The sequence below is a fragment of the Monodon monoceros genome, unplaced genomic scaffold, assembly GCF_005190385.1.
Source record: "Monodon monoceros isolate NGI ecotype Baffin Bay Population unplaced genomic scaffold, NGI_Narwhal_1 Super_Scaffold_13, whole genome shotgun sequence".
In the NCBI taxonomy this organism is placed as follows: domain Eukaryota; kingdom Metazoa; phylum Chordata; class Mammalia; order Artiodactyla; family Monodontidae; genus Monodon; species Monodon monoceros.
In genome coordinates, this window is record NW_021703769.1 from 76,850,228 (window position 1) to 76,920,051 (window position 69,824).

The following is a 69,824-nucleotide window of genomic DNA, read 5'->3' on the forward strand; positions in this document are numbered from 1 at the left end:
GCCTTGTAGTGAAAACCCTAAGGCACCAGGAAACATGCATCCGCTTTTATTTTAAGAAGGCAAGGAAGTGTGTAAAGCAGTTTTCAAAATCTCCCGATTGTTAAAATGTAACGAAATGGTTAAAGTGAAAAATTTACATACAGAAGGCACTGAACTGGAACCGCATTTTTGTAGACTAGCTTGTTCTCTGGGAGGGTTTTTAAAGGATTGTTACTGGGGATTTGCCTAAAGCAGGGTGGGCTCTCTGAAATCCCCAGTCCCACTCCCTCTAAAATGCCATTTTTCCTTGTGAGGAAAAATGAAGGTCTTTTAAAAGGTGCATCTTAGGGTCCTGTGTAGGCATCTTCCCCCTGCCCCTCAAAATGGAGGTGTCTGGGGGCCCAGGACCCAAGATTTTCCTCTGAGAGGTGTAGACGTTTCAAAATCAGGCTTCCTCTGGACACTCTTGCTCAGGAGCATCGATTTAAACTTGAGCTGTGCTTCCTTTGAAGGCTGAGCTCACAGATCATCTCCCCATGGGGCCTGGGCCACTCCAGCCGCAAGTGCTCTCCAGGTGCGAGGACGTTCCAATCATGAACTTCTCGTCGGGCTTATTTTTGCATCTCCCACTGTGGTCAGAACAGTGCTCCCAGAACAGAGCTCACACAGGGCCGGCCCTTTGTGGACTGACAATGTGAGACTCACATCCTGGCTCAATAGCTAGGACTGTCCTGGAAAGATGGGCTGCCTTCTCTGGGGCGCCTCTGGAGAGAGCCGGCTGGAGGTCACTCCGTGACCTCGTTATCCGGAATGACAGGAGCAGCTCGCAAATTCAGAGACACCAGATTCAGGGAGAGACTCCAGGAGAGACAGAGACAGGCACGGAGGGAGGGACTTTCAGGTGGCCAGTGCACCTTCTCTGCGGGTAGATTGACGTTAACCCCAGGCCATCAAGGCCCCCAGGATGCCACGATGTCCTCAGAGAGGCAGACTGAATCTCAGTGACCCTTGTGGTTGTCTCATCTGTACTAACAATAGTACTCAAGCATTGATGAGCACTTAACAAAACTTACCTCCTGGTACTGCGGTAGGAGCTATGCTGGTACACACTGCAGGATACAGTGACAACACCCAGGGGAAATGGGGGTTTTCTGGTGGGCCCTGAGACAACTTCTGTGCACTGAAATTTTATTTGCAAAGTTACTTAAGTTTTTTTTTTTTTTTTAAATTTTTGGCTGCGTTGGGTCTTCGTTGCTGCGAGTGGGCTTTCTCTAGTTGCAGAGAGCGGGGGCTACTCTTCATTGCAGTGTGTGGGCTTCTCATTGCCGTGGCTTGTCTTTGTTGCAGAGCACAGGCTCTAGGAGTGCAGGCTTCAGTAGTTGTGGCACGTGGGCTCAGTACTTGCGGCTTGCCGGCGCTAGAGCTCAGGCTCAGGAGTTGTAGTGCACGGGCTTAGTTGCTCTGTGGCATGTGGGACCTTCCCAGACCAGGGCTCGAACCTGTGTCCCCTGCAATGGCAGGCCGATTCTTAACCACTGCACTACCAGGGAAATCCCCCTTAAGATTTTCCTGACTTGTGAAAATTATGCATTTGAAAAACCTTGTCCTTCCTTAAGCTTTCAAGTTCACTTTACAAATCTTATTTTTGTTTTTATCACCCTAGCTAAATTTTTGGGTTTTTTTGGCCTCACCGTGTGGCTTGTGGGATCTTAGTTTCTTGATGTGGGATCAAACCTGGGCCCCTGGCAGTGGAAGTGCAGAGTCCTAACCACTGGACCGCCGGGGAATTCCCAATTCTAGCTCTTATTTATTATTTATGGCTGCATTGGGTCTTTGTTTCTGTGCACGGGCTTTCTCTGGTTGTGGCGAGCGAAGGCTACTCTTCGTTGTGGTGCGCGGGCTTCTAATTGCGGTGGCTTCTCCTGTGGCGGAGCACAGGATCTAGGCACACGGGCTTCAGTAGTTGCAGCACGCAGGCTCAGCAGTTGTGGCTCACAGGCTTAGTTGCTTCGTGGCATGTGGGATCTTCCCGGACCGGGCCACGAACCCGTGTCCCCTGCATCGGCAGGAGGACTCTCAACCACTGTGCCACCAGGGAAGCCCTCCCTCTAGCTCTTTTTGACAGTGACTTTTAAAGGTCTTTATAGATACAATACATTTTATCTGTCAAACATTTGGAACTACATTTATAAATTCAACATATTTGATTCCCTTCTTAAGTATCTCAGTTACCTGACAAACCTTCCAAGTATTTAAATATATCTCATAAATCTAACAATTTGAACGTCTGTACTTCCGAAACTCCCTGAGATTATTCATTCATTGGAAACAAAGTGCCAATGTCTGCCAAGCACCACTGGAGGCACTGGCAACAGCAGTGACTGAGATGAAGAGAAATCCTTGCTATCATTAAACATTCTAATGGGGGGAGGAGGGTTGCACACACAATACATACATAATACCTATTTATCAGCTAGAGTTAGGTTATAGAGAAAAAAGAAAAGCAGGGTAGGGAGGAAAGGAATTGGTGGGAGGAGGGGAGCAGGGAAGCCTTGGTGAGTAGATGACACAGAGCAGAGATCAGAAGGAACCAAGGAAGCAAGTGGACATTGGAGGCAATAGCAAGTGCAAAGGTCCTGAGGTGGATGTGCTTGGCCCTTTTCATCAAGAACTAGGAGGCCCATGTGTCTGGAATTGAGTGTATGAGGGAAGAGTGGTAGAAAGGGAAGTCAGAGAAATGGCTGCATGGAGGTAAGACATATGGGGCCCTACAGGGCTTGGGTTTTTACTCTAAATATGCTGTGAGGTTTTATCTGGAGACCTTCTCCAGAAAGTCATTCTAATGACTCTTGTTAAATTAAAGATGCCCTTACCCGGGGCACAGTAGTTCCATTTCTAGGTATCCACCCTAGAGAAACTGTCTCAGAATGGAATACTCTGCGGCAGAAAACAAATTAATTCATTCAGCAAGTTTTCCTGAGCACCTACTTTGTTCCAGGCAATGAAAAGAAAAGAGACAACAATTCCACTCTCGGGGAGTTTACATCCTAGAAGCGGAAACAGACCTATCTAAATAAAGCTCAGAAACATAACGCTAAGTGAGAAAAACAAATTGCAAAATTATACACAGCATGATTCGATTTATGGAAAATTTTAACCCCCCCCAAACAATATGTTAACAGAGAATCTATGCCTTAACCAAGTTCAAAAGCATATAAAACATCCAGGCCCTGGGCTCAGACCACCTAGTCTATAGTCTAGATCCAGACTCTACCCCCTCCTCATGGAGAGACCCTGGGAACCACAGCTTGACCTCTCCGTGCCTCAGTTTCCTCTTCTGTAAAGTGAAGGTGGAAAAGGGAAGAGGAGAGAACAGGATGGAGTGCTTTGGCTGTATCCATAAAATTTTCTTTCTTTTTTTTAAAATTTATTTTTGGCTGTGTTGGATCTTCGTTTCTGTGTGAGGGCTTTCTCTAGCTGTGGCAAGCAGGGGCCAGTCTTCATCGCGGTGCGTGGGCCTCTCACTATCACGGCCTCTCTTGTTGTGGAGCACAGGCCCCAGAGGTGCAGGCTCAGTAGTTGTGGCTCACGGGCCTAGGTGCTCTGCGGCATGTGGGATCTTCCTAGACCAGGGCTCGAACCCGTGTCCCCTGCATTAGCAGGCAGATTCTCAAACACTGCACCACCAGGGAAGCCCTCTTTCTTTTTTTTTAAAAGAAGGCAAAAAAAATTTTTTTTATACAAGATCATTTTATTTTATTTTATTTATTTATTTTTAATAAATTTATTTGTTTGTTTTTATTTTGGGCTGTGTTGGGTCTTCGTTGCTGTGCGTGGCTTTCTGTAGTTGCAGCGAGCAGGGGCTGCTCTTCATTGCGGTGCGCCGGCTTCTCATTGCAGTGTCTTCTCTTGTTGCGGAGCATGGGCTCTAGGCTTGCAGGCTTCAGTAGTTGTGGCACACGGGCTCAGTAGTTGTGGCACATGGGCTTAGTAGCTCCGCAGCATGTGGGATCTTCCCGGACCAGGGATCGAACCCACGTCCCCTGCATTGGCAGGCAGATTCTTAACCACTGCGCCACCAGGGAAGCCCAAGGCAAAATGTTAACATCTGTCTTGGCGGCGAGTACATGAATGTGGATATTATTTTCAGTCTATTTGAAATGTTTTACAGTTTAAAATTTAGAAATTGGGACTCCCCTGGCGGCCCAGTGGTTAAGACTCCATGCTTCCACTGCAGGGGGTGCGGGTTTGATCCCTGGTCAGGGAACTAAGATCCTGCAAGCCGCTCAGTGCGGCCAAAAATAAAAAAGTATCATCATTAGAAATTAAAAGATCACAAAAAACCACAAACAATTCTGCACGCATTTCCTCCACATGCACGCTTGCCTCCCTCCAGACCACCTGAGGCACAGTAACCAGAGTGATCGAAACATAAACTGGGTCGTGTGGCTTTTACCCAGCCTCCTCCAGGGGCTCCCTACTCTTGTCCAGCATGCTCTGGTCCCTGCAGGCCTCATCTCTCTCCAACCCCAACACCCGCTCATCCCAGATCCATCTGTCCGTCACTCATCCCTTCAGGACAAATGGAGCACTTACGCTGGGCTAGCACTACAGGCAACGGGGAGAAATGATGACCAGGACAGACAGAGTTCCTGTTCTTAACAAGCTGTCATTCTAGGAGGGGAAACAAACAATAAACAAGGCAATAAACCCAGATAATCGTGGGTAAGTACAATAAAGAAATAAACAGAGTGAGAGGGAAGACAGTCATGGGAGAGAAGGAGGGGGTTAGGAGGTGCTTGCCAGGCAAAGCCAACAGAGATTCCGGATTCAGATCTCAGGTTAAATGCTTCCTCCCCAGCAAAGCCCTTCCTGACCTCCCAGGTGAGGTGGTACCCTAGGGCTGATATCCTAACAACCAGTCAGTGCTTTTTCTAACACATCATAATCACAGCTAAGTAAACGTATGATTGGCTGCCTGGTGTCCCTTTCTCTCCCTTCAAGCTCCTTAGGGACTGAGGCTTGCCCTGTTCATACATCCAGTGCCCATAACAGCGGCTGTAGGCTCTCAATCAATATTGTTAGACAGAAACCAAGAGTCAGGCTAAATGGTTTCCAGCTTCCAAATCCCGCAAATCTAATCAGAGCAATTCCCGAGAACAAATCCTTATACTGTAGATATGTTTAGGATGTATGCTTTTTCACTACATAATGAGCGTTAGTTTTAATATTGAAAATGCTAATGAGAATGTTAGAAAAACTCTACCGGTGATGGAAGACTGCGGTGTCTGAGGGCAAACAATTATTTCAGTGATAGTATCACTATTAGCTAAAATTCATAAGGAAATCCACTAGAAAACAACAAATGAATTTTTAAAACTTCAGTGTAAACAAAGCAAACAGCATCAGGTAGGTTCAACATTCTGGGCCAATGGAGGCTACAAGTGGGTGGAAAGCTGGAATATCTGGCAGTCCTGGTCCTGAGATGCCACCAGATTTCCAACCCCACATCCTGCAATGTCACGTGAGAAGTGAGCTGTACTTTAATGGTCAAAGTCAAGGTGTCATCTTGACCAAGACTTGTTGCCTGTCCCATTTGATAAATTTGACTGAAAGCTTCTGGCTTTAGGTAAAGGATTTTGTTTTCAATTTTATTTCCTTTCGACATCTTTCCTCTTTTCTCTAATTTTCGTCTTGTGATAAGAGTCTGGGAGCTTAGCCTATATGTGAATTCAATTTCCTGGGATTTCACAGATTTGTCAGGAGAGAAGTGGAAGATTTGCTTGGACTCCTCTTGCCCTTTTACAAGAGCCTGTGGTTTCCCCAACACTCCTTGGTCCCCCCATGTGGCTGCTGTGTGGCCCTAGGGGAGTGGCTGGAGCTTTTAAGATCTAAGCTCTGGGGCTTCCCTGGTGGCGCAGTGGTTGGGAGTCCGCCTGCCGATGCAGGGGACGCGGGTTCGTGCCCCGGTCCAGGAGGATCCCGCATGCCGCGGAGCGGCTGGGCCCGTGGGCCATGACAGCTGAGCCTGCGTGTCCGGAGCCTGTGCTCCGCGATGGGAGAGGCCACAGCAGGGGGGGGCCCGCGTGCCACAAAAAAAAAAAAAAAAAAAAAGATCTAAGCTCTGTCTGGGCCCAAGTCCAACAAATCACAGAAGGCTCAGACTAGAAAAAAGAAAAAAATGTCCTGATGGTGCAGTTCTGCCTCAAAGGTCATCTCCTTCTGATTCTCCTGGTATTCCAATCACATCAATGAACGCGGGGTCCTGGGAACACCAACAAGCCCCCTCTAGAGTGGGGTTTTTGGAGAACCAGGAAAGAGGAAAGAATTATACACCACTTTCTGCATTTACTGAAAATGTTTAGTTTCTAAACTGTGTATGTGGTGGGACATGTGTGTGTGTGAGTGACAGCTGACTCTCAGGAAAATATGAATATTACCACATGGGAACAATCCCAAGGGAAAACCACAAAGAGACATTTCAAAAAACGTTTATATTTCAAGAAAATTTGTATTTTCTCCTCCAGAGAAATAAAGGACCTGTGAATAGTAACTCTAAAAATACACAGGGTGGCTCTGTTAGTTTAAAGGGGAATGGATGAGATATAGCCAACTTCAAGTATTTTTTCCCAAATCATATAAAAGGGGAGAAGAAAAACACTGAGTTAGTTTTGAACCTGGAGACTTAAATAATTACCATCATTAAAACAAACTGCTTCAGAATCTGAGTATTTGAGGTTCCTGCCCAACTGGCAATAGCTTGAAAAGAATGCGGAAGCACATGTTTTCTTCCAGCTCATAGAACACAATTGTAAATTGTGCCCACTGTCTTGAGCTTGCTAGCCCGGCTGCATACCTGGAAGAAGCAACTGGCAGACATCAATTCCATGCCGTTTATATACAAGGGAAGAAAATAGGAATCGAGGGGCAGGTCCCATGTCCTCAAGGAGCTAAATAAACACTCAGGTTGGAAAGATGAAGCACAGAGTTTACACATGAAAAATGAATAGAACAGCAACACTGTCTTCCCCAATAAATTTCCATAATGGGCTGGGTTTCTTGAGGGAAAGAAAATTGAAAAATAAGGATAAAAAGAGAAAACGAACATTACTTGCAGTATATATTCTGGAGCACATATTTATTTGAAAGACCGATCAACTGCCTAGAAGAGAAGTCTTCCCCCTGTAATATATACATATTTTAACTGATGATGAAAGGAAAACATTCGTGGGGCTTTCATCAGTTCTCCGACGGAAGCAACCCAGTTCCTCACAGCTGACCCAAGCTGGTCTGGAAACATGGATCCCTACTGTTCATTAAAGATACTCATATTGAACACTTACAGAGCACCAGGCCTTGTGCTAAGCAACAGGGTAGAGATGAAGAGGTCGCAATCCTTGCCTTCAATTCAGACTTTTTTTTCTTGGCAGCTTGCAAGATCTTAGTTCCCTGACGAGGGATTGAACCTGGGCCCTCGGCAGTGAAATCACAGAATCCTAACCATTACAGTCAGGTTTCATCCCGAAATTATGATGCAATACGGTATGTGCAATAAAACAGAATTTTATATGAACTGTATTGGCAATATGGTGGGTTGGCTCCACCACTTACAACCCAAATGACACTGGACAAATTAGTCATTCTCAAGCCTGTTTCTTCATCTGTAAAACGAGGGTAATGTGAGTATCCACCTCGGGTCTAGTGTATAGTAGAGGATAGTAAATATAGTCACCATTCGTTATTTTTATTAGTTGTTATTATTATGTTAGCTAGGCAATGGGAGGAAAGATTAGTTCAACAGGTAGAAAACCAGCCCAAAAGAATACTCAAAGCACTTGTGAATATGCAGTATCTATTTTTCTGGAATGAAATTGATTCATATTTTACAGAGGGGCAGTTCCTCCTCTGCAAAATGAGAGTAATTCCCATTTTGTAGCATTATGAGAATTTCCTGATAATAAACGTCAAGTTCCAGGGTGCAGGAGCCCACCCAATGGGAGCTAGTGTTCCGCATGGGGACATTCTGAGCAATCGGGAAAAGTGGGCAAGGGCTCGGCTCCGGCCTTCCGCCGTCCAGGACCGCTGGACATCAGTCCCTGTCTGTGTCCGCCGTCAGGTCCTGCGTTTGGGCGGAATGTCCACAGGCTCCGGCTTCTCCCTGCACCGGGCAGGATGCTCCTACCCTGCCAGGCCTGTCTGGCGTGCGGCCCCGCCTCCGTGCAGCGGTTCCCCACCGGCCGCACAGAGAGGGCCTCCCCGACAAATCTCACAAAGACGAAAACCAACGAACGTCCCTTATTGGAGCGACCAGCCTTCTCGGAAGGCGATGCGGTCCGCTCTCGCCTTCCACTCACTACCCAGACCGTACACCAGGTCTCCCATAGCAACTGCCGTCAATAGCAACTAGCGCCCCCGCCAGGCCAGTGCCCTCTGCGCAGGCGCAGAAAGGGGCGGGCAGAAGGCTTCCGCTCGCGCCCAGAGTCCCTCGCAAGCAAGGGGCGGTGCCTGCGTGATGGCGTCATGGGGTGAGGTCTCTGGAGGCGGGAAGAGGCGGCGGGAGAATGGAGGCGCAGGAGAGTGGTGGTGGCAGTGGCGAGTGCGGGGCCCAGGACCCTGACCCGGCCCCCAGCAAGGCCCCCGGCAGTGCCGGCCAGTACGAGCTGCCGTGGTGAGGATCCAGGCCATCAACGATGGGTTCTCTGGACATGTGGGTGGGCGAGTGGCGGGCCATGTGTCCCGGGGTAACCAGGGGCGGGAGCTCATTTGGCGGTCACCTGAGCGGAGCAGGAGGCCCCGGGGTGGTGTCCAGTAGATTATTATTTGAAGAAGGCAAGGGATGTGGGTCGCTAAGCCCACCTGGTGTGGAGAGTGACCAGTCTGAACTCTGGAAGCGGGGTCTTGGTCAGAACAATGCTAATTGTGATAATAGCCGCTCGCTGCGACCACCCACGGTGCACCAGGCGCTGTGCCAGCCGCGACTCTGATGGTCGCTCGGCGGGAAGTGTCGGACGCAGATCCGGAATCGGGATGGTGTGAAGGCACCCGCCTGTTTTCCGTGGCTTGCTCACTTTAAATAGCAACATACTGGGCAGCTGGGAGGAAAGGTGACTTGGGAAGTCACCTGCCAACAGGCGCAGGTGTAGGGCAGGCTCTCCACTCGGTTTCCACTCTCTGTGCGCACCTCTCGGAACTCTCCACCGGGCGTGGGAATGGTTTCCTCCCTGTCCGCTGCGTATTCCCATCCCTCCAGCCCACCCCTCTTCTTGGCGAGACCAGATACCTAAATGATGGGCAGTATAGCTTACTGGAATATCTACGCTGCGCTATCCAGTCCCCCCGCCACTAGCCACATGAGTCTGATGCTAGTCCGAATTGAGATGGGCTTGTAAGTGTACAATACATGCCGTATTTCAAGGACTTAGTTTAAAAAAAGCTCATTAGTAATTTTTATATCGATTACATGTTGAAAATGATAATATTTTGAATATATTAGGTTCTCTAAATTATATTAGTAACATAACTTCACCCATTTAATTTTTACCTTTTTAAATGTGACTGTGAGAAAGTTTAAGGTTACATATGTGGTTTGCATTATAATTTTCACACGACCCTATTTTAGATGCTTAAGATACTTCAGTGTGCGAAACAAATCCTGTTGTCACAGAGCTTACATCTGATAGAGAAAGACAAAGTAAAAAATGAACCAGTAGACATAGAATATATTTGATGGTGACAGCTTCTGTGGAGTAAATGGCTATGGTGGTCAGGGAAGGCCTCTGATGAGATATTTGAGTAAAGACCTGAATTCAGGAAAGAAGCCATGTGGCCATGGAGGCAGAGAGAGCTTTCAGTCAGGGAGCAGCTATGAAGGTCCTGAAGGAGTAGTATGTTTGCCTTGTTCAAAGTCTAGCTGAGAGGGACTTCCCTGGTGGCTCAGTGGTTAAGAACCTGCCTGCCAATACGGGGGACACGGGTTCGAGCCATGGCCCGGGAAGAACCCACATGCCGCGGAGCAACTAATCCCGTGCGCCACGACTACTGAGCCTGCGCTCTAGGGCTTGCGAGCCACAACTACTGAGGCCGTGTGCCACAACTACTGAAGTCCTGGCGCCTAGAGCCCGTGCTCTACAACAAGAGAAGCCACCGCAAATGAGAAGCCCATGGACCACAACGAAGAGTAGCCCCCGCTCACTGCAACTAGAGAAAGCCCGTGCAACGAAGACCCAATGCAGCCAAAAATAAATAAATAAAATAAATTTATTTAAACAGAACAAAATCTAGCTGAGATTTCAGCTCCAAACATTCCCAGGTGGCGATTCCTCCCTCCTCTGGGCTTCCACAGCCCATGGTTTCCATAAGCAGTTTAGCATTGTAGTGGGATTTGCCAAGCTCTATCTCCCCTCTAGTGGGAAAGCCCTTGAGAGCAAGAACTATGTTTTGCTCATGTCTGCACCTTCTACCTTCTTCCCGTTGAGTGTGCTAACTCCTTACACACCACTTGGCACCTGGAGGGGGCTGAGCATGAAGAATAAATGAGGAGGAACAAGCATGCTCCATCTGCAGACCTTGGAAGAGAGCTGTCTCTGTTTTCTGCAGTATGTGGCAAAAAAGCTTTGCATGCAGCTCCTTCTGGTGCAAAACCAGTACCTGGAGGGAGTACAAGCTAAGGGTAAATCAAGGACTATAATAAAGGCAGAGGAAGTCTGATGGTCAAATCATTGCAAATCTAGTTCCACTTCTATTCTCAGAGCCAGAGAAAGTCACTTTCTCTCATAGCATAGCTTGCTTAGTAGAAGTATTGGTCTGAAAAGGCCACTAGGCTGTCCAGTCCACACAGCCTAGTAGGATCACAGGATAGGCCTGCGGTTTCTGTCTAGTCAGCCATGCTGCGCACCTGGCACAAGTCTGCAGACACTGGCAGTTAAAGGATGAGAAGGGGCCCAGTTGCATCCATGTCTGTCAGAACAAATGGTGTCAGTGCTGCGTGCGCTGGACCTCTGTTGTGATGGGCAGACTGTGTGGCCACACAGTGTCACATTTCTCCAGATGGCCTGCTCTGGCCCTTCTCCAGCACCAGCAGGTGTTTCTCTGCTGTGGCGGGTTTGAAGTCTTTGGTGCACAATTCTCATGCGCTTGACTTTTCAAATGGCACTCGGGCATCTCTTTAAATTTAAAACCTGCAACCATTTGATGTATTTTTATTGAATGTATATCATCTTTTGACAAAGCTCCCAGAATTGCCCTTTAGTGCTTTCTTTTGGGTAGCGTGAAAATAGCCGTGTCAACATCTTTATGCATTTTCTTAAAAACAGGGTTGAAAAATATAGACCAGTAAAGCTGAATGAAATTGTCGGGAATGAAGACACAGTGAGCAGGCTGGAGGTGAGTTTTTAAAAGAGGATCTTACATCTCATTATTGTGACTTTGATAAGCTCAAGGCATTTGGAGGAAGACAGCCAAGGTAGCGAGGTGGGGGCTGGCCACAAATCCAGAAGAATTAAGGGAATGGGAGACATTCAGTTTGGAGAGGAATCTAGAAGACAGGGTGGGAAACTTCAGATGTTTGAAGGACTGGCTCATTGGAGAGGGCTTATCAGACTTGTTTTGTATTCTTCAAGAGCAGAGGTGGCAAACTTTGTCTGTAAAAGCCGATGAATAGATATTTTAGGCTTTGCAAACCATATAAAGTCTTTGTCAAATATTCTCTGTATTTCTTTTGGCCGTGCCGCGTGTGCAGCTCGTGGGATCTTAGTTCCCCTACCAGGGATTGAACCCGCGCCCCCTGCAGTGGAAGCGCAGTCTTAACCACTGGACCCCCAGGGGAAGTCCCTTTGTTTATTTTTTAAACAACCCTTTAAAAATGTGAAAACCATTCTTAGCTAGGGAGCTTATAAAAACAGGTCTCAGGGTGGACTACCCCCACTCCCCCCACCTTCCTCTCCATCATAATTGCTAAGCCCTGCCTAAAGCAACTAAGTGACAAGGCAACCGAACCGGGAGCAAGCAGAAACAGTCAGCAGTAGAGGAAGCTTTGAATTCCCAGCCCTAGAGGTCTTTAGGCAGAATCTAGAAGCCCAGCTATCTGAGACATGACAGAGGCGGTCTCTGTAGTAACTGGGGCTTAGACTTCAATAGCTACCAAGGTATTTATTTATTTTACAGACTTATTCATTTGGCAAATATTTGAATATCTTCTCTGGGCTAGTTACGGTGCGGTTTTAGGAACTGTTGATATAATGGTGAACAGACTAAACCTGAGCCCAGTTCTGCGTGGGATTTACAGTTGAACCGGGGCAGCATTAAAGTCGGCAGGCCATGTGATAAGCACTCTTCCAGGGGACGTACAGGGGCTGTGGGGGCATGTGGGTTAGTTCAGGGAAGAGTTAACCTGCTTACAGAGTCCTAATTCCCAAATGGAAGAAGTGACACCAAAGCTAAGTGAGTGGGAGTCAGCCAGACTTGGGGGGTCGGGGGTGGAGAGAGGGGAGGCAGCAGGAACAGCATGTGCAAAGGCCCGGAGGTGAGAGAGAGCATAGCTTATTCTATGGCGGTGGGGGGTGGGGAATGCCATCTGAGTGGAATACAGAGTAGTGCTTTACCGACATGGATGGCATACGAATCGCCTGGGGATGCTGTCAAAATTCAGGTTCTGATCTGGTAGTTCTGGAGTGGGGTCAGAGAGTCTGCATTTCTGACAAGCTCCCAGGAGATGCTGATGCTGCTGGTCTGTGGAGCCTACCAAGTAACGAGGCTGTAGAGCACATGTACTGGGGGGTGGGAGGGGTGAGCTGGTGAGGTGGGCAGGGCCTCGCGAGCGAGGTTTAAGGGTTTGAGTCATCCAAGAGTTCCAGTCAGGTAAGAGTGTTTTCAGAGATGTGTATTTTAGAAAATTTGTTATGTTACCGTATGGGAAATGGATTGGAGTGGGGCAAGATTAGATGCAAGGAGACCAGCCAATGGCCTGTTGAAAGCAATGCAGGCAAGAGGTAATGGGCTAAGAAGAATCTAAAAAAGAGTGGATATATGTACATGTATAACTGATTCACTTTGCTGCACACCTGAAACTAACACAACATTGTAAATCAACTACACTCCAATAAAAATTAAAAAAAAAAAATTTTTTACAAAAGAGGTCACGGGCTAAGAAAGTGGCAGTGGGCTGAAGAGAAGGAAGTGGTCTCCAGATAAAGGAGAAAGAGGGGCCCAGCCTTTGTCATTGAGGGGCTGCATGGGGTGAGGGAGAAGGCCAATCAGGGATGACGGTGACCTCCAGGTTCCTGGTGTGGGCGGGAGGGTTGATGCCGTTGACAGTCCATGGAAGGGGAAACATGGGGGGACCTCAGGTTTATAGGGGAAAGTGTTGAATTCAGTTTTGAGTGTGTTGACCTGAGTGTTCCACGGGGCATCCACATGGAACAGGTTGTAGCCATGTTTGCTACACGGGCCTGTGTGGTTGGGGAGACCTGGCTCCTCAAGTTTGCAGATGAACCAGTTTTAACGAGCATTTCTTCCTTCAGGTCTTTTCAAGAGAAGGGAATGTGCCCAATATCATCATTGCTGTGAGTACTGGGTCCTGGCCCTGTCGGACATCTTGGAGGCTCATTTTCGCCCCCTCTTAAGCGCTTTCTCATGTACAGAGCTTCCTCCTCAGAGAAGCCCATGACCACCAGAGCCCATACCATTCCCACCTCCCACTGGTCAGGCCTGCGGGTTGGTTGCTGTATTGATTTGGTGTGTGCTATGGGTTGGGAGGGCTCTAGACGGGGGCTGAGCGCAAAGAGTGGTGAGCAGTAAATCGGGAGTTCTCGTTACGTTCATTCTGTTGGCTTGAAGCACTTACTGGAGATCTCATTCCTAGGGCCCCCCAGGAACCGGCAAAACTACCAGCATCCTGTGTTTGGCACGAGCCCTGCTGGGCCCGGCCTTCAAGGATGCCGTTTTGGAGCTCAATGCCTCAAATGACAGGTACACCTGGGAGTTAGGCCTGAAGGGTGGCGAGTGTTTTACATTTTGAGCTGTTATAGAAACAACATTTTTCAGGTCTCTGTAGCACTTATAGAGCTTGTTTTGCTGGCTTTGTGTTTTCCTTTAATCTTTCCAATGAAAGAGAATGGGGATTGCTGGCTTGTTGATGTGGCATCGTAAGCACTTGACGTATTGGTTTAGTTTTTTTTTTTTTAATGGAGATTTTAAAAATTACTTTTAATTGTGCTGAAATACACATCGCATAAAATTTACCATCTTGGGACTTCCCTGGCGGCGCAGTGGCTAAGAATCCGCCTGCCAATGCAGGGGACACGGGTTCAAGCCCTGGTCCGGGAAGATCCCACATGCCGCGGAGCAACTAAGCCCGTGCGCCACAACTACTGAGCCCGCGTGCCTAGAGCCCGTGCTCTGCAACAAGAGAAGCCACCGCAATGAGAAGCCTGCCTGCCGCAACGAAGAGTAGCCCCCGTTCGTTGCAACTAGAGAAAGCCCGTGCGCGGTGATGAAGACCCAACACAGCCCAAAATAAATAAATAAAATAAATAAATTTATTAAAAAAAAAAATTTACCATCTTCACCATCTTTAAGTGTACAGTTCAGTGGCGTTGGGTACATTCACGTTGTTGTGCAACAGATCTCCAGAACTGTTTTCTTCTTCCCAAACGGAAACTCTGCACCCATTAAACAACAACTCCCCATTCCCCTCCCCCAGCCCTTGGCACCCACCATGTGACTTTCTGTCTCTATGAATTGACTATTCTAGGAACCGCACACAAGTAGAATCATACAGCATTTGTGCTTTTGTGACTGGCTTATTTCACGCATATTTCAGGTTCCTCCATGTTGTAGCACGTGTCAGAATGTCCCTCCTTTTTCAGGCTGAGTGGTATATACCACTATGTTTTGTTTATCCATTCAGCTGACAATGGACACTGGCGTTGCTTTTATCTTTTGAATATTATGAACTGTGAATAATACTGCTATGAGCAGGAGTGCACAAATATCTCTTTGAGACCCCGCTTTCAATTCTTTCAGATATAGACTCAGAAATGGAATCACTGGATTATTTGGTAATTCTATGTTTCAGTTTTTGAGGGACTGCCGTACTGTTTTCCATAGTGGCTGCACCATCTTACATTCCCATCGACAGCACACAAGGGCTCCCTTTTCTTCACATCCTCACCAACACTTGTTATTTTCTGTTGTTGTTAGTAACCATCCTAATGGAGGTGGGCTGCTGGTTTACTTTTTTTTTTTAATTTATTTTTGGCTGCGTTGGATCTTCATTGCTACACGCTAGCTTTCTCTAGTCACATCGAGCGGAGGTTACTCTTCATTGAGGTGCACGGGCTTCTCACTGCGGTGGTTTTTCTTGTTGCAGAGCATGGGCTCTAGAGCGCAGGCTCAGTAGTTGTGGCACACGGGCTTAGTTGCTCCATGGCACGTGGGATCTTCCCGGACCAGGGATCGAACCTGTGTCCCCTGCATTGGCAGGCGGATTCTTAACCACTGCGCCACGAGGGAAGTCCCTACTACTTTTATTTTTTTTAACATTAAATTTACCATCTTAACCTTTTTGCTTTTATTAATTAATTAATTTATTTATTTATTTTCGGCTGCACAGCGTGGCTTGTGGGATCTTAGTTCCCCGACCAGGGACTGAACCCCCGCCCATGGCAGTGAGAGAGCCGAGTCCTAACCACTGGACTGCCAGGGAACTCCCCCAGTTTACTTTTTAGACATGGGATAGTAGAGGATTATAAAATGAGGACCTGTTGAATAAAATGTCTGCAAAGTCTGCCTTTGGTTATTCCCTGAGGACGTGGTTCTCTACTCTGCAACGTTTTCCTGGTTTTGATGATGTATACAGACCTGAAATGGGCTCTGTCGTGTGAATGCAACTAACAGCTCATCGGATGCCATGAACACGCCTGCAGTTGAGCCGTTTTGTAAATGCCGATTCCAGATAGCAGATACCAGCAGAAAATTTTGGTGGCTCTTAACTTTGTTGAAGAGAGAATGGCCCATAATTGCAAATATTTTCAATTTTAGATTTATTAGAGGGATCCATACAATGGCTTTTTTTGGTTCCTTTATCATCTATTTCCTTCCAAGAACCTTATTATACACACCTGCCTTCAGCTTTTGATCACTTATAAACTGTACCCTGTAAATGTGGATGTTCGAATATCAAAGATGAACGAATACTGTCACATGTTCTTTTTTTTTTTTAATACAGTTATTTATTTATTGGCTGTGTTGGGTCTTCGTTGCTGCTCTCAGGCTTTCTCTAGTTGCGGCGAGCGGGGGCTACTCTTCATTGTGGCACTCGGGCTTCTCATTGCAGTGGCTTCTCTTATGGAGCACGGGCTCTAGGGTCATGGGCTTCAGTAGTTGTGGCACGCAGGCTCAGTAGTTGTGGTTTGAGGGCTTAGTTGCTCCACGACATGTGGGATCTTCCCAGACCAGAGCTCGAACCCGTGTCCCCTGCATTGGCAGGCAGATTCTTAACCATTGCGCCACCAGGGAAGTCCTGTCACATGTTCTTTTAGCAAAACAGGATGGTCCAAGTTCTTGTCACAAGACATTGGAGAGCTAAGTCCTTCCTGTTGAGTGACTAACTGGGTGAAAATATGTTTCGTTTTTGTCCTTAGAAATATGTTCACGCCTTGATTCTTAAGTTTGAGAAAATTCATGGAGGATTTTGGCATCTGAAGACTCGTAGTCTAAAATTTTGTTTATGTGATCTGTTTCACCATCAGCATCATCAAAGTCTAGAATCCTGCTGTCTCTCTACTTCATTTTCTGACTTGTCTTATAATGATGAGACATCTTCCGCTGTCATTTCTTTTCTCTGTGACATTATGGGTAGAAAATGAAAAATTTTTGAATTTTTGGCTGTGGTCAATGAAAGCTTTCAGATGGTGTATCTGAACTACTTTTGTATCTTCCAGAAAGATAATGTAGTACCTCACAAAACAATAAAAAACCGAAGGATGAGGCAGTAGTAACAGTTTTTCCGAATATTGCATCGATCTTCTAAGCATTTCCATCATTCTTTCATTTTATTATTTTAGTCTTTTTTAGCATAGTTGGGAATAATTGATGAGTAATGATGAAATAAGTACTAGGATGATGAAGTAGCAAACATTTTAAGATACAGGAAGCATAAGATTACTGAGACCCCCAAAATGTATCTTAGATTATAAAGAATCCAGTGGACCCGTATGATAATTGCAAGATAAAATGAGTTTCATTCTGTTTTTAAAAAGTAAGTAAATTTTTTCCTTTGTTCTTCTGAAGACCTCCAAGAAGGAATAAAAGTAATGAATGACAATCCTTATAAATAGTTAGATTGCCCAAAAAGAAACTTAAAAACTAAAGTTGGGTCCATGATGGTGTCCTGAGGGTTAAAAGTCCCCGTGAAGGTGAGTGAATTGGTCTCAGAAGGTGACAATAATATTGTGGCTCATTGTTTCAGGGGCATTGACGTTGTGAGGAACAAAATCAAAATGTTTGCCCAACAGAAAGTCACCCTTCCCAAAGGGCGACACAAGATCATCATCCTGGATGAAGCGGACAGGTAGAGTGCTTCGCCAAGAATTTTTTACCTTGATCTCTAAGTCTTTTATCTGGCTGTATTAAATCAGGAGGAAACGCTCTCACCTTTGCACTTCTGTGACAGATTTGCTTATCACATCTTCAAAAGAGGTTTAATAGAGGCCTGAGCCCTAAACCTGATCTTAATTAAGTAATTTACAAACATTTGTCTAAGACAGTCAATGTGTTTGTTCCAGCATCACTTACATGCATAATTTAAATGATTTTTTTAAATTGTGGTGAAATATATCTAACAGAAAAGTTACCATTTCAGCCATTTTAAAGCGTACCATTCAGCGGCATTTAGTACATTCACAACATTGCACAATCATTATCAGTATAAATGAAAAAATGTTAAGCGCCGTTTAGAACAATAACAGTAACTCATGTTCTTTGAAGAAACTTTTAAAGATATGGGTAATTTCTTGCTTTATTTTATCTCCTGTTTTTCTACACTGTGCATTTTTACATAGTTGAGATCATAATAATTATAATTTTTGTATCCTGGTTTTGCGTTTTAACGCAAAAAGCAGAGTTCCATGTTATTGTAATCTTGTTGTGAACATAGGTTTTTTTTTTGTTTTTTTTTGTTTTGCGGTACTCGGGCCTCTCACTGTTGTGCCCTCTCCTGTTGCCGAGCACAGGCTCCGGACACGCAGGCTCAGCGGCCATGGCTCACGGGCCCAGCCGCTCCGCGGCATGTGGGATCTTCCCGGACCGGGGCACGAACCCGCGTCCCCTGCATCGGCAGGCAGACTCTTAACCACTGCGCCACCAGGGAAGCCCTGAACATAGGTTTTAATTGCTGTATTCTGTTCCATTTTGTTCCATAGTGGGGATACACCTTAACCATTTTACTGTAACATTATTTACAGCAGTAATAGCCGCTAACATTGATCCGGCACGTATCTGTAAGCATTTGCATTATGCTAGGTGCTCTGCTACACACTTTACATGTTACTGTTTTATTTAATTGTCATAACAACCCTCTGAGGTGGGCAGTAGCATTATCTCCTTATAGGCGATGACACTGAGGCTCAGATAATTTGCCTAAAGGTCCCACAGGACTGGATGAAGGAGCTTTGAGGTGAGCCCAGGTAGCCTGCCTGCAGGGCCTCTGCTCTGTCCGTGTGCAGCCCGTCTGCGTGAGACCCACACGGGGTCCCAGAGAGAGACTGAGCATGCCCAATCAGGAGTGTAGGCTTCCCAGGGTCCGTAGGAGGGGATTTGTGTCCCATGGACCTTGGGTCCCAGCTGCAAACCGCCCCTTGTGTTTTTCTTCTCAGCATGACTGATGGAGCCCAGCAAGCCTTGAGGAGAACCATGGAAATCTACTCCAAAACGACCCGCTTCGCTCTTGCTTGTAATGCTTCGGATAAAATCATAGGTGAGGGTCAGCTCTGCATGGCTCGGGGTCCACGTGCTGTTCACGTTGGCTCTTTAGCAGCAGAAGAGAAGGGGCTTTTTGATCACCTGCCGTGGGCTGAGCACTGTATAGTCCGCTTTCTCATTTAATCTTATATAATTCTATGAGGAGGTATTATTAGCTCCACCTTAGAGATGAAAAAAACATGGAGCTCAGAGAGGTTGAATAGTTTGCCCAAAGTCTCACAGCAAGCCGAAGAGCTGGGATTGGAACCCCAGGTCTGTCTGACTCTTGCATCACAGGCAGGTGTGATGTTTTGGTATCCCGTGCGCAGTGTCACGGTCACGGCCCCCGCGCAGATGTGCTCTTGCGCTTTCTGTTTGTCCGGAGCACTTGGCACACAGTGTGTCTGCATGCTGGGTTTTGTCGTTACCAGGAGTTGCCTCCCCTGTGAAACCTCACACGCTCATCTTCCTGACCTGGCGTTGGTGCTTCCAGCCCCCTCCCTCCCCCCCTCCTTCCCTCCCAGCAGTCTGTCTTCTTCCTCACTGCTTTGAGCCCTCCCGCCTCAGTGTCTCAACTTCCTGCTGGTTTCACATCCTTCCCTTTCTGATACAGACTGTGAGCACAGCCCAGCTTTTTTTCACCCTCTCTCTGACTATTTCTCACAGCTCTCTTGTCCCTCTGTCCTTGCCTCACATCCGCCCCGCTAACCCCCAGCCTGTGTAAGCTCAGCCGTCCGGCTCCTCCACCCAGACAAGCGTGGTACCGACCATGATGCCCCCCAAAGTCATTGACTCCAGCCCCAGTGGGCTCGTGGCCCTTGACCTTCCCCAGGTCATGAATCTATTCCACAAACATCTACTCTGTTCCTAGTAGGTGTCGGGCACCGGGCTAGTGCAGAGCAGACAGAGTTTAACAGGAAACGTTCTCTACCTTCAAGACACCCATGGTGCAGTGGAGGAAACTGTGCTAGAAGGTCTTGATTTATGGCCGCGTATGTTGCTTGTCTCCTTACCAGTGGTAGGACAGGTCTGGGAGGGCGGGAGCCGTGTTATACTTAAAGAACTGCCCCCACCCCCCAGTGCATTTTTTTTTAATTTAAATTTTTATTATAAATTTTACTGTAAAAGTGAAATGAACAATATCCTAGAAGTCAAAATTCTATCTACAGGTAATGGCAAGAGTAGGGAAACTACAGAGTCCAGATTTTACCAAATAATGTTCAACTTTCCAGATCAGCAGCTTAACTGGAAACAACATGAACTTTGTAAGCAAACAGATTTCAAATCAAATCCCTGCTCCCCTAACTAACAACTGAGTGGTATCAAACAAGGTAGCTGTGCTATCTTTTTTTTTTTTAAACATCTTTATTGGAGTATATAATTGCTTTACAATGTTGTGTTAGTTTCTGCTGTATAACAAAGTGAATCAGCTATATGTATACATATATCCCCATATCCCCTCCCTCTTGCATCTCCCTCCCACCCTCCCTATCTCACCCCTCTAGGTGGTCACAAAGCACGGAGTTGATCTCCCTGTGCTATGCAGCTGCTTCCCACGAGCTATCTATTTTACATTTGGTAGTGTATACATGTCAATGCTACTCTCTCACTTTGTCCTAGCTTACCCTTCCCCCTCCCCGTGTCCTCAAGTCCATTCTCTACGTCTGCGTCTTTATTCCTGTCCTGCCCCTAGGTTCATCAGAACCTTTTTTTTTTTTTAAGATTCCATATATATGTGTTAGCATACGGTATTTGTTTTTCTCTTTCTGACTTACTTCACTCTGTATGACAGACCCTAGGTCCATCCATCTCACTGCAAATAACTCAATTTCGTTCCTTTTTATGGCTGAGTAATATTCCATTGTATATATGTGCCACATCTTTATCCATTCACCTGTCAGTGGACACTTAGGTTGCTTCCATGTCCTGGCTATTGTAAATAGAGCTGCAATGAACATTGTGGTACATGACTCTTTTTGAATCATGGTTTTCTCAGGGTATATGTCCAGTAGTGGGATATCTGGGTCATATGATAGTTCTATTTTTAGTTTTTTTAGGAACCTCCATACTGTTCTCTGTAGTGGCTGTATCAATTTACATTCCCACCAACAGTGCAAGAGGATTCCCTTTTCTCCACACCCTCTCCAGCGTTTATTGTTTGTAGATTTTTTGATGATAGCCATTCTGACCGGTGTGAGGTGATACCTCATTGTAGTTTTGATTTGCATTTCTCCAATGATTAGTGATGTAGAGCATCCTTTCATGTGTTTGTTGGCAATCTGTATATCTTCTTTGGAGAAATGTCTATTTAGGTCTTCTGCTCCTTTTTGGATTGGGTTGTTTGTCTTTTTGATATTGAGCTGCATGAGCTGCTTATATATTTTGGAGATTAATCTTTTGTCAGTTGCTTCGTTTGCAAATATTTTCTCCCATTCTGAGGGTTGTCTTTTCGTCTTGTTTATGGTTTCCTTTGCTGTGCAAAAGCTTTTAAGTTTCATTAGGTCCCATTTGTTTATTTTTGTTTTTATTTCCATTTCTCTAGAAGGTGGGTCAAAAAGGATCTTGCTGTGATTTATGCCATAGAGTGTTCTGCCTATGTCTTCCTCTAAGAGTTTTATAGTGTCTGGCCTTACATTTAGGTCTTTAATCCATTTTGAGTTTATTTTTGTGTATGGTGTTAGGGAGTGTTCTAATTTCATTCTTTTACATGTAGCTGTCCAGTTTCCCAGTGCCACTTACTGAAGAGGCTGTCTTTTCTCCATTGTATATTCTTGCCTCCTTTATCAAAGATAAGGTGACTGTATGTGCATGGGTTTATCTCTGGGCTTTCTATCCTGTTCCATTGATCTATATTTCTGTTTTTGTGCCAGTACCATACTGTCTTGATTACTGTAGCTTTGTAGAATAGTCTGGAGTCCAGGAGCCTGATTCCTCCAGCTCCATTTTCCTTTCTCAAGATTGCTTTGGTTATTGGGGGTCTTTTGTGTTTCCGTACAAGTTGTGAAATTTTTTGTTCTAGTTCTGTGAAAAATGCCATTGGTAGTTTGATAGGGATTGCATTGAATCTGTAGATTGCTTTGGGTAGTATAGTCGTTTTCACAATGTTGATTCTTCCAATCCAGGAACATGGTATATCTTTCCATCTGTTTGTATTATCATTAATTTCTTTCATCAGTGTCTTATAGTTTTCTGCATACAGGTCTTTTGTCTCCTTAGGTAGGTTCATTCCTAGGTATTTTATTCTTTTTGTTGCAGTGGTAAATGGGAGTGTTTCCTTAATCTCTCTTTCTGATTTTTCATCATTAGTGTAGAGGAATGCAAGAGATTTCTGTTCATTAGTTTTGTATCCTGCTACTCTACCAAATTCATTGATTAGCTCTAGTAGTTTTCTGGTAGCATCTTTAGGATTCTCCATGCATAGTATTGTCATCTGCAAACAGTGACAGTTTTACTTCTTCTTTTCCAATTTGGATTCCTTTTATTTCTCTGACTGTTGTAGCTAAAACTTCCAAAACTATGTAGAATGATAGTGGTGAGAGTGGGCAACCTTGTCTTGTTCCTGATCTTAGAGGAAATGGTTACAGTTTTTCACCATTGAGAATGATGTTGGCTGTGGGTTTGTCATATATGGCCTTTATTATGTTGAGGTAGGTTCCCTCTATGCCTACTTTCTGGAGAGTTTTGATCATAAATCGGTGTTGAGTTTCGTCAGAAGCTTTTTCTTCATCTATTGAGATTATCTTTTTTTTTTTTTTTTGCGGTACGCGGGCCTCTCCCTGTTGTGGCCTCTCCCGCTGCGGAGCACAGGCTCCAGATGCACAGGCTCAGTGGCCATGGCTCACGGGCCTAGCCGCTACACGGCATGTGGGATCTTCCCAGACCGGGGCACGAACCCATGTCCCCTGCATCGGCAGGCGGACTCTCAACCACTGCGCCACCAGGGAAGCCCCTATCATATGGTTTTTCTCTTTCAGTTTGTTGATATGGTGTATCACATTGATTGATTTGCGTATATTGAAGAATCCTTGCATTCCTGGGATAAACCCCACTTGATCATGGTGTATGGTCCTTTTAATGTGCTGTTGGATTCTGTTTGCTCGTATTTTTTTTTTTTAAATATTGACATATGTCGTGAATTTTTAAATTTATTTATTTATGGCTATGTTGGGTCCTCGTTTCTGTGCGAGGGCTCTCTCTAGTTGTGGCAAGCGGGGGCCACTCTTCATAGCGGTGTGCGGGCCTCTCACTATCGCGGCCTGTCTTGTTGTGGAGCACAGGCTCCAGAGGTGCAGGCTCAGTAATTGTGGCTCACGGGCCCAGTTGCTCCACGGCATGTGGGATCTTCCCAGACCAGGGCTCGAACCCGTGTCCCCTGCACTGGCAGGCAGATTCTCAACCACTGCGCCACCAGGGAAGCCCTGTTTGCTTGTATTCTGTTGAGGATTTTTGCATCTATGTTCATCAGTGATATTGGCCCGTAGTTTTCTTTCTTTGTGACATCTTTGTCTGGTTTTGGTATCAGGGTGATGGTGGCCTCGTAGAATGAGTTTGGGAGTGTTCCTCCCTCTGCTGTATTTTGGAAGAGTTTGAGAAGGATGGGTGTTAGCTCTTCTCTAAATGTTTGATAGACTTCGCCTGTGAAGCCATCCCCCCAGTGCATTTTGCATAGGGCTATGCGTGGATGGGTCTGTTTTGTGATTTGAAACTGCAGTTATTGGTGGAGAAAGGTCTGGCCCTCCCTTTTCATGAAATTAATTTTTCTGGTCTATATCGGTAGCATTCTGATTATTTTTTAATTTCTAAAGGGATATAAGAACCATGTAAACCAAATCTCTAAAGAAATGTATTGCTTAGCTTTAGAGGAGATGGTTCATGATCAAATCACTGCAGAGCTGATTTTTGAAACTGTCAGTAACAACCTCACCTTAGCTCCTGGAGTTACACCAGTTAAGGGAGAGCTCTGCTTTCCTGGAGGAAGGCTGTGGCTGCTTTATTCTGACGTGTATCTGAATTCACAGCTTTTGGTACTTCTCCAAAGAGAAAAATCTATGAAAGGAAACTTCTAGTGTAGTTTGCATATTAATTGCTTTTAGATAAGAATTCCATTGTGGTTTTTTTGTTTTGTTTTGTTTTATTTATTTTTTGGCCGCACAGCGTGGCACGTGGGATCCTAGTTCCCCGACCAGGGATCGAACCCAGGCCCCCCGCATTGGAAGTGCAGAGTCCTAACCGCTGCGCCACCAGGGAAGTCCCAAGAACTCCTGTTTCGAATTGGTCTTTCTCTTGCCTGTGCTGTTAAGCCAAATATGGAAATAAGGTTCTGTCATGAATCTTCCTGATTTCAGATAAATTGAAATGAACTCTTAGGAAAGCCGTTCTTTGAAACGTCTCATCCATTGGACAGATGTTGAACACAGTATTTTATGTGCACAGCATCTCCTCTACCCAAGGCACAGTGGAGGCTACAGACCTGTATGAGGCTCTGTCCCTGCCCATCAGGGGCTCACACAAGGCGGGGGGTGCATCCCAAAGCCAGCAAGCCCTGAGCCATCTCAGCTCCTCCCTTTTCTGCTCAGCACCACAGCCAGCCCCTCACCAGAATCAGATCCAAGGTCATCCCACCTCCCCAGTGTCTTGAGCCCCTACCCCTCCTTCCCTCACTCTAGGTCTGGCCTCAGTTTCTCCCCTTCACTGGTGCAGTGTCCCTGCAGCTTCTCTGCACCTGAGTCACCAGCTGGCTGCCGGGGTCTTCTCAGCACAGGTCTGACCCTGCCACTCCCCCACTGAGCCCTTCAGTGGTCCCTCATTGCCCACACAGCCACGCCCGCCCCCATCCTAGCACACAGGAGCCCATTACCCACAGCCTCATCTCCTTCTACCCTGTGTGATGCAGCTGCACAGTGCCTCACGGTTCCCCAAAGCCCCTGTGCCCTTTCATCACTCTTGCCTTTGAATGTGCTGTTCCTTTTGCCTTTCCAGCCTGGAAAGCTCGTCCCTAAAGGCCCAGCTCAGAACTCACCTCCACTGAGCTGATCGCTCTCTGGCTGGGCTCCTGGAGCCGTTCCTACAAACCTCTTCCATGGCCCTGTCCCAGGGTGTGGGAACGTCCCTGTTGATGCTCACTCCTCTACCCCGGCAAACCTAAGCTCTGAGGGGCCGGGGACTGGTCGTGGTGTGCGTCCACTGCATCCCTGGGGGAGGTAACTGGTTTCTTTAATGCAAATGAACGAACAGGAACATGTTCCTTGAAAGTGTATGTGAGAGCAAAGGAGGGGCGGTCACTTCAGTCTGGGGTGGTCTGGGCCGGCTCCACGAGGAGGAGGGTGGGAGAAGAGCTTTTTCAACGACGGTTGTGATTTAAGTGGGGAGAAGCTGGGAAAGGACATCCTGGGTGGGAAGAGCTGCCAGGAGAGTACAGGTCGATTTTTCCATGGGAGGCACGCGGGCTTAGGAGAGGAGAGACGGGTGAGGTTTGCGGAAGATTTTATGTAGGAGGGTCAGAGGTGGTCTGTACTGTGACCTTGGTGGGCAGTTGAAGGGTCTGCCTGGGCAGGCAGAGGTGATGACGGGTCAACACATTTTGAGGAAAGCCAGTGGGGCAGCAGAGCACGATGGATCAGAGACCCACTCGGGGCGCGGAGATCATGGAGATGCTGTTGTCATGGTCTGAACTGAAGGTCAGGGATAGCACCCAGAATCCGGCATTCGTCCATCTGGTGGTTCTCATGTGCATCAGAATCTCCCGTGGAAGCTTAAAGAAGCCACGCAGGTGCCCTGTTCTCACCCCAGACTGGCTGGGTCGTGACCTGCCCAGAAGGGCCCAGACGTGCCTCATACCCGGTGGTTCAGGAGTCTACCTGCGCGTGCACTGACTCTCCTGTGGGCTGTGGCACGTGGCTGTCTCTATCCTGGAGGATCTTTCCCCCTTCTGGAAGCCCTGGCCAGCCAAGGTCAGCCTGGGCAGTCCTAGCTGAGGCCACTATTGGTTGATATTTTGAAATTGAGCCCTGTTGGCCAAGTCTCTCTTGAGCACTGCTGGGCAGGGGTTGTGGTGCCAGCATGGCCGGGCCACGTGGCTCTTGCGGCTGCTTCCGAGTAACTGAAGGACTGACGGGGTCACGCCGTGCTTTGCTGGGGAGCCTGACTCTCTTCCTGTCTCGTGCAGAGCCCATTCAGTCCCGGTGCGCAGTCCTCCGCTACACCAAGCTGACCGACGCCCAGATTCTTGCCAGGCTGCTTTGTGTCATCGAGAAGGAGAAGGTGCAGTACATGGACGATGGCCTGGAAGCCATCCTCTTCACCGCCCAGGGTGACATGAGGCAGGTGCGTGCGCCACCGCTTGGGCGCCGGCCTCCCGGGCTTGCTGCACCCCTCGTTTGGGGGGAGAGGGGGGCGACTGCTGCCTGGGGATGAGTGTAGCCAGACTGGGGAACGTTGACCCGATACACTGGTGGGGCCTCAGGCCAGTGGGGAGCAGGCCTGCAAGTAGGGGGGTAAGTTCGGATCCCAAGACGGGAGGTGGGGCGGGCAGAGACTGAAGATCACCCTGGCCTTGTTTCTGTTCCTCGACAGGCACTGAACAACTTGCAGTCCACTTTCTCGGGATTCGGCTTCATCAACAGTGAGAATGTGTTCAAGGTAAAAGCTGGCGTGGGCATCACAGTCGACAGAGCATCGTGTACCTGCCGGGGCCAGCAGAGGAGGGCGGGTGGGCGGTGTTGGGAGGAGGGGCACAGGCTCGCCCCTGCGGAGAGCAGGAGGGGCTTGGCTGTGGTGTGGTGTGGGTGGTGGACGTGCCCCGCTGCTGCGGCAGGCCCGGGGCTTCCACGTGTGTCCTGTTTGGTCCTCACACATCCCTGCACACAGATGTTCTCATCATTTTGGGGCTGAGGAAACAGGCCCGAGATCACGCTGAGGCTGGGGGCCCTGTCCAGGGCAAGCCTGTTCCTATTCCAGGTGGGAGATTGGCCCCCAAAGACCTCCCAGTTCTTAGGTGGGTTCAGAGAGTCCACTGGGCAGGTCATCTTCCCAGTGATGTAAGACAGGTGACTCGTGGCTTTGAAGCTGCCCCTTGCGTGTACATTCCTTATTGGCTCTTGTGAATTCACCTTGTGTGAGAAATCTGTAATGATGATGTCAGAGGCTTTCCCTCACCGCACTAGGTCGACACCGAACTCTGGTGACGACTCTGGTGGTGAGAGAGGCATTCCCAAACCTGGTTCTGTTTGCTGGAGAATTCCATGTAAACAGCAAGTGAAGATGGTGGGTATCTAGGTTGCCCAGACGTGGGTCTGCCAGGGCTCCTCCTCGGATGGCCCCCCTCAGCCCCAGACTGGCCTCTCTCTTCTGTTTGGTCAGGTCTGTGACGAGCCCCACCCCTTGCTGGTGAAGGAGATGATCCAGCACTGTGTGAGCGCCAGTATCGATGAGGCCTACAAGGTGGGTCTCCTCCCCCTTTCCTGACGCTGGGGGGGAACCTCTCGCTTCTTGAGCCAGGCAGAGAGGGCGCTCCCTGTGCTGGGGACTTTGCTCCATCTCATTCTTAACTGATGCTGGGAGTTGGGTACCCTCTACAGGTGAGAAAACTGGCTCAGAGGCTAAACTCGTTGCTCTAAATCACACTGCTTGAAAGTAATAGACCTGGAATTCAAAGTCATGCCCTTCTACTCGAATTATATTCTCTGCAAGAGGAATTTGTCCTCCTAGGACATGAGGAGAGAACAGCCCAATTCCTTGCTTTGTAGAGAAAAGCCATCTTTCTCTTTGTGGAGGGGAGCTGTCCCCCTCTATCTTCCTGAAGAGCCTGGGAATGGGCATCCTGGGACCCAGAGCCTGGTCCTATGAGCAGATTCCAGTGGGCATCGTTGGGGTGTTGGTGACCCTCAAGTCCACATGGGGGGCACTGATGTGATCTGAGGCCATTGCTCTGATTGCAGCCGGTTTCCCTCCCCATGCTGCCAACAAACTAAGCTACAAGCTGAGTGGGTTTAGGGCAGAGCTCGACCTCTCGTGAAACTGGCGTGCAAAAGGCAGGGAGACCCAGGCACGTGGCCTGAAGGACGCCGTCAGATTTATGGATACGGGGCTAACCCCACCCCCTGCATTTGCCCCAGGGAGCCAAGGACTCCAGGCCCCGCAGTGGGGGTGGGGTGGGCGTTGGACCTGGGGCCTGGGGTTGAGAAGGCAGGAGGCTGAAACCACTGCGGTCATCTCTGCCCTGGTCAGGATTTGTTCAGGCCTAATCGTCCCGGGGGTGTTCATTAATAAGAGTGGCAGCCTAGAGAGCGTAGCAGACACTCTGGGGTGCTTACTGGGACGATTAAAAAGTCTTTTTAAGAGCCTTGGATAAAGACGTTACAGGGTATGGTGGTAGACCGTCTTGCAGTATGGTTTAAAACATTTGCAATACTATCTCTGCCTGCTGGGAAGATCGATCACCCCACATGACCTAAAGGGTGCGGCCCACCAGCAGGGCCGCTGCGTTGGGCCGATTCTTAGAAGCACTCGTGCTGTCTCAGATGGCCTGTCTGCTCCCAGCTGTGTGACGGGCCTGAGACTGGTGTGGGTTTGACCTCACTTCCCCCAGTATCCTTGTTCACACAGTTACGCGGCCTCCGTGTGTTTTCTTTTGTCTAGATCCTCGCTCACCTGTGGCATCTTGGCTATTCCCCAGAAGACATCATTGGCAACATTTTTCGAGTGTGTAAAACCTTCCAAATGGCAGAATACTTGAAACTGGAGTTTATTAAGGTTAGTGAGAGTAGCGCAATGCTTCTCTCGTCAAGAACGTGGGGCACGCTGAGGTTTTGTTTTACTCACAGGCCAGGTGCCTGGAAGATGCTCAGTCAATGGCCGGTCATCCTGGGGGCTGGGGGTTTGTTTAAGTCAGTCCTGCCAGGCAGTGACCTAGTGTTCCTTGGAATGACTCTCTTTATGAGAGAGGTATTTATTTGTTTGTTGTTTAAGTGAGATTAATTGAGGTGTAATTTAAATAGAGTAAAATTCAGCCTCTTGGGTGCATTCTGTTGACAAAAGCATTCAGTCTTGTAAACACCACTACAGTCAAGATATGAACAGCTCTGTAATCTCCCCAAATGTATGGGCTGCTTTGTAGTCAGCTTGTCCCCCCTAGCACCTGGAAACCACTGATCTCTTTTCTGTTTGGGGGACAGAATTTTCCAGAAAGCCATACAAGTGGAATCAAGCAGAACGTAACCTTTTATGTCTGGCTTCTCTCACTTCACTTAATGCATTTTGGATTTGTTCACCTTGTTGCCTATGTCAGTGGGTCCTTCCTTTTCATTGCTGAGTCGTGTTCCCTTGTGTGGGCATCCCACTGTTGTTCACCAGTTGAAGGACACTTGAGTTTCCAGATTTTGGTGACAATGAATAGAACCACTATAAACATTTGTGTACATGAACTGGTGTGAACATGAACCCCAGTTTTCATTTCTCTTGGGTAATTTCCCAGGAGTGAGATTCCTTGGTTGAATGGTAATCGAAGGGTTAACTTTATAGGAAACTTCCAAACTTTTCCAAAGTGGCTATAGAATTTTGCCTTTGTATCAGCAATATGTGAGCATTCCAGATGATCCCCCTTCTGGTCAGCACTTGGAATGCTCAGTTGGTCTTTTTTAAGCCCTTCTAATAGGTGTATAGTAGTATCTCATTTTGGCTTTAATTTGCATTTCCCAATAACTGATGATGTCGAGTACTTTTTCATGTGCTTATTTGACATCCATGATCTTCTTTGAGGAAGTGTCTAAGTCTACCCTTTTTTTTTTTTTTTTTTTTTTGTGGTACGCGGGCCTCTCACTGTTGTGGCCTCTCCCGTTGCGGAGCACAGGCTCCGGACACGCAGGCTCAGCGGCCATGGCTCACGGGCCCAGCCGCTCCGCGGCATGTGGGATCTTCCCGGACCCGGGCACGAACCCATGTCCCCTGCATCGGCAGGCGGACTCTCAACCACTGCGCCACCAGGGAAGCCCTACCCATTTTTAAATTGGGTTGTTTGTGTTCTTATTACTGCGTTTTGAGAGTTCTTTATATATTCTGGTTGCAAGTCCTCTGTCAGATGTGTGTGTTACAAATGTTTTTTCCCAGTCTGGCTTTTTTTTTCTTTTTCATTTTCTTAGCAGTACCTGTCAAAGAAATATCAGCAACCTTTTAGGAAATAAATTGAACTCCTCAGAGTTCATTTTCCAGCTGCAGTTTGAGTTCACTGCATCAATTTTGAGCAAACCGTTCATTTAGATGTTCAGATTTTAAAAACTAAACTTCTTCCCTCACTTATTAACCAGATTTAAATTTGATTTTTTTTTTTTCAGGAAATTGGATACACTCATATGAAAATAGCGGAAGGTGTGAACTCCCTTCTGCAGATGGCAGGGCTCCTGGCCAGGCTGTGTCAGAAGACGATGGCCCCGGTGGCCAGTTAGAGCAGAGAACTCATTCGCTGGGTTATGAGTCCTCGTCACTGAGAGGCAGGAGTCATAGCCTTCTGATTTGGAAAAAGTGCTGCCTTGGATGGCCCTGGAGTGCATCTTCCTTGCCGTCACCTTCCAGTACGTCTCCCCTGCTCCTGGAGCATTTACCCTCAGCCTCAGACTCGTGGTGGGGTGACAGCATGGAAAGGCCCCAGAGACCCTCCAGGGCCCAGTACCTGATCTGTGCACGTGTTGGCATTTTAGTAATAAAACCGTACAGCTTTGTCAGCAGAAAGGTGGCAGTGCAAGGCCACAAGGAAAGCTGGCTTCCCGTCTCTGTGTATACGCCCCTAGCGTCCTACAGGTAGAAAGGTGATTTCGATAATAGACTGGACAGGCTAATCTCAATCTTTCTAGAAGCCTAGAGGACAGTCCCACAGGGTGAGGCAGGGTTTGTTGTAATTTATCAGCTTCTCAGAACAGCCCAGGGTCCTGAGCCCTTCAGAAAGGACTTGGCGAGAATCACAGAGGAGGATGGTACAGACAGGCATAGGGGACCCTCCCACCAGGTCGCCTTTTCTGTGCAAACGGGTGTACTCATTTGCTTTAGAATTTCCCAGTGAATTTTGCATTAATTTGTGGAATTGCTTTTTCTTTTTTGGCAAGGTGTTATTTTTTTCCATGTTTAAAAATTATGAAAAATATCAATTGTACGTAAAACAGAGAATGATACAGTGAACTTCCACATACTCATCATCCATCTTAGCAATCTTACCAACACGTGGCCAGTCTTGTTTCCTCTGTGCCCTACACCAGCACCAGCATCCTACCCCACTCCCAGATTGTTCTGGAGCAAATCCCAGGCAGGGTTAGACACGTGTCCAGACCACGTGGTTGAACGGATACAGGAAAGGCTCCAAGGTCACTGGTTCTTTGCGGTTAGGGTTTTGATTAAGAGGGGGGAAAAAAATTAAGGTCCTCAGAAACTGCAGGGTGAAGTTTTACAAAAATACTTTGGCATACCTTCTCAATTTTTTTTTTTGGTTTTGTTTTTTGGCGCACGGCTTGCGGGATCTTAGTTCTCCAACCAGGGATCTAACCCAGGGCCCTGCAGTGAACGCACCGAGTCCTAACCACTGGACCACCAGGGGAATTCCCTACCTTCTCAATCTTATTTTTTGTCTGGAGCCTTGGGATCCTTATGAGGTGAAGGGATGCTCGTGCCCATTGTGCAAAGTGAGACCCCAGCTTCCCACACTCAGCGACAGCGGGGCAGGACCCCCTCCCGCTGGAGCCTCACTGCAGCCCCACCACACCTGTGCTCAGGCCTAAGCTGTCCTCTCCACGTCGTGAGGCCAGGACTGCAGGGTGTGAAGAGACAAGTGGCCAACAGCTGTGTTCTAGATGGTTTTTCTTCTAATTCCCTAACTTGCAGCATTAACTTCGTCTCATAGAATCGGTGCAGCATCTGGAAAGAGGGTTGGACTCAGGGACCAAGTTCTTGTCCCCAGCCTTCTCTCTCTCTAGGCCTCAGGGTCCCTTTCTTTGAAACAAGAAGCCTGACTTTCATTGCCTTAGAAGGTTCTACGTGAAGCAGGGAAAGCAGACGGGAGAATCACTGCCCTTGAACTGGAACGGTTTCTTGAGATGTTTCGGTTGGAGGAGGCATTTTGTTTCCCTGACTCTGGCTTCTCTGACTCAGAAGGTCCCTTGGACCCCGTCCTTCCCACGAGACGGTCCTGTTTCTGCCCAATCCGCTGAGGCTCCAGGCCACTGCACTGCACCTGCCCCCTCCCCAGAACCACGACGTGCTCTGTCCACAGCAGACACTCCTGCTGAAGGGTCGTGAAGGTGGCCGTGGCCTCATCTCTGATTCGGTCAACGGAGGGCCAAAGAAAGGAGCGCCAAGGCTCCCCGTAACTCTGCTGAAGTTAAGTACGTGTAATGCTTACAGGAGACAAGATGGACACAACCTCTACTCTGAAACGCAGAATATTAAATAAAACTCCACCTACATAACTTAACTGTACAAGCTTTTCCATCATGCACAAGGGTCCCAGCAACCAACATTAGTAAGCAATTTGGGATCAAAACCCAAAGCAAAAAAGGACACGAACACCCATGTAGTATGATGTTTTAAATGCGGTTAAGGGGATGCGACTGCCCTGAGTCCTGGGCATCTGACCACAGCGGGAGCTGCCCTCGGCCCCAGGCTCCTGCCTTGCCCGTGGGAGCCAGTCAGAGGGCGGCTCCGTGCGTAACTGTCCTTTCCCGGGCTGGGTACCCCGTGGCCGGCTGGCTGGTCCTCAGGGTGCATTGGTGCCCCTCCCAGGAGTAGCCGTAGGGGGTCTAGAAGTTGAGCAGCTCTGGAGAAGGGACCCTGGGGAGGCAATATATGGTTCCCTGGCTCCTTCAATGAAAAGGAAAAGTATTTGTTAAAGAGGGAAAGGTTTGCCTGGCCTGACGCTTTGTCCCCTCAGCCCCGGAGCAGCCGGCACGGGTCGGGGAGGATGCACATTGGTCAGAGTCCAGTGAGCAGAGAACCCGCCGTCAAGCAGCCTTAAGCATGTTTCTTACTCCAGGAGCGTCTGTTTTTTATTTGAAATCCTGACTGCTCGGTTCTGGCCCGAGGCCCGAGTTATTCTGACGTGCCTTGGGTGCAGGAACACCCTCTGCACAGCAGCTGGCGGCTTTCCCCCGCACGTGTCCTGGGACCAGTACCATTAAGCTGCGTCCTCTCCCCTCGAACCCAGAAGGGACCTGAAAGGGGTACCGGGCCCTAACTCCACTCTGCCTTCCCCCTTGCCTGGCGGCCCTTCCACCTGCTAGAATATAGGGATTGGGCCTCTGCAGTGTTGTCGGGCTGCTGTGGGCCCCAGCCCGTGGAGTTCAGTCCCTTCTGTGTGCGGGGTCCCGGGTGTAAATTCCAGCCAGCTGTAGCCGACCCAGACTCGAACCTCCCGTACCGTTTGTCAGCGTACAACATACTCTTAGTTTCTTTCGTCTGAAGAACCTGCACAGCCTCTCCACTCCTGCCTGTCCCTGAATCCAGGCGCAGATCTCTAACTGCCCATTTCATACATCCTCCTGCACGGCATCTCCAACTTAACAGGCCCAGAAATAAACCGGCCTTGCCCACAAAACCCGCCCCGCCTGTAGCCTCCCTGATCTCAGTTGCTGGCAGCGATGCCCTCTCATTACTCAGGCAAACGCCTGCAGGCCTCCTCGAGTCCTCGCTCTACCGGGCAGCCGACACGCCGCGCATCAGTGAGCCCCATCGCTCCACAAACACTCGCTGGATTCCTGCCTGAGGCCACCGGTCTCCCTGCCTCCACCGCGTCCCCTGTATTCATGTCTCTACGCGGAGGCCAGCGATCCTTTAGAAACAAGTCACTCTTCTGTTCCAGACCTTCGCCTGCCCCATCTCAGGAAAACCCAGGTGCTGGCCCTGCACGCCTCCCGCCGCCGCCCTCCACCTCTGCCGACGCTCCCCCATCACTCTGTCTGCCCACACACATTATCAGATGCAGATTCCTGCCGGGGGTCTTTACCAGTCCCTCTGCCTGGGTGTCCTTCCTGTCCCCAGAGGGGCGAGGAGCGGAGTTCAGAAAGGCTGCGCTGTCTCCCGGCTTGAATCACGGCACCGCCTCTCCCCACCCCACGTTGCTCCCTGCCCCTTCCCACGCCTGCAGTCCTAACGCGCTGCATTTCTCTCCTCTTCCAGCTGGTTATGTTCTCTCTCTCCCACCAGAACGGAAGTTCTAAGTGGACAGGGATTGCGTGTCTTCTGTTCATCACTGTGTCCCCAGCCCCTAAGGCAGGACTTGCCCTGGCAGGGGCCCTCTAGCTACTGGGTGAATGAATGAACCCTGGGCTCTGCCCGCTGGGCTTAAACTGCTGCCCCCGATCCTGCTGCTCGTTCTCAAATGGCCCAGACTGGCCGCCCGCTGAGAGGACTGCCCGTGTCCTCCAGATCGGGACCTGCTCCCCGTGAGGCAGGGCCTGGGCTCCGACATCTGAGCACCTGGGGGACCGTTCCCTCCTCCACTCACTCTAAATGGGACCTCGGGCAGGTGGCTTGTCCACTCTGAGCCTTGGGGGCGCCAAGAGATGGTGTGTGTGAGCGCTTGGCACCATTTCCTCCCGATCCCGCCCCATCCCTAAGTCCAGCTGGTCCTGCTTTCCGTGCAGTGCCTTGTGCGTGTTGTCTACGACACAGGTCCCAGTAGCTCCAGGTTGCAAGCGAGGAAATGGGTCGAGGGAGGTTAAGTCTCTCGCCCAAGGTTGCAGAGGCCCACCCAGAGCCCACCTTCTCACCCCATGACTCACCAGCCTGCCCTACCTGACACCCCCTGGGCCTGAGACTTGGTGTCCGCCGTGGATCTGTCACCTCCCCACACCAGCCACAGGAGCGGGGGGTGGGCAGGGACTGCTCGGGAGGCTTAGCACCCAGGGCGGCATCCCAGCGCCCCGAGGAGCCACCCTGTTTCAGCATCCATGGGTGCTGCCCCACGGTCCCTGCTGTGGCTCCTCCAGCCCCAGCTCTCTGCTTCTCCCTTGGTGTGCAGCCCCTTAGGCCTGTGCGGCCCCCCACCCTGGACCGTACCTTCCTCCAGGGCTTCTCTAGGCTTTGATGGCTGCCACGTCCCCATTCACGTAATCGGGCTCCCCGTCGTCCTCGTCTGGGCTTCCTACCGGGTAGGGAGGTGCTTCCCTCGGGACCGGCTCTGCGACCCGCGGGCAGATGGTCAGAGAGTTCACACGCACATGCCCAGCCCTGTTCCCGCCACCACACCGCCCGCAGGAAAGGCTCCACTGGATGGTGTGTCTGTCCCGTCCTCTCTGGGATTTGCCAGAGGTGTGTCCTGCCGGGAGCAGGGCGAGTGCGATGCCGTGCGTGCAGCTGGATGGGCAGCCGGCCAGGAGGACCCAACCTCAGGAAGCCATGGTGTTGCTGACGGGGGGTCCTGGCACAGTTCGAGCCTCTGCAGCCACTGATGTGCCAGAAGCTTCGCTGTGGAATCAGCTGGACTGGCCATAGGGGAGCCCACCCGGCCTTATCCTCCCAGGCCAGATCCCCTAAGCTCCCCTCTCTCCCCCTCCCCTCGACTGTCTGTCCCAGGCCTGGCCCCTCTGAGCCTGCTGAAGGTGACCATTTGGAAGCACTGGGGCTCTGGCCGCATACCCACGACTCTCCTGGACTCCTGCCACTGCCGGATGGATGCTGAGTTCTGATAACCCTCAGACTCCTCGTCCCCTGTAGGGAGAACACCGGGAGAGGGGCTGGCAGAGGGGCAGCCACCATGACCAGTCCTTAGGCCAGAGAGGTGCCACGTCCACCCCTCCAGAGGGGCAGCCTGTGTCCTCGTGCCGGGCAGGCCCCTCGAGGGAGGGAGGGAGAGAGTCCAGGACTGATGGGGACTCCTCCCGGGACACAGGGTCTGATATTGGTGAACCGTGCAGCGGGGACTTCAGAGCTCAGCGGGGCAGGCGGGCCTGGCCTAGGAGGCCTGCCTCCCTGCCCTGCTCCGGGGAGGGCAGCCTCACCTGATTCGGTTTTCTTTGGCTCACAGATGAGCACGTTCTCATAGGAATTGGTGTCATCTTCATCTACCAGGGAGAGAGGAGAGGACGCAGAATGCTGGTGGGCCCTGCCCGACAGGCCTGGCCCTTCCTCTCTCCCTCTGCCTCATCAAGCCCCCAGCCCTCTGGGTCCCCCGGGGCCTCGAACATTCTCCTGGACAAGCTTCTTAATGGGCGCTGGCCTGGCTCCAGCAGCCTCCACCCTGGGCTCCTTCTCTGTCTTCCCCTGAATGCCCTGGGTAGGGGAGATTAGGGGGTGTGGGGGGGGTGCAATCAGGCCCACGAGGGACAGTCGGAGAAGGGAGGCCCATCTCTATGGGGCAAAGAGGGGCAGGGAGAGCCGCTGGGGGCCCAGGGGACAGGAACCTGCCTAACCCTTCAGGCAGTGGGGTGGGCTGAGGATCCTTCGTCCGGGGGCCTAGGCTGGTTGTGGCATATCAGAGCCTGGTACCCCGGTATTCCCCCACCCCCACCCCCCAACGGGGAAGCTGAGCTCTAAACGCCACCCCACCCTGCGTCCATCTGTGTCGAAGAGGCTCTGAGAAGTGAGGGCCTCTCCCCAATTTAGAAACGCAGCGGGGAGAAAAGGACCCCCCCCACCTCTCACCCCAGCCTGGCCCAGGCAGGAGCCCAGCCCTGTGCGCCTCTCAGCAGGCACTGCCCACCCTCAATTCTCAGTTTCTGTAGAGCAAAGGTGTTAGGAGCACCTTTGCTCTTAACAAGGGTGCCAGCATCCTCGGAGCCTGGAGGGCTCAGCGTTTGTCAACAAGGCTGACCAGTCCAGGGCCTTCCTTCAAGGTCCCCTGTGTGCCCAGCCTTGAGAGGGGCCTGGATGACAAGGGGACCAGCCTGCCCCCTGCCCCTGCCCTCAGCTCCCCTTCTGGCCCCCCTACCCCCTCTTCCCGCCCATCCCTTCCCTCCTTCCCTCCACAGGGCCAGCCTCCCCCAGGTCCCCCTGCCCAGCCTCCTCCAGCCACCTAAACCTAGGCCTGGCTTCCTGCTTTACATCCTCCCGCCACCTCTGGCCCCGCCCTGGGGGTGTGACTTCTGAAGCTGCACTCCCAGGCCACCGCCTCCCTCTCCCCTTCATCGACCTTTGCCTCACCTTCCGGGGGCTTCTGGAACTGCCCACAATCGAAATAGTCCGTGACGAAGGGGTGTCTGGCAAGAAAACATAGACACAGCACCAACTGCTGGGCAGGCCCATGGTAGGGCCGGGAGCTTCCTGAGCAGGCAGCGAGGCCAGGGCTGCTCCGGCCATCACTGCCCCCAGAGCCTGCGGGGGGCCCTGCCAGGGTCTCCCCCGATCCTCCCACCCTGCTTCCCTGCACCCCTGAGCTGCCCTGGCTCCAGCCACCTCACTGTGTGGCCTTATGCAAGTTACCTCCTGCCCTGGGCCTCAGTTTGCCCAACTGTGAGATGAGGAGACGTCCTGGGGGCCCTTCCTATCTGAGGGTCGGTGGAACTCGTCTCTGACCGGGTGGTGCAGGATGAGGCCCCCCGACGGCCTCCCCAACCCCCAAACAGAGCAGGGCTCCTTCCTGTCCCTGTCCTCAGCACCCCCAAAGCTACGGTCATCTGAGGGAAACAGAGCTACGGAGAGCCTGCCTGGGCCAGCGGGTTCCAGGGCAGGAGGCGTTTCTCACGTAAGGAGGCTGCGGGCAGGGCGGGAAGGGCGGGCAGCGGGGCGAGGGGGTGGCCAGGGCCCGGAGAAGCCCACTCACATGTAGGATGCATCTGATCTGCGTCTACTTCCTGCAGGAGGAGGCGAGAATCAGGCCTGAGCGCGGGCTGTATGCCCCACTGCGGCCCCCTCCTCCATGAAGCCCACCTACCTTTGCTGAAGTTCTGGTACCTGGAGGATGAAGAATCTGGAAGAAAGGCCAGGCCTGTTGGGTTGGCTCAATGCTGGTTCCCCAGCCCCCGCCCCCTCCCAGCTGTGACCACCGGAGGAAGAAGCCTAGGTGTTTCCAATCTTCACGCCCTCACACCTGCTCTCCGTCCCCTCCCCCTGCTGGGCCAGCCCCGTCAGGCCTCCCAGCCCAGCTCACAGCGTCTCTCCTCTGGGAAGGCTTCCTGCTCAGTACCTGTCCCACCAGGTATTCACCTGTCTCCGTCCCACCTCGCCCCTGCCCCCAACCCTGTGTCCCAGGGCACTCACCCTCGAGGCTGGGGGAGAACTGCAGCAGCTTGTCCTTCCTGCACGGGAGTGGGGCAGAGGCTGAGGAGGGGCTGGGAGAAGGCCCCGGGTTTCCTGGGGGTCTGGAGGCCACAATCCCACAGCCCCCCGGTAGGGCCCTCAGAATCAGAACTGGGGCTCTGAGGTCCGAGGAAGCAGCAAGGTCGTGGCCTGGGCTCAGCCAGGTGGGTACCCTGGGGCCCACCTCATTGCCTCCCGTGGGGCTGGGATAGGGGCTCCTTCCTACCTTGCCGATGCCGCGTTGGAGGCCGTGTCCACCAGGGGCCCTGGCCAGGCCTCCCTGACCACTGCAAAGGTTGACGGGGTGTTGGCTGGGCCCCCCAGGCCAGCTGCCCAGCACAGGCCCCTCACCCCATCACCCCACTAGATCAGGCCTGGCCACAGCCTCAGAACAATGGGGACGAAAGGGACTTTGATGTGGACGCTCCCAATCCCGAGCCCAGCCCTGGACCCTTCTGTTTGGGGACTCACGGGTATAGGTCCGGGCCACTGCAAAGTTCTGCTGATTCTCTTGCCTGGAAACACATGGAGCTGTGCTGAGACGGGGCCTGGCCTCCCACAGCCCCAGGGACAGAGGGGCATGACAGACGGACAGGGAGGGACAGACCAGGGCAAGAGTGAGGAGGGGCTACCAGCCCCCCAGGACTCAGATCCAGGGCTTCCTGATGCACCCCTTCTCTAGAGTGCTTCCCTGCCTGCCCACCGCGTGCCCACACTTCTCACATGGCCCTGTGCTGGAGCCAGCTGCCAGCCAGACATATGTCCCCACAGAGCCTCCCCAGGACCCCTGGAGATGCCCAGGAGAGTCTGTGGGCAGGGCTGGGGCAGCTGCTCAGGGACCTGGGAGTGACGTCAGCCAGGAGCAACAAAGAGACTGCTCCCACCACCTGCCATCCCAGGAGTGTTTAACATTCCTAAGAGAGCACGGTCCTCTTAAGCTGTTCACACACGCCATTTACTCCCCAGTAACTGGTGAGGCAACTTCAAGGCTTAGCAGACACAGCCAGGTATCTAACCATCACCTTCTTCCTTTGAAACAGAATGCTGATTTTTATTTAGACAGCCACATACCCATCCAAAGGACTGTATTTCCCAATAAATGGGACTACATCAAACTAGAAACCTTCTGCTCAACAAAGGAAATCATCGACAAAACAAAAAGACAACGTACCGATTGGGAGAAGGTATTTGCAAATAATATATCCAATACGGGGTTAATACCCCTTATAATATAATATATAATTAACTCAACAACAAAAAAACAACCTGATTAAAAAATGGGCAGAGGAACTGAATAGACACTTTTCCAAAGAAGACATACAGATGGCCAACAGACACATGAAAAGCTGCTCACCATCACTAATTATGAGGGAAATAAATGCAAATCAGAACCGTGATGAAGTAACACCTCACACCTGTTAGAATGACTATTATCAAAAAGACAAGAAATAACAAGGGTTGGCGAGGATGTGGAGAAAAGGAAACCCTTGGGCACTGTTGAGGGGAATGTAAATTGGTGCAGCCACTATAAACACAGTATAGAGATTCCTCAAAAAACTAAGAATAGAGCTACCATATGAGCCAGCAATCCCACTCCTGGGTATTTATCTAAAGAATACAAAATAACTAACTTGAAAAGATATATGCACCCGTATGTTCATTGCAGCACTATTTACAATAGTCAAGACAGGGAAACAACCTAAGTGCCCATCAACAGATGAATGGATAAAGAGGATGTGGTATATATACACACTGGAATATGATTCAGCCATAAAAAAGATGAAACCTTGCCATTTGTGACAACATGGATGGACCTTGAGGGAATTATGCTAAGTAAAATAAGTCAAACAGAGAAAGAAAAATTCTGTATGATTTCATTCATATGTGGAATATAAAAAAGAAACAAACAAAAAAGCCCAAAATAAATGAACAAACCAAACAAAAACAAACACATAGATACAGAGAACAGAACAGTGGTTACCTGTGGTTACCAGGGGTGGGGAGAGCAAAATGGGTGAAGGGGATCAACTGCATGATGATAGATGGAAACTAAATTTTTGTTGGTGAGCTCGATGTAGGGTATACAGAAGTAGAAATATAATGTCGTACACATGAAACTTATATAATGTTATAAACCAGTGTTACCTCAATTTTTAATAAAAGGCTATATTTCCCAGCCTCCCTTGCATTTATGTGTGACCATATAATTCTGGTTATGACATGCAAAGCCAAGGTTGTTGGACTTTCAGGAAAACTCCTTTAAGGACGCACTGCTAACTGGGATGCCCCATTTCTGTCCTTCTCCTTCATTCTTACTACTTACTGCCTGGAAGGCAGAGATGAGGGCTGGAGCTCTAGCTGCCACTTTGGACCATGAAATGCCCTTGGGAATGAAAGCCACTGCTAAGGGTAGTGGATCACATTAGCTAATCATTAAACCATTTTGGGTTCCTCCCCTGGACCAGAATGGTGACCTGCCCCAGCCTTCCAGCCTGGGGGGCTGGGGGTCAGAGTGATCTGATTTAGGAATGATGCCCTAAAACCACAGAAGAGAGTCAGGCATGGCTTCCCAGAGGAAATGAAGCAGGAGCTGGGCCTGGCACACACAGGCTGATAGGACTGAACCCAAGTGAGGTGGGGAGAGCCCAAGTCTCCCCTCCCACCTCCTCCCACTTAGGCCTAGTTTTCCCGCCTCCCACATGAGGAGGTTTAACTTGTGCCTCTGACTATCTTCAGTTCTAAGATTAATCAGGGGCCTGGAGTGGGCAGGGACTAAGGGAGGAGGGGAGAGGGAAGATACTGAGGAACTTGCCCTGGGGCAGGGGTGTGGGTGGGCACTAGGGGAGCCCAGCCCAGCCCTGGTGGAGGTTATGGGCTGGCGAGCCAGAGGACCAAGTGGCCCCAAAAGCCTTGGAAAGTCCAGCCCCGGCCCCAGGAGTGGGCATGGATGGGAAAATTCTATTTTCAAATCTCATTGTGGTTTTTCAGTTGCAAAAGGAAATGAGAGAGGGTGTGTGTGTGAGTTTGTATGTGAGTGCCTGCCCAGGCGTGCAAGCAAGTGCCGTGCGTGTGAGAAGTGCACGCATGAGCGAGTGCTGGAGGAGCCTGTGGGTGCGAGTGGGCATGCAGGCCTGTGCACGTGTGTGCACGCAGGTCTCAGAGCCCTCCACCAGGCACTGTAAGGACACCACTGGCGGCTGCCCTCCTGCCTCGAGTTGTTCTTGGGTCGCCCCCCGATCTGCAGCGCCCAGCACTGCTGACCCTCCCACGGCTCACAGAACGGCCAGCCTGTCCCCAAGGTGCCTGGAACTCCCTCCTGCCCAGGTCCTGCAACTCTGCCTGGGGTCACCCCCACTGCCCTGCTTCCAGCTCTCCCGTGGCTCCCTTTGGCCCTTAGGACAAAGGCCAAGGTCTCTCTCCACAGTCAAGACTCTTCTTCCTCCGCATTCAGCTGATCTCTCTCAAGACATGCTCACAGCGACCACCTCATCCCCAAGACAGTGTCCACCCCGGCCCGACATCGGCAAATGCCCACACCATTCCCTCTCTCTCTGGATGTCCCCTTTCGCCTTCTTTCTCTCTTAAAATCCCTCCCGCCTCCTCCAGGAGGCCTTCCCTGGTCCCCCAAGTTTCACACCCATATCCTCCCCTGAGGTCCTTTAGTGTTTTCCAGGGGAGACTCGGACACAGCGCCCGGTCTCTGTTCCCCTCACTGCCCCGGGAGGGTGGGATTCCTTTGTCGACCTCCAGCACCGGCACAGCACGCTCCCCAGGGCTGGGGTCACCGCGGGGATTTCTGGAGATGCTCCTGGGCTAGCTGGAGAGTGGCATCCCCTCCTCCCCTCCTGTGGCATCCCCAGCCCTCCCCGACCAGGCTGGGGCCGGGTCTGGATAGCCCCTGGGCACCCCCTCGCCCTCCCCTAACTGCTTAGAACCCACTAGAGCCCGGCACGGAGGAGGTGTGAGTGAAGGGTTAGGGGTGGGGTGTGGCGGTGCCCGAGGGGATGCCCACATGGACACCCATGCCCAGGGCACACAGCGTCACTGTGCTGGGGACACTGAGACACTCACAGGCTCCTCTGCTCATAGATTTTCTCGGACCTCTTTGCACCTGCAAGAACAGGACCAGATTAGCAAGCGTCCCGGGGCCGGGTGGGAACTGAGATCCGAGGCCCAACCATTGTGTCTCCCCTGTGCCCTGTGCAGACCTCAGACCGGACGTGCGGGCTAAGCCACCGATCACTGGGGGCCACCTGACACTGGCGGGGGTTGCTCACCATTTATTTAGGAACACGGAGCGTGGAGAAGGCGGACGCAGGCAGCCCAGCCCCCCTCCCCACGCTTGTCCAGCGCAGTCCATCGGCCCCAGACACATGCCCTTGACCAGCAGAACCGAAGCCCCCAGTGAGCCAGACCCATTGTCTTCAGAGGAGAAACCCAGGGCCCTGGGGTTCACTTCTGCCTCCTGAGGCTTATCTGACTGCCCCTTCCGACTGCAGCCAGGTCTGGGCCTGAGTGGCTCGCTGGGTACACCGCACGCCCCTCCCTCGCACCTGTGACCCCAGCCTTTACCTGCGCGGGGGGAGCAGCGCACACACAGACCGGCCGCCGCCCCCAGCAGCAGCAGCAGTAGGGCCGCCCCCGGCCACAGCAGCTCCGTGTCCGCGCTCATGTCCACTCCTGGCCACTCTTCCTGCAGGGCTGCAACGTAGGGGCACTGTGAGCTGGGGTGGAGGCTGCAGGGCCGCCCCCTCCGGGAACCCCAGGTTTCTGGCCCCCACTGTCCCCTGCCAACCCCACAGCTGAGCCCAGCATCACCTCCCCTGCCTGCTCTGGGACCAGGCAGGGACAGAACCAGCCCTGTTCCCCCATCTGACCCCCAACCTGCACCCCGGGCTCCCAGGGCCATCATCAACTCTTGGTTAAGTGCTGGAAGGTTCTGGAGACCCGCCAGACAGCACCACATGTATGTGCACACTCCCACACATGTCTTCGCTTACCCCCCCAACTGCCCTTTGAGGGAGAGGCTCGAGCCATTTCACAAACAGAAAAACAAAAGCCAGAGATCCCACAGCTGCTAAGGGGAAAAACAGGATTTGAACTCCAGCCTCCAGACCCTAACGCTGGCTCCGCCCACTGCATCCTGTTGCCTCCTGCCAGCCCAGCTTTATTCCCCAACCTCAGAGTCCATGGCCCCTTCTGCCTGGGAGCCCCTGGCAGCCCCCATCGACCCTTGGGTGGTTCTCCACTCCCACCCATGGCCTCTGGGGAAGCTGGGGGTGGGATTTCCATTCCTAAAACACCCATCTGCCCAGATTCCTCCTGCCCTGGGTGACGGAAGGAGGGAGGTCAGGAAGGCTTCCTGGAGGAGATGGGCCTGAGGCCAGGAGGGGAAGAAGGGCGCCTGGGCAGATGGACCTTGGTGGCTGGTGGTGGGATGTGCTGGGAGGTGGGGCTAAAAGACTGCTTCTTGGTCAGTGGCCGGTCCCAGCCTCGGGGCCCCGCTGTGACGGCCAGGCCTCAGCAAAGCCACAGGCACCCACACAGGGGGGCCTGGTGAGTACAGTCCTCTTGAGGGGCCCTCCAAGGAGAATCGTTACAACTATAAAGAGACTCAGCTCCCCCCTTGCAAATGCCAGTGACAGAGCTGAGGGCAGCCGGGGGTCCTGAGGGGGCGGTGCCCCGTGGTGGGCACGTGGAGCCCACGCTACTGAGTGTCCCCTCGGTGAACACCTGCTCCGCCTGCCGCGGCCCACCTGGGAGGAGGCTTCTCCCTGCTTCCCAGCTGGGGAAAGCAAGGCCTGGGGAGACCTGATCTCTGCGCTGTCCCCCTCCTGCTCCGGGCTCCCCAGAGGCCTGCACTGCACCCAGCCGTCCCCCTCGCCACTCTGAGCTTCCTGATTCCCTGTGGCAAAGATGACAAGGAATCTCCGTGCAGGGCTGAGCCCCAGTCAGGGGCCCGTCATGAAGAAGTCACCTCTCCTTCCCCCAAACTCCAAGTGAGTCAGCGGAAACATGACCATTCCCAAACCTCATGACCCGGCGGCCTCCACACGAGGAGAGAGGATGACCTGATCACCCCAGGAGGTTGTCCGAGGGGATCTACGAGCCTGGGCACTGCCCTCCCAGGCCACATACCCTCCTCCCTCCCCCCCACCTCGTTCTGCCCCGGGGCTGCCTCCCTCCCGGGCCTCCAACCAAGGCCCAAGTCCATCTCAGGCTGGTAAGGTTGGGAGCATCTGGCCTTGAAGCAGGGAAGCCTGCCTGTGCCTCGGGGTCTCTTGGCGTCAGTTTTCTCATCTGTAAGACTGGGATCAACCCAGGCCGTTCCTCAAAGAGTCGTTGGGAGGACAAGCACGTCCAGCCTGGACCACGGTTGGGGCTTCCGGAAGAGAAACTTGCTGAGGGTGTTATTTCCAGCTGGCTGGTCTGGACAGTTCCCTTGGGCTCCCACCCTTGACGTCTTTGTCCTTTGGTCAAGACAGAGACTCTTTCTGCCCCAGAGGAGGTTCAGGCACAGACACATGGGAGGGTTGCACCCATGGGACAATGGTCCAGTACTGGCCACTGCCGGGGTCTGCTTAAGACCCCAGGTTCAAGTCCACACTCTCAGCTTGGCATTCAAGGCCCTGGGACCTGGGCTGCTGACCTCTGCTGCCCTCCCTCCCAGAGGACCCCGACCATCAGAAAGCCCTCTTGCTTCCTGGCCCTGCAGACGCTCGGGACGCCCCCAGCCCTGGTCCATCTCCACCGACCTGGCACTGGGTGAGGGAAGGGAGGGGAGCATGAGAACACAAATTCTGCCCCAGCTGTTGAATCCCAGTGTCACCGGCCTTCGGTCACCCCTCTGTTAAACGAGGGAAAGAATGACACTCAACACTCAGGTTGTCATCTGAGGCCCAGCATTGAGAGGATGCCTGTAAGGTGCTAGTGCCGGCCGGTGGGGCATGGTTGGCTGTGACCACTGTGACTTGCCATCATCACGGTCCCTGTGGGATGGGAAGAGACAGCCGCATCCTGTCGGGGCCAGAGCTGGCTGGACGGCCCGCACTGAGCAGTGTGGGTCAACCCTACCTGAAGCCCTCCCTGCTGGGTCCCCCAGACATGCAGGCCTGAGCCCCCCCTCTACTGCACCATGCAGGGCGTCGTGGTGGGACCCTGGGAGGGGCTGGGATCTGAAGGAGAGCAGCGCTGTTGCCCCAGCCCTTCGGTTGTCACAGACGCGGGTAGCATCACCTTGGAGATGCCAGCTCCTTTCTTCCAAGGGAGGAGAGGGAGGCCCAGAGAGGTGAGTATTCTGTCCAAGGTCACACAGTTGACCAGTCACAGAACCAAGATCTACACCCAGGGCAGGCTGACTCCAAGGCCTACACTCCTTTACTTAAATCCTTTCTTATATTATATATATATATATATATATATATATATATATATATATATTTGCTTATATTACATTTTTAAGAGTCACGCAATATTTTTTAAAAGAGAGGCTCATTTGAGGAAAACTCTGTGGCTGCCCCCCAGACTGAATCAATTGTCCTCTCTCCTTGCTTTCCTAACCAGGCCTGAGAACAAGTGGGGCAGGGGAGGGCGGAGGGAGAGGAGCTGGGCCCCTGGCGCAGGCAGGCCCGGCAGCCCCAGGAGGGCCCCAAGGGGGCAGGCAGGGCTGAGTCGGGTGGGGAGGGGAGGGGAGGCCGCCACAGCCCGTGGCCTGCAGGCCAAAATAGCAGAAAGGGAAGTGGGCAGTTTTCATATGAACAAGTTTTGCAACAAGCCGATGGCGGAAAAGCTCTCAGGGCTGGGCTGAGCAACCCTCTGCACCCAGCCTCTCACCCTGAAAGGCCCTTGGCAACCCTCCTGCCCAGCCTCCCAGCCCTCCTCATGTAGTACATGGGGAAACTGAGGCCCACCAGGGCCGAAGGTCCGGCTGCGGGGGTAGGGGTGGACCCAGAGGTCCCCGTCCGACCCCTGGAAAGGCTTATCTGCTGGGCTCTGCTCCGTTTTCCCAAATAACCTTGGCCTTCGGATGAAGCTGACCGAGAGGTCTCTAATGGAGGCTCTTATGCTCAGGCGGCCGGGGTAGGGACCGGGGCAGCCCTTGTTCTGGGCACGGGTGGGGAATGGTGAAGGCCAGGGCCACCCGTAGGCAGAGCAGGGCGCCAAGAGCACCCCAGGTCATTTGTAGAGACGTGGATGCATCTGGAGACTGTCACACAGAGCGAAGTAAGTCAGAAAGAGAAAAACAAATATCGTATATTAACGCATATATGCAGAACCTAGAAAAATGGTACAGGTGAACCGGTCTGCAGGGTAGAAATAGAGACACAGATATACAGAACAAACGTATGGACACCCAGGGGGGAAAGCGGTGGTGGTGGTGGTGGGATGAATTGGGAGATTGGGATTGACATGTATACACTGATGTGGATAAAATGGATAACTAATAAGAACCTGCTGTATAAAAAAGTAAATAAAATTAAATTAAAAAAAACAAAGAGCACCCCAGGGCCTACAGTTTCTCAGCCCCCCAGCAGAGAGCTGGTGGCCAGCCTGGGGGCTGGGCGGGGTGGCCGGGACAGCTTCTCCCTCCAGGCCAGGGGCAGGACCTGGCTCTGCTTGTCTGTAGCATCCTCCCACAGCCCTGGGGCAGGGTTGTTACAGCCCCGTTCTACAGATGAAGAAAACAAGGCTCACGGGTCTGGGCCTGGGGAGCTGCTGTCCTCAATCCTCACCGGACTCTGGAAGTGATGGAACCCGCCCTGGGGGGCTTCCCAGGGCTGTGCAGGCTGGGCCGGGGAAGGCGGGGCGGGAGAGGGGCCAGAGCCCCAGAATCAGCTGCCCCTCTAGTGCCACAGGGTCTGGGGCGAGGGCTTGCTAGCTGGGGGCGCCAGGACAGGGCTGGGGCCAAGGGAGGGGGTGCCGGGCATCCCGGCTTCTTCCCAGCCCACCCGGCGGGCAGCCAAGCGCTCCTGCTGGGACAGCAGGGCCACTCCCAACCCCGTGGGGTGTCGGGGGGACAGCCTCAGGACCCCTGCCTTGGGGGCCAGGCTCCAGGCACCCCTGGAAAAGGCTTACCTGAGAGCGGGGGGCTCCTCACTGCGGCCACCTCATCCTGAGCCCACACACCTGCCTGATCCGATGTCAATGCCACAGACACTGGCAGGCAGGATGCAAGGCGGCGAGCTTCCTGTCAGCCACTGAATCATCCCTCATACATCCGCTGCTCTGCCGGACAGGCTCTGCTCTTAACAGACAGAGGCAGAGAGACAGACAAACAGAGACAGAGACAGAGAGACAGAGAGACACACACAAACAGGCACAGAGAGAAAAGAAAGACATGGACACACAAACACACACAAAATTCACACTAAATACACACACACAAACACATGTCTCACAAAGAGGAAGAGACACACACTGCGGGACAGGGACAAAGGGAACGAAATGGGGGAGCGCACACAGACATGCATGGGCAGCGAGAGAGTAGGAAGACACGGAGAGACACACTGAAAACACACACACGCACATAGAAATACACGTCCACAATGAAAACACACACACACACACAGATATATGTGCAGGGAGAGAATGAGAAACACAGATACACACACACACACACACACACACACACAACATGGGATGTGGGTGGATGGGCACAGACAGACATATATCAGGGCAGACATCACTAACGAATGGGCAGAGACAGAGACAGATGGACAGAGGAGTGGACAGTCCCTGGCAGCAGAGGAAGGGACCAAGCTGAAGGACAGAAGGAAGGACAACCATGACTCCTCTGCCAGGCCTGGGAGCCTCCGCACACCCATTTTCCAGATGAGGCTCACAGAGGCGTGGAGCCAGCCTTGAGCAGGGCGGCTAGAGCTCAGCCCCCACTCCCTCCACCTGCTGCCCTGGTGCCTGGGCCCTTCCCTCAGAGGTGAGGATGGCGCTAGCGAGACGGGTACGCCGCACGCACGCAGCAAAAATGTTCCCCAGTGCCTCCCGTTACTGGCCATTAAATAACTTGCCCAAGGCCGCTGAACTCTTAGTGGCGCCCCACCCGCTAGAGACCAGGAAGTCCACAGGGGTCACCCCAACCCCCATCTGTCTGGCATCTCAGAGCCTGGGCTCCCCAGCTCTGGGCCCCTCTCTGCTGGGACAAGGTTTTTCTTTCAGCCCCAGTCCAGGGTCCACAGGCTTCCCAGACCCGGCCAGGCGACAGTGGAAGTGCCGCCAGGAAGCCCAGCGGCAACCAAAAGAGAAATGCAAGGGCTGGGCGCCCGCTGCTGCCCCCCCGCGGGGGAGAAGGGTGGTGCAGGGGCTGGAGCTTATGGGAGAGCCCGTGGGCCCTGAGCATCAGCAGCAATCCTCATCCCGGCAAGTGGTGGCACCAGGACTAAAGCCAACATCACGGTACTCCCAAGCATGAGAACCACTGCTGCCTCCCTCATCCCACGTAGGGCAGTGCTACGTTTAAGTCCCACGGCAACTCTTGGAGGGAGACCTTACTTTTCTTATACAGGTGAGCTGACTGAGGCTCAGAGGCTAAGCTGGATTTGAACCCATACTCCAAAGCCTCCAAAGCCTGTCGTCTTTTCACCACCCTTGAGCGCAGGTGCTCTCTGGGGCCACCTGCCTGGCTTCTCCTCACCCGCTGGGACAAGCCTGTGTTGGTTTCCATCCAACCCTGGACTATGTACCTGCCCAGGGTTTCCTGCCCGCAGAGACGGACAGAAGCTCCAACATGTCCAGTGGGAATGGCATTCTGTTCTACATGCTGGCTTCTGTCGCGGCCTAAGCGATGGCAGGTGCTGGAGAAGTGACCGCCAACCACCGGCAAAGTCTCAGGGCCCATCTACAGTGGCACCCTAGGAGCCCTCTTGCACCCTGAGCCCATTTTCCATCTATAAAAACAGGGGCCTGTTGGGCTTCCCTGGTGGTGCAGTGGTTGAGAATCTGCCTGCTAATGCAGGGGACACGGGTGCGAGCCCTGGTCTGGGAGGATCCCACATGCCGCGGAGCAACTACACCCGCGAGGCACAACTACTGGGCCTGCGCATCTGGAGCCTGTGCTCCGCAACAAGAGAGGCCGCGATAGTGAGAGGCCCGCGCACCGCGATGAAGAGTGGCCCCCGCTTGCCACAACTAGAGAAAGCCCTCGCACAGAAACGAAGACCCAACACAGCACAAAATAAATAAATTAAATAAATAAAGTTACTCAAAAAACAAAAAACAGGGGCCTGTCAACCTAAAGACCCTTTTTGGACTTGAGTGGAAGGAGGATCCTGCCCCCTTTTGGGCAATTCTCAAATTCCTCCAAGTTCTATTTCATTTATAGACCAGTTTTTTAAAAAAAAAAACAACCCAAAACCCAAATTAGATATTTCGTGTCCGGTTGTGTAAACGCTAGTGCACTTGGGTTTTGTTTTGTGCTCGCAGCATGTGGAATCCTAGTTCCCTGACCAGGGATCAAACCTGCAACCCCTGCCTTGGAAGTGTGGAGTCTTAACCACTAGACCACAAGGGAAGTCCCGGGGTTTTTTAATTGTTTTTTTGTTTTCAATTCAATGGTTGCTGGTATATTACATTTTAAAAAGTTGTGACAAAACATATATAACATAAAAGTTACCACTTTAGCCACTTTTGTGTGCAATTCAGCAGCATTATTCACGTTGTACAACCATCACCAGTCTATTTTCAAAGTTTTCATCACTCCAAACAGGGCTAATTGGCTTTTCAGCTCACAGCTGAGTGTTAGTTATGTACACGTTACAGAAGCAAGATATCTAGGTAGTAATGCAGCAGTTCTAAGAACTCAACAACTCCAAGGCTGAGAATATTCTGGCATCATACATGCCTTAAAGGCTAGTGTGAAGTGAGGGATTTTCTTCAGAAAAATGCACCTTGAGAAGCGTACACAACATTCTAGAAGCCCCTGGAGCCTGTCTATAAAGCTGTCTGCCACCCTCAACTCTCAAGGTACAGACAAGCATCATTCCTGTCCCTCATCTCCAGCCATTTATGATTTATCTTTGGTCATGACCTCACTACCCAACGGAACCTAAAATATCCTCCCAATTCTTCTGCCTCCCCCGACCTACGTGACTTTTTTTGTCATCTATGTGTATTTCTAAAGTGTCTTTTATGTATAAAATTATCATGCTGCGTGGCTGTTACTTCTCTTGGGTACATATCTGGGAGGGGAACTGCTGGGCTAGAGTGTGGGAACATTCAATTTTCAGGTTAATGCTAATTTCAAATGAATTCCCACAGCGGCTGTACTCACAGTCTCATTTGTAACATGTTGAGAGACCCACAAACTTGCCAGCAACCGGTCTGTCAGGCTTCTTGCCGTGTGGAGGGGTATAAAAAAGTATTTTCTTTGTAGTCTTGATTTACAGCTCCTTGATTGCTAATGAGGCTGACCATTGTGGGGCCATATTTCCTCTCCTGTGAAATGCCTGTTCATATGTTGCCTAGTTTCCTATTGTTTTTCTCTTACAGATCTGCGGGAAATCATCATATACCCTTCATGTATTTTTAGAATGTAATACCTCCGTTTTATCTATATTTTGATACATTACTTTAAAAAAATCTAGTGAGCATATTCTTAATTTCAAGAGTATAATGCATGTGAGAGACTTCTACCAATTCTGAGGAGTCTTGGTGCTATTTACAGAACCTCTGGGCTACCTGGAAAGCTTCTCTGATCTCCCTCTCTCCCAATCCCGTTTGGAAAGATAAGCTTCCAGGCCAGTAATTTTATTACCATTTACCTTGTCTCCCACAGTGAACAGAAGAACAGGTACAGGAAACAGATTTTTTCTAAGTGCCTGAACTGAAAACCAAAGAGCCTGCCGCTGCAAAGGAGTGCGCTTCTGTTTGTATATTTAATATTTTACAGTTAGAGTGTGGTTACAGATGGAGGAAGAGATTAGTAGGAGGCTATAATTAAGTACATAGCTTTCATTATTTTGGCTCATTTTTATGACAAAAAACTGCAAAAGGAAAACTCTCAGATACTAGATGTTTATAACCCTGTGAACCTCTCCCAAGCGAGAAAGTAACTCAAACATCTCAATGTTGTTAAAGACTGGCCAAGAAAATGCAAAAGACAGAGCAAAGCTCCTCACCAACAAGGGCAGATGTGGCCAGGCCCAGGCCAGCTGTTCCTGGAAAGAAGCACAAGGGGCCCAGCCTGCCGTCCACACAGCCTCCCTTCAGGGGGACCTTTTAGGATGGTTCACTACCTACATGCCAGACAAACTGTTTGGGGAGGGTGGGGAGAGCCAGGAGACAGCCATCTGTGACATGCGCCACAGACTTCCGGTACAGATGATCCTTCAGAAAGTTCAGGACGTGACCCATCTCCCTTCCCAATTTCCCTACAAAAACAGTGGGGAGAAATCCCACTGTGCAGACATCAAGCAGCAGCTGAACTGCAAACAGGCCACTGACCCCATCCTCCACGGGACCAAGTAGCCCCACAGACAGCACTGGGCCCCCGCAGGTCCTACTGAGGTGGTCACTCCAAAGAGTGAACCTTGTCGCGGTACCAGTGACCCCGCATGACCTCAACAGCCATTTGGAATTTGAGAAGAGGACTGAGAGGAAGCAAAAGTGTATCTGAAGCATAACTCGTGAAGAGAGATTATAATAAGGTTGTTAAAAATCAGGCACAGGAATCTCTAGAGGCTGCATTGCACCATCTCAAGACATAGCAAAGCAATGCTGTTTCTAACGCATCTCAAGCCAGAGCGGCTTTAACAAACTCAAGTCAATCAGTTTTTCTTCTTCTAGACTTGATCTCTACCAAGTAACTTCCTTCACTGAGAAAGCCAGGCTACCCCTAAGCAATCACGAATTGAAAGGGGATGCTAGGTAACAATGTCAACACCTTCCTTCCTCACCCGAACGTACGCCCCTCCTGACTACTTCCCCCTTTCTGCCTCGAGCTCACCAAGACCTCCCTGAAGAAACAAGACATTTGAGTCATGATGGGAAACCCAGGCTTCTGGAAGCCTGCTGTGGAAACTTGTCCTCTCCCGGGACCTGGAGAAACAATCTGGCTTTGGACAAAATGGACTCCGAGGAAAGAACATTCTTAGAAACCTGAACCCCTTATTAAAAGGGCCTCACTTGGCACTCCACTAAAATGTTTCTCTGAAACCAGTTCAAGAATAGCAGAGAGAAACCAGATGTCAACTACCTGTCTAAACCTATCTCTGGAACACTCACATAGGTGGTACAAACTTTTATGAAAATGACCCTATTTATTTAGGTGCTTATTTGGAGAAAGACATACCTTCCCGTCTCAATTCAGTTACTTATGGATGAGACACAGGTACTAAAACACTGTGATGTCTTAATATTACGAATGTATTACAGGCCAAGGGAAGAGGTGCTTGTGAGAAGCAACCACTGCATAGTAACAGCAACATCTGGGGGAGGCAGAAAGACAGCTGCAGTCACATTTCAATCATAAGAAACCTCTGAATTACTGGGAGGCATAGATGATCCTTCCAAGGGTCTGAACATTCCACAGGCCCTTTAAGACGGAATCCAAAGAACCTTTGGAAAAAAGGCTCATAGAGTTGGATTTCAAGCCTCTGACCACCAGCCCCAGGAAAACCCTCCAGGAGACCAAGTTCCAACTCCTTAACTTTGGGCAGAGGGTTTCCAGCCTCAGGAATGCTCCCACTCTTTTAAGGAAACACCAGTCGGCATCAAGTCCTCTCCTCCAAGCCCTCGGCTGAGGAGCAGCTGCAGTAAACAGTCCCTCACGCACTTGGCCGGAACAGCACCCATCCTCCCCGCCTTGTTTCTCCAGATTAAGCTGCAGTCAGGCTCTGACCGCAAGGTAAGCAACTTCGGCGCCCTCCCCACCAGCCTGGCCTCTCCCACACATAGCTCAAAGCCCTGCCCCTTGCCCACTGGGTCATAAAATCACTCAACTACACAGCAGTGCCTCCTCAAACACACAATCTGCTTGCCATGAAGTAGCACCCATCATGCACGTGAGGAGCACCTAGGATTTCTTCTCAAACAAGCAGTTATTTCTAAAAGTTCCTTTACCCAACCAAAAACTATGACCACATCATGTACCATTTGTTAGAAAAATTAGTTTGGGGACTTCCCTGGTGGCACAGTGGCTAAGAATCCGCCTGCCAATGCAGGGGACATAGGTTCAAGCCCTGGTCTGGGAAGATCCCACATACTGCGGAGCAGCTAAGCCCGTGTGCCACAACTACTGAGCCTGTGCTCTAGAGCCTGCGAGCCACAACTACCGAGCCCACATGCCACAACTGCTGAAGCCCGCGCGCCTAGAGCCCGTGCTCCACAACAAGAGAAGCCACTGCAAAGAAAAGCCCGCACACTGCAACAAAGAGTAGCCCCCGCTCGCCCCAACTAGAGAAAGCCCGTGCGCAGCAATGAAGACCCAACGCAGCCAAAAATAAATTTTCAAAAATCCCCCCCCCTCCAAAAAAAAGAGAAATTAGTTTTTTAGGGAAAAAAAAAAACAGGAAGAAAGTTGGCATCCCATCTCTGATCATCACCAGCTTTTAAAATAATTTCACAAATCTTGTAACTTCCGAAAGCAAGACGCTTTGCTCACTCCGCAGTACATTCCACTAAATTTGGACACTACTTTCCAAATTTAAAATTAACTTCACAAGCAGCTAAAAAACAACTCAAAAATAAAGACAAGCATTAAATATTACGTAAGGTTTTCTTTTATTTAAAAGATCATTCACAAAATACCATATCCATAGATTTACTTTCTGTCATATAGCTGAATGTGTTAAGTGTTTGGAATTCCATTCTTACATTTAAAAGTCAACTGGATTGCCCAGAAGTTTAGATGAATTTGTTTTGTTCTTAATCTTTTCCACACTGAAGATGTAAGTAGGTCATCTGAAAGCATCAGGTTTGATTACAACCACATAATGCATGTCTTTCTTAAGGTAAGTATTGGTGTTACACAAATGGTTCTTATTTCAGAAGCAAACATGACAGGTGGAAGGAAGGAAAGGAGGGAGAGTTCTGTAAATTGCTGAGACCTGGTGACAAAGACAAAGTAAGAGGAGCCGAGGATGGCAGCTAGTGAGGAGCTACTTTCTAGGCACACTGCGTGGGCCAGCCTGCCCCCGGCCCTCCAGTCATGCTGGTGAGGGTCTCTCTTTTCCGGGGCTCTAGCTGACCCTGAACTGCTCCCAATTGGATGAAGTGGGACTCGGGTGCTCAAGAATTTGTTCACACAGAGGTGTTCAAGCTCAAAAGCTGCTGCCTAGCCTGGGTGAGTGCTGAACACTGTATGTGGCAGTGAACGTCCTAAAGCTGAGAACTAGTGACCTCAAGCCACCTACCAGTTACCTGACAGCTCTGCATAGTCAAATTCTCAATTCATCAAGTGAAAGAGAGTAATTCCAGGCCCATTCTTTCACTCTAAAATTAAGGGATGGTGGGAGGCGCAGTATCTCACTATTACTTGTATCAGGGAACAGATAAACACAGGGAGTGATGCAGAACACACGACAACAGGGGTCTGAAAGGAAGCAGCGACCGCACTAGGAAGTGAGCCCAGCACCGCGCTACCACCTGCAGTGCCCAAAGCACCTCTGCAGCCAGCAGAAAGGAAACCAGACAGCAGTTCGCTACATCCAGCCACAGAGGAGCCTCTAAAACGGCCAGTGAAAGAAGGGAACCAGTTTGGACACGGTATTGAAAGAGCAATAATAAAGCATGTGAACACAGCAGTGTATCCAATTTATCTCCTATGTGCACCCTGCCAGCAGTTCACATTATCCTTTTAGGTTTTGCTGTTTGAAATGTAAGCCTATTCTCCCATCTGGGGAGGGAGTAATGGAGTCAGGACTATCTATAAATAGTTACAGGAAGGAATTTGCAAAGATCAACAGATATTTTATCCTTGTTTTGAAAGCAATGTGTCCCCAATTCTGTACGTTGATAACAGCTGAATAAAAACAAGATGCTATCCAATTTGTGACTTGTTTTTTTTCTTGGAAGCCACAGCAATACAGAACTCAACATGCAGGTTGCTGAGAAAAATCAAAGGAAACGCCCAGTGTGGCTAAAGGAAAAACAGAAAAGCAAAGGAGAGAAATGAAGCAGCATTTCAATATAAAGAACTCCCGCATGGCAGCTGCCTCTGTCCCTCTAGAGAAACTCATGTGCTGGAAAGAAATAAGGAGCGAGAAGGAAAAAGGACAGAAGGAAAATAGGAAAGGAGTGGCAGGAAGGAAAAAAAGAAAAAAAAAAGCACAAAACAGGCACTAGGTAGATTCAGCAAAGCCAAGAATGTACTGAAAACCACTTGTTAACGGCTGACATGCACTCACGAGCTCTGTGTCTCCACTGTAAGAAAGGAGGACAAAGGTCAGGCGCAGGAATGGCAACTGCAGGACTGCCGGTCTGGGGGACAGCCAGCTGTGGTCGCGCTCGAACCCCCCCCACATCCCATTCCCCCCAGCCGCAAGCTCATTCTTGCTCCTTGTGAACGACTTCCTCTCTGGGCCTGGCTCCCCCGAAGATAGCAGAGTTGGGGTTGGCTACTTGATTGAGGGGCGTTGCAACTGTCCGAGGTTTAAGCTGGAGCCGTGGTCTCTGTGCTCTTTCCTCTGCGGGAGGGAAACACAACATGGCTCACAGACGCGTCACGAAAAGACACCCTTCAGAGCTCCACTCACACGTTCACGTTATCGTCATACCTTCTGTTGGTTCTCTGAAATCCATATTGGGCCCTCGAAGGGGAGGGCCATCTCTGAAACGACTTCCCATTGGGGGGCCCGTTCGCCGGTCACCTGGGCGACTCCCTCCCCTGCCTCCTAAGAAGTCATCCCTGAAGCCTGAAGGAGGAAGATGACATTGAATTATCTTTTAAACTACTGTCTCAAAGCTGATAACATAGCTTGTGTGAATTAAGTTTAATTTTAAATTCTTTAGTTTGTCCAGCATCAAAAGTGCATACAAAATGAGTCCAAACGTGAATCTGTTGGGTAATTTCAATGCTAACAGACTTCTAAAATAAAAAAAGAATCTTAGGAGAGAAAAATAAAACGAGCTGTAAATTCTTAGCTTGCAGGAAAGTCCATAATATTCTAATATGGCTTAACACAAAAATGCTCAAAGCACGTTTTATTGTTTTCTAATACAATCTATACAGTTATTAAAAAAGATAAACCTGAAATTTAGAAGTTATAATTTAGAACACGAAATCAAAAGGAAAAAGCTAGATATGAAGACAAAATACAAAGTCACCTCTGGGTGACATTCCCCATTTTTCTGTTTCTGCTGCGATTCGGGTGTGGATCATTCTAAAAGCAAAGCACCTGTGTGTAAACAAAGCTGTGATCAGGCCCACTCCCTTCCCAGAGAGGGCGCCAGAGAGCAGGAACCGCAGACCCAACCCACACCTCCTCTGGCTGCAAAGGGTTCCCACACCCCATTCATTTGTGCACCGCTAAAATAATTACCAACAGAAGTAAATTGCATCTCATTTAGAATTAAAAAGTATGTTGCAATTTGGACTTCCCTGGTGGCGCAGTAGTTAAGAATCCTCCTGCCAATGCAGGAGACACGGGTTCGAGCCCTGGTCCGGGAAGATCCCACATGCCGTGGAGCACCCAAGCCCATGCACCACAACTACTGAGCCTGAGCTCAAGAGCCCACGAGCCACAACTACTGAAGCCCGCGCGCCTAGAGCCTGTGCTCCGCAACAAGAGAAGCCACCGCAACGAGAAGCCCACGCACCGCAACGAAGAGAAGCCCCTGCTCACCACAACTAGAGAAAACCCATGCACAGCAACAAAGACCCAACGCAGCCAAAAATAAATAAATAAGTAAATTTATATTAAAAAAAGTTACAATTCTCATCAGTGTGAAGAATATCTCCTCAATGGACTTTAAGAACCTTAAGCCTTATTTAGTTTTGCATTTAACTGAAAGTCATAGGGGGAGGTTAAGATAATTAACCTTTTAACAGTATAACCAACTTAAGTTAACTTTCAGTAAAAATTTAAGCAATAAGACTATAATTAAACAAATGAGCTTGCCCCCTCTGTTTAAGCTCCTGAAGGTGACTATTTTTACTCACTCCAAGGACAGTGCGATTGCTCAAAGCTTTGCAGGAACTTATCCTTGAAGAAGGATCCTGAGCTTGAGAAATATTCTTCTACTAAATAGTTGATTCCCATTATTCATAGATTTCACGTTTGCAAATTTGTCTACTCACTAAAATTTATCTGTAACCCTGAAATCAATACTTGGGGCCTTTCGCTGTCATTCAGACACGCACAGAGCAGTGAAACGTCTGTCACCTGACACATACATTCCCAGCTGAGGTTGAATGAGCCAACACTCTGCCTTGTCTCAGCTCAAACAGTAAACAAGTGTCCTTTTCACAATCTATTTAGTGCCAGGCTTTCTGCTCTTTTGTGCTTTTTGTTAGTGATTTTGCTGTTAAAATAAAACAGCACCCAAACATCATGCTGAAGTGCTGTCTAGTACTCCTAAGTGCAAGACTGGGATGTGCCTTGTTAGAGAAGCCTCACGCAGGCATGAGTTACAGTGCTGCTGGCCGTGAGTTCATTGTTAATCAATCAACTATATATATTAAACAAGGCGTCTTTAAACACAAACACATAAAGCAAGGTTATGTATTGAATGGCTGACAAAAGTATGACCAGCGGCTCACAGGAGCCCGTGTATTTCCTCTAAGAGTGATGGCTCCGTATCCGCCAATTTGCTGTTTGCAGTGGTTTAAAGAACTTCGCTGCCGTGAATATGCAGAACCAACTGTCTGCAATGGTGGGGTTCTTTCGTTCTTTAAGGGCAGCAAGGAATTTTTAATTAAATTGATCAAGTTATCTGAAACTCAGTTCAGAGACTAAATCGAACAATTCCAATTTTAACAAAACAAGTAATGAAAACAATTCTAAGAAGGTTTAGACCAACAGGAGCACTGCTTTGGGGGAAAACCCATTTTGGAAGCATATAATCAAGTGTAAGTTTCTTTACAAAATCTTTTCTATCAACCAGAGAGGATGCACCATTCATTAAACAAGCTTAATTAGTATTCAAACATTTAACCTGACATTTCCCCCAAACTAAACTGTGTGTACCTTTCCACGCTGATTATGAAAGTAAAGTTACTTCCCTCTTAATGAGATTAGTTTTTGCTACCAGTGTTTAGCATAAAACAAATCAGCTCACACCCACACTGACAAGGCACATAAACACAACTGCTACTTTGTCCAGGTCCATGAGACAAAGTATAGTGGGGAAAAACCCCAAAACCCAGTGTACATTAACATCAAGTGACCACCTCATTTCAAAACTCTTATGATATGAGCGATGGGAAGATTATGAGGGGGGGAAAAAACCAAGGTTTGACACTAACAATGATCTTTTCATCAAGTTTGATGACAGATTTCTAGGAGGCACACTATTCATGAAAATCTTCTGAGCTTTCTTTACGAAGTTTAGTTTAACACACCGCCTAGGGACTTCCCTGGTGGTCCAGTGGTTAAGACTCCGCGCTTCCACTGCAGGGGGCGCGGGTTCGATCCCTAGTGGGAAACTAAGATCCTGCAATGCTGCATGGCACGGCCAAAAAAAAAAAGATAAAAAATAAATAAAAACACACTGCCTATTTCTGGTTGACAGGGACTTTCTTATTTGTTTTCTTCTTTACATATTTTTTTGTACTGCTTGAAAAAAAATTTTTTTTACAATGAAAGTATGTCATTTAAAAAAAGGCATTATTCTAAAGAGTAAAAATGGTCTACCTATACAAATAATGTATATAGGCCGTACCCCACCACGTGCGCACTGCTGGTTTTAGATTATCACCAGAACACTGCAGTTTACACTGGTTGGTGGCAAGGTAGCTTCTCTGGCTATGTTCACTATATGTCTTGCTTCAGAGTAAAAAAGCCCAAGCTAAGCCAGTAGTAGAAAGACATCAGTTCCTTTGGTAACCTCCAAAGCTGTGAGCTCACTGTACTATTTCTACAGTACTAGGAAATGCAAAACTGGCAGATTGGAGACCACCACTCATCAAGTCACTAACTACTACACCTGAGGTGGCTTTGAGATGACATCTGTTGCATTTTTCAATCAGAGACTAGCTTATACATAAAATTACAGGTTTACTGGATTATACTGTACTTTTATGAATAAGCTCATTTCTGATTGGCTATAGGACTTCTAGGAATTAAATTATTCAACAGATATAAGCAGTAATCTGTTTAGCTAACGCAGTAGTGGAATGAACTTTTAAAAAATTTCGACTCACAAGACCAGTTCCTCCCATACTTACCAGTTACTTTCTACTGATTTTTGTTTTGATTGGGGGGGGTGATGGGGGGGGCGGGCACTAATGATCTCATCTTATGTGGTGGCAAATGCAGAGACAACCTCAAGTTTGTAGGAAAGAAAACAGACTTGTTTTTCATTCTCTACCTTATGGTTACAACGGACATTTTTACCATATGATTTACCTTGATAATTTAAAAAAAAACAAGTAAAGAGATGAAGAGATGTTTAGGAGATCAACCCTTCAAAGCCTGGCATGCAAACTGACCTCTTGAGTTGACACAAGGAGGCACCCACTGGTATGCTTTGATGAGTTAAGAAAAGCAATGATAAAGTGGATTATGTCTACTTAAGGGACAGGGGCTCCACGCCCTTTAAGAGACAAAGAGGTCATCAGGACTACCTATTACCATCTAAGAGGGAGCCACCAGGAACGATTAGTATGAGGCTTTCTGTAAGCTTCTAGAACCTTCAGACTTCTAGAAATAATAGTACTTCTATTCATGCCATACACACAAGCACCATCAAGGGGCTCCCCTGGGCTAAACCCTGAGAAAGACTCAGCATGAGACACAGGCACATATAAGAACAGTAGACTAAGAAAAGGTAACAAAATAAGGCGGATCAGTCCAACTTGCCCACGATGTGGAAGCTTTCAAGTCCTACCCCAAACACTGAGGTTCTAACAGAGGCTTATTGCATGCCTGGGTACCTTTTCGGAAAGTTTCATTTGTGAAAGGAACTAAAGTAGTCCGGCCAGGCGGGCTACTCACAAGAAATGTACAACAGCAGCAAGGCCACTGAAAAGGGTAAGTGGTGATACTTTAAATACTGATACCGGAATTGCAGTCATCCCGGGAATCCCATCCACCTCTAGATTCTTGAGAGCCACCCATTCCTGAGGATACACAAAAAAGATAAAGTTGAGGTCGTATCATTACCTTGCTGCACAAACATGGAAAAATTCATTGGGAAGACGTACAACTCATGTGATGGGAAGTTCAATGATATTATAAGAGTTTTTGCTGCCAACAGGAAGGAAAAAACCCAGGCTTGCAGAAGCATCATCCATTCTTTCTAAGATTTTACACATTTTTAAAAGCTCACAAACACCTATCAGACCTACAAGGTAAGAGTTCTTCTGGTAACCTTCAAGAGCTGTAATCAGTGGGCATACAGCAAGTTTTATGTTCAGTTGTAGAAGAGCCAATCACCTCTGTCATCTGGTCCACCTTTCCTGAATCCAAAGCCGCCTTTATCTTGTTTTCTGCCTTCTGCAATGTCCACACGAAGTGACCGGTCACCCAAGAGCTAATAAGTGGAAAACACTGTAAGTACTGGCAAGAAAAAAATCTCAACTACTACCACCACAGAGAAAACCTGAATATACTTACTGCACCATCGTATGTCAAGGCTTCCTTAAGGGAATCCACTTCATCAAATTCTACATAGCAGAATCCTGTAAGAGAAAACAAACCCCCGATTTCCTCAAGGAATTCCGGGTTAAAGATAAGGTGGGATCCCTGTCTGTACCATTTCCCTACATCATAACTACCACTTCTGTTGCATCTAGATGGTAGCAGACTTGCAGAACCTGAAAGAGCATATTTTACTTTCTAATAAATAGAACTTGACTGGTATTCCTCCCTCCTAATTATATTTTTTCCCCTCTTATTTATATTCTAACAGAAAGTGCTAATCAAATAGGTACTGAAATAGTAGCTGTGTTTTTATAAAGCTTTATGTTTTAACCATAATATTAAAACCTTCCTTGGGTCACTGAAGAGCTGTTAGTTCTGACTTCTGAATGACTTTAATATAACCTAACAGGGGCTTTAAGACACAGACTTCAAATTCGATACCAAACATGCTTTGATGGAACAGGCTGGGGGTGCCATTACTTACTACTCAGGTAGCTGGTATAAAATTTGTTTTACAAAGCTAAAAAACATACCCTCGGCCACAAGCACATCCTCCTCAGGATGCTAATTAATTAAAGACAGATGGCCTCGGTGCAGCATGCTTTATTGACAACTTGAGTCTCTAACGCTAGATTCTGACACAGGCCTGTAAGCAGAGGACACTCCAGGCAGAAGAAACCACACCCTCTCTCACACCTCCAACCTCTGAATAAGCTTTTCCTTCTAGCTGCAACACTCTTGTCCATGCCCTCTCGGTTAAATCTGGGTTAAGCACTCCCCCTGCCCCGTATGCTCACACTGCACCCTGTATTACCACCCTCCCCCCATCCCCATCCTATATGACGATTACACTTCACCTTCAAAGCCCACTAGACTGCAAATGCTTCTAAAGCCTGGGTCCAAACTTTTCCTGTTCGCCATTTGCTTACACAAAGAATGTACTGCTTGGCTGTAGAGTTCCCCGTCCTCCACCCCCAACCATACTCCACCTCCCCATCCATGCCTTTTCCCCTAAGTGGATTCAATGCTTAGAAGAACTGAGAAAACTACTTGCAAGTTCAAAGAGGCAACAAGAGCCTAGTCACTCCAGAGCTCCCACTCACCTCACACTCCAGAGCTGCCGAAACTAAAGATGCCCTTCTATGAGACAACCTCTGCTGCTACTGACTCAGCCCAAAGGCTGGCTTCACCCACACATTTTTACCTTAAATTTGCATTCCTAGCGCTTCCTAGCAGCGGGACTTACTGCTCCAAGCTTAACTGATACATTCTTTTTCACTGTTTGATCACTTACTATAACAAGGCTCCAGGTTCTTAAGTCAGAAGGCTTTCAGAACAACAAAACTATGGAACCGCTCTGCTGAGCGGCACCCCTGCTTCTTCTACAGCCCCACAGCCTCTGTGTGCCTTTCATGGATGTACTTCTGGGTAAATAAAGCAAACCAAATGCCCTTGTATCTGGCATCACGCACTTAAATACAGGGCACATTTCCCTTTAGGAAGCCTTGGAAGTTGGATAATGCCCAGCTGGTTCCTCATTCTTACTCCTCTGCTCAAGAACCCGAAAGACTAACCTACAGACACTAACTTTATCTGAAATTTGAGCCAATCATTTCCCTAAACACATGCTCTGAAGTCACAAATGTACAGTGACAACGAGTACTAGGTTACCTCTTGGACTTCATAATAAACTAGATTACAGAAAAACTACCCCCTAAAAATGCAGGAGTCGGCCAAGGTGATATGCACCTGAAAAGTCCTGAGTTTTATCTGTTCATTTCTTTCCTGGTAACTCCTTTTCTGGCAGAGACAGGATTGCTATATAGGTCAGGAAAATGCCAGATTTACTTGGGCATATGCCACATATTTCTACAAACTAGATTATGTATAACACTTTCCCCCCCAAATAGAACTGAAGGCCTATGCGTTAAAACGCTAGTAAATGTTTATTTCAACTGCGTGGAGTAGGCAAACGTTCGGAACACTTTCATTGAAACACTTTCATAATTAGAGCCCTCTGGTTTAGACCCTCCTCCCCTTACAATAATGCACAGTAAAAATCCCCCAAACTCACCTTTAAATTTGTCTGTGTCTTTGTCTCTGACTAGCCGTACACTCCTTATGCTGAGATCCTTAAAGATAGCGTCTATGTCGCCCTGCACCGTATTAAAAGGTAGATTTCCTACATATGCTGTGTAGGGGGGCTCTGTGGGCAGCTCCTTCTGGCTACGGGAACCATGGCCACCAGCACTGCCACGGGACCTAGGAGGGGAAACAGACAGGATTCAACTCTGCCCCTGTGTACTTGCCCCAGAGGGCCAAGGAAAATGTCTCCCACTCAGCCACACCACCCAGGCAAAATAATCCTATATAATGTATACAGTAACAGCTCCTTGAAATAATAGAGTATTCCAAAATATTTATGAAAAACATGCTTATTTCTGGATGACAGAAATGTCCACAGAAACACAGAATCTCTGTGAACGTACATTTCCCTGGAGAATCGAATCCAAACATAACATCCTCCTACAGACAAGTGGTTCTCTCCTATTCACTAAGAATAGGAGAAAAGAACCTAAGCCAATGCCCTCCTTCACACCCGATAATACTAACACACACAGAAATGCAGTGTCCACTTATTACCCTGAGGCTGAAGTTTAACTCATTCACAATACAATTGTTTCTTGCTGATTACAGATAATATGCTCTAATAAAAATTTTAGATTTTGTGCAGCAAGTACTATGTATTGTACATATTACTCTCCACTCCCCCATGCACTACCTCACTGGGTCCTCAAACACAAGGTGCATATTACTAATTCATTTAAACGTCAATGTCATTTCCTCAGCTAAGTCAAGAGGTGTTTAGCTTGTCCATGGTTACAGAGCTTAAAAGTGGCAGGACCCTGACTCCACCATATCATGGCTAATCTGCATAGGCACTGGTTTAAATCCGAGCTCTACCACATACTTACTCCACCACATAATCTTGAGGAGTTACTCAATTTCTCTAAGCCTTATTTGGAAAACTGGGTTAATACTAAGAGAGACCTTGAATTATTGAGAAGTAACATATGGTGCGTCATACACTGCCTGTCACATAGTTCACATGTGTAGAGTAACAATGACCATAATAACTGCCGTCTAAGACCTGAGGTTTACAATGTTTTACAGATAATTTAAAAATAAATGGGACCAGCTTCCCTGGTGGCGCAGCGGTTGGGAATCCGCCTGCCAATTCAGGGGACATGGGTTCGAGCCCTGGTCTGGGAAGATCCCACATGCCGCGGAACAACTAAGCCCGTGTGCCACAACTGCTGAGCCTGCACTCTAGAGCCTGCGAGTCACAACTACTGAGCCCACGTGCCGCAACTACTGAGCCCACACGCCTAGAGCCCGTGCTCCGCAACAAGAGAAGCCACTGCAATGACAAGCCCGTGTACCGCAGCAAAGAGTAGCCCCCGCTCGCCGCAACTAGAGGAGGCCCATGTGCAGCAACAAAGACCCAACTCAGCCAAAAAAAAAAAACACACAAAAAGCAAACAAGCAAATAAATAAATAGGGCCACGGGACTTCCCCCTGGTGGTCCAGTGGTTAAGACTCCGCGCTCCGAACGCAGGGGGCCCAAGTTTGATCCCTGGTCAGGGAACTAGATCCCACATAATGCAACTAAGAGCCTGCATGACGCAACTGAGGATCTGCGTGCCTCAACTAAGACCAACTGCAGCCAAATAAATATTTTAAAAACAAACAAAAAAATAAATGGGGCCATTATACATTTGTCAAAACCCATAGCACAGAATGGACAACACCAAGAGTGAACCCTAATGTTAACTATGGACATTGGGTGATAAAGACATTGTCAATGCAGATTCATTGATTGGAACAAATGTACTACTCTGGTGCAGATGTTGGCAGCAGGGGAAGCTGTGCCCCTGTGCATTTGTGAGGGCAGAGGGCATATGGGAACTCTATACTTTCTGATCAATTCTGCTCTGAACCTACATTGCTCTAATAGATAGTCTACTAAATTAATGAATGGGAAGGGGAGCTCTTCTTTACATCAATAAGGCTGTCAGCTAAAAAATGTAGGAGGAATCATGTAATTAGAAAACCACTACTCTGCAACCACCAATGTAGTAGTGACTGATTCAGGCAAGGCTCAAAGGATGCCAAAACACTGATAAAATGAATCTGCCAGTCACTACTGCAACCAGGTAACTGAACTTAGTATCACTAATAATGGGAGAAATTTAAATGTGCCTTCTATTTTGGCACAGATTCTTCAAATATGTAAAAGTCATGAAAGACAAAAAAGGCAGGGGAACTAATGAAATGATAACCAATGCTACATGTGATCTTTGGATCCTGGAACACACAGCCATAAAAGAAAAAGCAGATGGAGAAATCTGAATCTGATGAGTATAAATATTATTGTGAGCATTAAATTTCTTAGGAGTGATTAATTGGTACTGAAGTTAGTAGGATGCCTCTGTCCTCAGGAGAGACAAAGTACTTAGGAGTGAAGTGTCAGGACAGCCATTTATTTTCAAAGGGTTCAGCATAAAGCCATGTGTGCATGCACGAATATATAAAGATAAAGCAAGTGTGAAACTTGTGACATCTACCAGTGTCCATCGTATTGCATTCTTTCAACTTTACTGAAGACTTGAAAAATTTCAAAATAAAATGTTTGCAGAACACAGGAGAAAAAAAATTTAAAAGGGGGAGGTATTGTTTTTCTTTAAGAGACATTTAAAGCAAAAGTCTCCTCACATCAGTCAAAAATCTGCTTAAAGTCAACCTTCCTTTCTTTTGGCAGAATATATATTAATACCAGGTCTTCGAAAGTAACTTGATTTTTTTGAACTTTTTTTTTTTTTTTTTTTTTTTTTCCGGTTTGCGGGCCTCTCACTGTTGTGGCCTCTCCCATTGCTCTGGACGCGCAGGCTCAGCGGCCATGGCTCACGGGCCCAGCCGCTCCGCGGCATGTGGGATCCTCCCGGACCTGGGCACGAACCCACGTCCCCTGCATCGGCAGGCGGACTCTCAACCACTGCACCACCAGGGAAGCCCGTAACTTGATTTTTAAAATTCATATATTGCTAGAAATATCATGAAAGAGATTCCACATCTTGCCTGACACAAATTCCAGATATCTCAAATATTTGATAATAAATACCAGTCTTTAAGACAACGCTTTCTTTTTTTTTTTTTTAGCAGAAGAACCAGGCTATGAAGTAATTATTAGATGGCTAAAAATTTTAAGTTTAATTAACTCAGAACTGCTGCTTCCCAACAGAAAAATCCTGCATTCTGTCTTAATACCAGAAAAATAGGCTTACAAGTGAATGTGACTTATTTTGCATTTCAATAACCATAAAACTGGGACTTCCCTGGTGGCGCAGTGGTTAAGAATCCTCCTGCCAGTGCAGGGGACTAGGGCTCAAGCCCTTGCCGGGGAAGATCCCACATGCCGCGGAGCAACTAAGCCGTGCGCCACAACTACTGAGCCCGTGTGCCACAACTACTGAAGCTCGCATGCCTAAAGCCTGTGCTCTGCAACAAGAGAAACCACTGCAATGAAGAGTAGCCCCCGCTTGCCGCAACTAGAGAAAGCCCATGCGCGGCATCGAAGACCCAATGCAGCCAAACAAACAAACAAAAAAACCCACCACCAACAAAAAAAACCCATAAAACCTAAAATATTTTCAGTAAGATACTCTTTGGGACTGGGTACTGAACATATAAAATACAGTATAAACACTTGGAAAACTGTCAAAACAGGGGACCAACTATAATTAAAAACACTTTAAATTCATCCACTCAACATTTATTAAACATCTGGTGGAAAACAGCCCCTTGTCCTGGAGTAGCTTACGCCTGAGTAGCACATATAAAACATAAATAACTGTAAATGCATACATGCATGTTTGTGTATATATTTACATAGATATGTAAAAAAGCAAAGGGCTACAATGATTTTTTAAAAACTCAACATGAAGGTGAGGATGAAGAAATGATAAATTTGGCAGGTGTCTGTTTGATGAAGCAAGAAAATGGAGGTAGGAAGGCTTGCTAAAAGGGCACATGAGAACTTCTGTGGGGTGCTGGACAGAGGACTGAAAAGATAGGGTCAACCGACCTCTGACTGAGTAGAGAAAGCCATGTAAGCAAGCCTTGATTAAGGACCGCTGCCCAGGTGAATGCTACTGAGGGGGGGGGGGCACTAGCAAGAATGCAGTAGGATCAGAAGCCAGCTCTGTCTTTGCAAAGATAGAAAAATCCTGCTTCAGGCAAGCAGTACTTTAAGAGCTGGAGATGTGGAAAGAGCTAACCCAAGCCCATCAACTTGCTCATTTCACCCTAGCCTCACAAAACTGCCAGTGGCTTAACACTCCAGATTTTTTCAAGACTAACCGATGCAGTCCTCAATATTGCCCTACCTGATCTGGTCAGTTCTACAGGACTTGAGTGGTTTTTAGCTTTTCGTTGAGTAGTTCACTGAAGACATTACAATGCAGTGGGACTGGGGCCAGCCTGGTAGATTTCAATTTATTCACTCTATGAAGAGTCTACAGTGTGCCAGCAACTTGAGAGACAAGAGTGAAGAAGACAAACCCCAGCGAATGCATATGGACATAATAAAAGGATACATTCTGTCATCAAATAAAAATGTCAAATGTCAGAAATTCTTTGAGCTAAAATTCTTATGAGATACTTCTGACACTAATTTAAGTTTAGAGGGGACTATTATCTAAATAAGCTATGTTACATGAAAGCACTTTCTAAAACAGGTTAAAAACACAGAAGACACACCTGGCACCTTACTTAGCTTGGTGTAGGACCTCTTCCAAATCACCTCTGTACCTCGGTTTTCTCATCTGTTACTTTATAAATATTTCAAATTTCTGTTATAAAGGAGTTTGAAATTGACCATAAAAACACTTCACAGAGACTGACTGCTTTATAAAAGTTTAATAATTCTAAAGTGTTATGGGTAAATTAAACACACTACAGGATACACTGCTTATACAGAAGGAGGCTGACTAACAAGCCATGGATGTAAAGCAGGCAACAGATGAGGCAAAGTTGCAGGCCTGGGCACACACCCCCACCTCCCCACCACCCTGCAATTCAGAATAGAGACCTGAAGGGCTGTGCTGCAAACTCCCAGGCCATATCGCTCCCACTGAGCAATGGGCTTGCCCACTCATTACTGCTGCACAAAGGGACAGTCTATTGATTTAAAAAAAAAATACGAGAAAGTTTTAAAGTAGTAATTACATCCTCAGTCATTTAGGAAATCCAACTTTCAACTCCAGGTGTGACCAAAATCACACCTGGAGTTACAGACAAATCACGTTTCTTCACTCAAATCAACAAAGTATCTGAATGTCTATTAAATACAGAGCACCATATTGAGGGCACAAACCTAAGACTTGTTCCTACCCTCAAGGAGCTTATAATTCAGCTAAGGGGGTCCAGGCATCTAGAAAGGAGAAATCACATCCCAAGTAAAAGACTGCAGAAAATTCAGGAGACAGCAACAAGCACTGTCTCTGCAGGGTGGAGCAAAAGGCACTTGGACTCTATTTTCCAGGCAGCAGACAAAACACTGAACTCTTAAGATGATAATGTGTGAATAAGCAAAGATATATAGGAGTGAGAGGAAACTGGAGGAAGGGCAACTATAAGAAAAAAGAAGAGAAGAGATTATTAGGGCTGGGATTAGAGTCAGTAAGTGGATGAAACAAAATTAAGTGCTCAAGACTTGCTTCCAAAGTGTAAAAGATAATAAAAAATGAAGGCCACATGCTATTATTTCTGGACAAGAATTTTACAAAGATTTCTCGGTGCATTAGAAACTATACAGAATTTAAGTACTGTTGCTGTCATTCTTAAAACTTTAAGACAAGTGCCAAGATACCATGACTATAGAGTATTAACCTCTCTTTGGTATTTGGAACATTAGGTGCTCTCCCTCTATTACTTCTAGGTGATAACTGAGTTCGTTTCACTGGGGATGATCAACAACTTTGGTCTTTCATGTGCCACCTAGAAACGCTTATTAGCATATATCACATGGCCTGAGGCACTATCCTAGATCCTACATAAAATCACAGTAAGACTACCTTTATGAGAATAAAATCCAAGTAAGCAACAAAGACAAAATCCTCTGAGCATGCAGAAAGAAAGAAAGATCAAAATGTGTAACCTACTTGGTTTCTAGACAATAATCAAAAAAGGTTAGGCTCTCAAAAGCCAAGCCCTTATTTCATAAACACCCTTTTACACTACCTATTAACATCTTACATTAGGAAGATACACTGGTTACAATCACAGAAGCCACATCAATACATTACCAACTAATTCATTACTAACTAGTTCAGTTTATTCAGATTTTCTTAGCTTTCATCTAATGTCCTTTTCCCGTCCCAGGATCCCATCCAAGATGCCACATTACATTTTAGTTGTAACTTAGGTTTTAAAAAACTAGCCCAATGGAACTTGGATTAAAGACCCTTCAGTTCCAAGTAGATCTTCCTCTAAGTGTATGTATTTTCCAAGGCCTTCAATTAGCACTCAAAATTAAATCCCTTTATCTTGACAACTGTCATTCCTACAGGATGTACATGAAAGCCTCTGAAAGTTTCTGGTAAACACTGGGGGTGGGGAGGGAGCAGTGTCTATGGTGAATTCTTCAATGAGCCCTATTTCAAGGAGCTCTTTTCTGCTGTGAATGGGAACTTAATAATTCAATCACATCTGTAAGATATAAAAAGCAATGCAGAGAAATGCCAAGTTGTTCTGAGGCAGGAACTCCTGTCTTGTTCACTGCTTTATCTCCAGAACTATTACAATATCTGAGACTTAGGGTGGAAGGAATGAAGCCACAGGCCTACCAACTACTTTAGGGTTGCC

At 48.9% G+C, this 69,824-nt stretch overlaps 3 protein-coding genes across 15 annotated transcripts in view; 1 reads left to right on the forward strand and 2 right to left on the reverse strand.

Moving 5' to 3' along the window:
• The first annotated feature begins 8,502 nt into the window (after window positions 1-8,502).
• Window positions 8,503-30,518, forward strand: RFC2 (replication factor C subunit 2). Its single transcript, XM_029220232.1, has 11 exons — window positions 8,503-8,647; window positions 11,292-11,361; window positions 13,497-13,538; window positions 13,838-13,944; window positions 17,447-17,548; window positions 18,852-18,952; window positions 26,102-26,259; window positions 26,509-26,574; window positions 27,295-27,375; window positions 28,573-28,686; window positions 30,264-30,518. The coding sequence occupies exons 1-11, from the start codon at window positions 8,541-8,543 to the stop codon at window positions 30,372-30,374; spliced, it is 1,059 nt and encodes a 352-aa protein (XP_029076065.1). The 5' UTR covers window positions 8,503-8,540; the 3' UTR covers window positions 30,375-30,518.
• Window positions 29,851-48,359, reverse strand: LAT2 (linker for activation of T cells family member 2). Of its 12 annotated transcripts, XM_029220231.1 has the most exons (13): window positions 47,221-48,351; window positions 42,718-42,846; window positions 42,217-42,256; window positions 38,617-38,660; window positions 38,372-38,432; window positions 38,107-38,144; window positions 37,781-37,816; window positions 37,670-37,700; window positions 37,051-37,106; window positions 35,910-35,972; window positions 35,548-35,619; window positions 34,969-35,089; window positions 32,513-32,772 (listed from the first exon to the last, which is right to left on the reverse strand). In XM_029220231.1, exons 2-12 carry the CDS (start codon window positions 42,815-42,817, stop codon window positions 34,986-34,988), a joined length of 645 nt encoding a protein of 214 aa, XP_029076064.1. In that variant the 5' UTR covers window positions 42,818-42,846; window positions 47,221-48,351; the 3' UTR covers window positions 32,513-32,772; window positions 34,969-34,985. The 12 variants fall into 12 exon arrangements, 11 of the variants coding, with proteins under 11 accessions (XP_029076060.1, XP_029076056.1, XP_029076059.1 ...); XM_029220222.1 differs by having other exon boundaries at window positions 32,480-32,772; window positions 34,969-35,619; window positions 37,670-37,816; window positions 47,221-48,352; XM_029220230.1 differs by lacking the exons at window positions 32,513-32,772; window positions 34,969-35,089 and having other exon boundaries at window positions 35,203-35,619; window positions 47,221-48,359.
• Window positions 48,360-53,858: 5,499 nt separating this feature from the next.
• Window positions 53,859-69,824, reverse strand: part of EIF4H (eukaryotic translation initiation factor 4H) — a 24,761-nt gene continuing 8,795 nt past the window's right edge. The window contains exons 2-7 of one of the 2 annotated variants that reach the window (XM_029221191.1): window positions 62,974-63,161; window positions 60,873-60,937; window positions 60,693-60,789; window positions 60,317-60,376; window positions 55,872-56,009; window positions 53,859-55,781 (exon numbers count right to left, since the gene is read on the reverse strand). In XM_029221191.1, the coding sequence (XP_029077024.1) occupies window positions 55,642-55,781; window positions 55,872-56,009; window positions 60,317-60,376; window positions 60,693-60,789; window positions 60,873-60,937; window positions 62,974-63,161 (688 nt within the window). In that variant the 3' untranslated portion in view covers window positions 53,859-55,641. The remainder of the gene's footprint in view (window positions 55,782-55,871; window positions 56,010-60,316; window positions 60,377-60,692; window positions 60,790-60,872; window positions 60,938-62,973; window positions 63,162-69,824) is intronic. The other variant, XM_029221192.1, reaches the window with a different exon arrangement.

Excerpts from the sequence above, each read along its gene's own strand:
- LAT2 (XM_029220221.1), bottom strand. The coding sequence starts at position 38,672 with ATGTGTTTCCAGGCAAGAGAATCAGCAGAACTTTGCAGTGGCCCGGAC. Across the intron at positions 37,107-37,669 it reads AGATCAGATGCATCCTACAT|ACACCCCTTCGTCACGGACT; the intron begins GTGAGTGGGCTT and ends TTTTCTTGCCAG. Across the intron at positions 35,620-35,909 it reads GCCAAAGAAAACCGAATCAG|GGGACGAGGAGTCTGAGGGT; the intron begins GTGAGGCTGCCC and ends TTCTCCCTACAG.
- RFC2 (XM_029220232.1), top strand. The coding sequence starts at position 8,541 with ATGGAGGCGCAGGAGAGTGGTGGTGGCAGTGGCGAGTGCGGGGCCCAG. Across the intron at positions 11,362-13,496 it reads ACACAGTGAGCAGGCTGGAG|GTCTTTTCAAGAGAAGGGAA; the intron begins GTGAGTTTTTAA and ends TTCTTCCTTCAG. Across the intron at positions 17,549-18,851 it reads ATCCTGGATGAAGCGGACAG|CATGACTGATGGAGCCCAGC; the intron begins GTAGAGTGCTTC and ends TTTTCTTCTCAG.